General features: G+C 56.0%; 3 protein-coding genes across 4 annotated transcripts in view; all 3 read right to left on the bottom strand.

Annotated features, from left to right (window-relative positions):
• Positions 1-5188, bottom strand: part of DNAL4 (dynein axonemal light chain 4) — a 10982-nt gene extending 5794 nt beyond the window's left edge. Inside the window, exons 1-2 of one of the 2 annotated variants that reach the window (XM_037160782.2) lie at positions 5106-5184; positions 2752-2929 (exon numbers count right to left, since the gene is read on the bottom strand). The gene's annotated coding sequence lies outside the window, so the exon portion shown is untranslated. Of the gene's footprint in view, positions 1-2751; positions 2930-5105 lie in introns of both variants that reach the window. The other variant, XM_037160781.2, reaches the window with a different exon arrangement.
• Positions 5189-16299: 11111 nt separating this feature from the next.
• NPTXR (neuronal pentraxin receptor) lies at positions 16300-33553 on the bottom strand. Its single transcript, XM_037160556.2, has 5 exons — positions 32813-33553; positions 23612-23846; positions 22377-22624; positions 20606-20785; positions 16300-20250 (listed from the first exon to the last, which is right to left on the bottom strand). Exons 1-5 carry the CDS (start codon positions 33395-33397, stop codon positions 20026-20028), a joined length of 1473 nt encoding a protein of 490 aa, XP_037016451.2. The 5' UTR covers positions 33398-33553; the 3' UTR covers positions 16300-20025.
• An 18146-nt stretch (positions 33554-51699) lies between these two features.
• Positions 51700-58338, bottom strand: CBX6 (chromobox 6). The gene is made up of 5 exons (XM_037160243.2): positions 58137-58338; positions 57914-57957; positions 57686-57751; positions 57468-57534; positions 51700-53315 (listed from the first exon to the last, which is right to left on the bottom strand). The coding sequence occupies exons 1-5, from the start codon at positions 58203-58205 to the stop codon at positions 52314-52316; spliced, it is 1248 nt and encodes a 415-aa protein (XP_037016138.2). The 5' UTR covers positions 58206-58338; the 3' UTR covers positions 51700-52313.
• Between the last annotated feature and the right edge of the window lie 10612 nt (positions 58339-68950).

The following is a 68950-nucleotide window of genomic DNA, read 5'->3' as shown; positions in this document are numbered from 1 at the left end:
CAGACTCCCCGTCAGCATCAGGAGTCCCGATGAGACAGGAGTGTGACCAAAGCCCGCTCTTCAGGAACAAAGGGGAGAAACCATTGGGAGTGCTGGGGGGAGGGGCATGGCCCTGCGGAGTGGAAAAGGTGCAGGACCAGGAGGCTGCGGGTTTGGGCTCCCGCACCAATTCCATAACTGACGTGCTTCTTCCCTCTTCCTCGCTTTGCAGCCTTGGGCGAGTGTTTATCCTGAGCCAGGTTCCCTCCGCTGGGAAACAGGACGATGCCGTGTTGGCTTCTGAAGCTGCTGCGGGACCAAGGGTGTGCACGTGTGCGTCTGAAAAACGTAAAGCTCTCTGAACGACCACCAACTCACTGCTCTTCCTGCTGCCATGCCACCAGCCAGGACTGTCAGTGTGACTCAGCCATGCTTATTAAAGACCATGGATGCGAACAGCTTTTCGTAACAACTACGGGCACTTTGGGGGTTCCGAAGGGACAGCACTTAAAGAGTGAAAAGACACAGTTACGGGGGGTGCTCCAAGTATGGAGAGGCAGGAGAATTTTTATGACGCAGTATCCTTGGAGTCCAGCTACAGTCATTCAGACATGACTCAAAACCCTGCGGAAGGAGTGCCACCCAAAATAGAGCTCGAGTTTAATAACTGCATCGATCTTCCATGCAGATGAGAGTGCAGCTGACAGCTCCAGGCCGGAAAGAAGCACATCAGGCCTAAAAGAGAGCCTTTCAATAATGCAGGAGTGCCCGCGGCCAGGGTATTCGAGTCTGTGGGTGCCGGGGCTCCGCCCGCCCCAGGGCCCGCCCTGGCGCACATGGGCCCCTGTGTGCCCACGCAGCCTCGCCCGCGTCTGAGGGAGGCTGCTCCTAGGTAACCAGAGTCACAGGGCTCTTCACCTCTTGTGGCCTTGTCAAAGCCAGCATCCCTTGTCCCACTGTCCCTTGTTCTTTTATGGCACTGTCCTCAGTCACCCTTTATTATTTGGCTTCTGGAGCATTTGGGAAGAATCCTTAAGAGGGTTAGGGAACGTGGGAGGGATGGTGGGGGGGGGGAATGAATGGATTCAGGGAAATTAGGCTCGGAGTGTTGTCAGCCCTCCGGGGCGCCCCCCTGCCACTCAGTGCCTGCCACACCCAGGCAGCTGGGAGAAGGCGGGCACACTCAGAGCGGGTGCGTGGTTGGGAGGGCGGGCTCCACGGGCAGATCTGAATCCACAACTCGTCTGTCTCCGACGAGCGCTGACCTCTGGAAACCTCCGTCTCCTCGTTTGGAAGCTGGGACTAAGAAGAGACTCTACAGTAAATGCAGACTCTTGTCACTGGTGCAGTGAGACGGGGAGCTCCAGTGTCCTTCCTCATACGCCAGCCAACTACACATCCTCACACTCGGCCAGACTGGCCGCTGCACTCCAGTTCCCACCCCGCGCAGGCCGCGGCTGGGCGAGGTGGAATGGCTACATTGTGCTTCCCCGCCCGTCATCCCATTTCCTCCCGTGACACACCGTGGAGGCAGCACCACTCCCAGTGCTCAGACAAGGCACCCGGGGTTCAGAGAGGCTTTGACGCGGGCCCACGGGTGCCCAGCCAGCAATGCCAGAGCCAGGATCCAAACCTATATCGAGTCTACTGACTCCACCTTTGTGCCTTCTCCCCTGTCACAAGCAAGTAGGACACGAGAGAGAGACACAAACAGCTTCGGTCCTCCGAGCCACCGGTCCAGGCGTGGCCCCTGCTTCCAGCCATGTCAGGGACACAGCTTGCGCTCCTTGACCGTCCTCCTGCCTTCCCCTGCCACGGCCACCCTCTGCCCCGGCAACCAAAGAGCACAGCTGGTAAGGTGTGGGGAGAGGAACTAAGGTCTGGGGACACTGCATCCCACACAGCAGTGGTGAGGCCGGGACCAGGGCTTGGGAGACCCCAAGCCACAGGTCGGTTTAAAATGGGGGAAGCAGACACAGGGTTAGCACTGGAAAACTCTGCTAAGAGCATTAAAAACTCCATCACCTACTACAAAGGAAAGTGTTAACAGTAAGAAGCACATGGTTGCAGAATAAAGGACAGCCCTTCTTAGGAAGAGATAGCTGCCTTTCATATACACACAAAGGTTTTTTAAAAAATTGCCCTTATTTTTTCTCATGTTATTGAGGTCCAGTGACAACTTCTGATGTGCCTTAGACCATGGGGACAGGGAAAGAGGGAGGGAGGGAGGGAGGGATAGATCGAGACAGTGTTTTGTCCTGGCCAGGAACATCAGTTGGTTAGACAGTCGTCCCCATAGGTCAAGGTTGTGGGTTAGGTGTCCCCATCAGGGCACAGACCAAAAGCAACCAATGAATGCATAAGTAAGGGAATAGTACATCGATGTTTCTTTCTCGCTCAAATCAACAAATGAAAAATTCAACTGAGTGAGGGATTAAAGTTAAAAAATGACATTTTCTTTATGTATAATATGATGCGATTATGTAACATGATGTAACAAGTAACACTGACCCGGGTCATACACTGACGTGGACGACACCCCAGACATCCTGGTGGGGACACGAAGTGCCACAGAAAGCCACGACCCCCGCAGCCACGCGCTCCGCCCGGGAACAGCTCTTACCACGGACAGCGGGTTCCACAGTCTCCCACCGCCCCCTTCCCACTGAGAAGCACAGACGCGAACGCAAGAGACTAAGAGTGACATTATCACACACATCAATTGGACTTAGCATAAACTTATTTCAAAAAATGTCATTCACAATTGCTCACATCTGGTGACATCTCACAGCCAGTCATGACTTAGCAGCAAGCTGTGAGTTCGGACAGCTGCCTGCGGGGAAGGACTTCCCTCCACTGTAGATGCCCCAGCTCGTGAAGTCCGGTGTGGGGCGCACGGCAGGAGACCAACAGACATCTACACTGTGACCAAATCACAGTTCATCGGCCCCTGCGGGGGAGAGGACATACCGTTTCACTCCACACCACATGCTGAACACTGATGTTAAGCAAGGTGACAGGACGGGCGCTCCACCTGTGGGGCCTCGTGGGCTCCCCAATAACTGTCAGATGGGCGCTGTGACCCCCACTTTTCTGACGGCCGTGCAGGCTGAGACAAGGGAAGAGACATTCCACTCGGCTGACACATGGAGGAGCTGGGGTCTGATCAGGTATGTATGACTTTGAGCTTATGCGTTTCCATCTAGTCCACTCTGGGCAAGAGGCGGTCCCTGCTTTCGAGGAGTGTACCATCGGAGAGAGCAGCACACGCACACGAGGAGCTGACTGTGGCTCGAGGCAGAAAGCAGTAAGTGGCACAAAGCAGGTGCACACAGAGGAAAAAGGAGAACTCTAGAGGGGGCAGGGAGAGGGCAGTAAGAACAGCGTGGGGAGAGGGGCAGTGTTTGAGTCCGGCCTTACAAGGTGAGTGAGTAGGGATCTTGACGGGTAGACAAGGTAAGGGAGACCTTCTGGGAAGAGAGGAACAAACAAAATAGAACCTCCTAGCATTTTCTGTTGGAGTCCAGAGTCCAACGAGGCTGGAGGGCAGAAGCTGGAAAAGGAGATGGGAGGAAGAAGGCCAGGGAAAGAAGGCAGGGTCAGGCTGCGGAGGAGTGGAAGGGCCCGAAAACCCAGGCCTGTGAAGTGTGCATATTTCAGTGGGGAATGAGAAGCCCTTTGGAGTCTCTTCGGGGCTGGTGACGTGCTTGTGTTTGGGGGGCATTTATTCTGTTAATATAACTGAGTTACTAGGAGGAGGGACTAGAGATAGGGGCGCCAGTAAGGAAGCTACAACTATGGCCCAGGTGACAGACATTAAAGTCTGGAACCCAGTGGTGGCTTCCAAAATGAAGGGACGTGAGATCCTTGCTGAGGCAGAATCAGAGCAACCTGGGGACGACTGAGTGGGACGGGCATGGCAGAATGACGCATGACAGCACAATGCCCCAGGGGGTGGTGCCGGCCCTGGGAGACACAGGATGTCTCACCTAGAGTGGAGGAGGTGGAACAGCGTCCGTATAACAGATGGATAGGGAGAGCACAGGCCAGTGTGATTTTAGAACTGCTGAGTTCAAGCTGCTGGCAAGACATGTAAATGCAGGTGTCTCATCAGGAGCCGGCAATCACAGAACCGGGGATCATCGCGGGCAGAAGGGAAGCCTCGGAGTCCAACCATCACACCAGTGCACCAGTCCATCTCTACCCCACCCCTGCCTGCAGTATCCCTCACAGGGAAACCCAGCAGAAAGATCGGAGCTGGAGATCTGGATTGGAGGGTCAAAGGGAGCAATGACCGTTCACACTAAGGGAGCGGTGGCACTTCTGAGGGGGAAAATGTGGGGATGAGACAAAGGAAGGAAAGTAACAAATACTGACTCTACACTGCACTGGGCTCTTTATACTTCATAGCATCCCCAGAACTCCCAGAGGAGGTGCTCTGTCGCATCCTGATTGTATACGAGCCCAGGGAGGTTGGGTAACTTGCTCGGGTCCTGCCACTGGGAATCCCAACCGGGTCTGTCAAGTTCGTTTCACCTGATTTCTCCAATGGGAAGCACGTCCTCAGGGAAGCCTACAGGTGGGTCACAGAACCACATCCTCGATCGTCAGAGAAGAGGCCTTAGAGATCATTCAACCCAACTTCTCGTTTACAGATGGGGAAACTGAGGCCCGAGGAAGGAAATGACCACCTGGAATCCCAGCACGTCGCCTACTACTGTCCAAGACAAGAGGTCTGGGCCAAGGTTCTGGCGACCACAGGCCCAGCCTCAGTGGGAGGAATTACCCTGCGAAAGGTGGGGGAATCGGGTGCTGGGGATGGGGTTCGGGTCGGAGAGTATGGGGGAACGCAACGCTGGACAGGGCCTCAACGGAGGAGGAAGGCAGAAACGGCCCGCCGAACGCAACCGCAAATCTGTAACCCATAGAGCTCGCAGGTCTCCTAAGTGGGAGGATGGGTGTTGGGAGGACGGGTGTTGGGAGGACCGGGGGCTGAGGACCAGCAGGGAGGAGACTGGGGTGGGGCCTCCGCGGTGGGCGAGGCTCTGCCAGCCCCACGGTGCTTCCCGGCTCCCCTTCGGGCCGGCCCTCCCCACCCGGCTGCCCGCCAAGCCCCGGGGCCTCACCTGCTCCCGCGGGGGCTGGAGCCCGGGCCGCTGCTAGCTCAACCCCGCCAGTGTTGTCAAGAAGCAAAACAAGAGTGTCTTAGCAACAGCAAGGAAGTCCTACCCCTCACCGGACGTTGACAAAAATTTCACTTCTTATTGGTGAATAGAAATGTCCTTCAATATTGAAAGGCCCTACAATGTAGAGGTTGGTACCTAAGGGGGCGTGGCCTAGTGGCCAGGGGGCGGGGCTTCATTTATAGTCGTCTTAAGTGGGCCTGAGGAGCCAGAGGCAAACAGAAGTTGTGGTTTTAGAAAAACAAACTTTTAAGAGCAGTATTGCCTTGGGAGTTTCTTCTAATCATTTGAAGTAACAGATGCATTTCCTTGGTGTCGAGACAATGAGGTGCTTCTTTGTTAGTCTCTCAAAAGCCTAACAATAACTAGCATTTATGTAGGGCTTTACAACTCTTTTAGATAATAGGATTCGTAACCCCACCTGAACTACGGTACAAAGAGGCTAAGTAACTTGTTAAAGGAAAGAATCAAGGTAAAGCTCCTGGAGAATGAACTACATATTTTCACCGGGGCACACCCTCCTGTAGCTGCCTAATCCTAGTCCCTAGGCGACACCGTACCACCTAATCCACCACTTGTTCCAGAGCCTGCCTTTCTTCCCCTTAGGAGGGAAATTAATGCAGCTCTGGAAGAGACAAGAACCTGCAGATTCAGGTATTTGATTGGTGGATCAAAGGTTCAGTGGGGTACTGACAATTTAAACATTTCCTTCTTATGGTGGGTACTCAGGTGCAACCTCACTTCGCATTCACTAGCACCTACTGGGCATGCAGCCCCAGCCAAGTTCTGGAGATTCAGAGAGGAATAAGATGAGGACCTTGGTCCCAGAGAAGGCACAGTCCAGTGAAGGGACCAATGTGTCAACAAAAGAGACACAGACTATTTCATCCTACCTGCGCACTGGAAGAGGAGTGGGCAAGGTGCTGGCTCTCTCCGAGGAGGGAGTAATTAACTCTCGGAGAAGGTGGTGCTTAAGTTGGCTGAGTCTGTACAGGACCGGTGAGCTAAGGAGGGTGGAGAGCACAGTTCTCTGCGGAACTTCTTGGTGGCTCCTTGAGGCCTGTGTGGAGGGCGAATGTGGTTCGAGTGGGAAGTGATGGTGGGAGAGAAGAGGCGAAGATGCAGAGTGAAGTGGGGACACAGAAGTCAGAAGGGCCCTGGCCTGGTGCCTCAGTTGGCCGGAGTGTCATCCCGTACACCAGAAGGCTGCAGGTTCAATGCCCAGTCAGAGCACGTACCTAGGTTGCAGTTTGGATCCCTGGTGCGAGGCGCATACGGGGGGGGGGGGGCAACTAATCAACATTTCTCTCTCTTTCTCTTCTCCTTCTCTCTCTAAAACCAATAAACATATCCTCGATTGAGGATTTTTTAAAAAGTCAGAAGGATTTTGAATGCCAGGTTCAGAGATTCGGGTGTTCCCTGGGGGGAGGCGAGAGTTGGGGACGGTAGCTGTCAGAGGGTTTCAAGGCCAGCAGCGCCACGCTGGATTTGGGCTGTGGAAAGACCACTTGGATGGTGACCATGGTGGCCTGGACTTGGAGTGGGTGGACAGAAGGCAGGCCCAGTGGTTTAGTTTGAGACTTGGCAGCTAGAGGTGTGCTGGGCCCTCCCCTCCTAGCACCCCGAGGGTCTGGGCATGTCTGACTCAGCCCACATTTCCGGAAATCTCTGCCAACTTTCTGCAGGAGATGGACGGTGGCCTGAGGGGGGCGAAGCTCTTGCCTCCGCCTCTCGCCCACATTTCTCTGAAGGGGGTCCGCAATCGCTGTCTCCCTTTCCTCACCTCCCATTCACTGTCAGCCCACTGCAATCTGGCTTCCACTCCCACGCCGCCGCCAAAATTCTCTCTCCCATGGTTACCAATGACCCCCTGAGGCGTGGAACCCGACAGACCAATTTAGGCTTTATCTTCCTGGACCACACTCCTCTTCTTGAAATTCTGTACTGCAGAGGTAGTGCCTTCAGAATTTTTTTTAATAAAATATTTTTTAATCCTCATCTAAGGCTATATTTTAAAAGATTAATTGATTTTAGAGAAAGAGGAAGAAAGAGAGAGAAAGAGAGGGACAGAAACATTGATGTGAGAGAGAATCATTGATTGGTTGCCTCCCATACACACTCCGACAGGGCATGGCATCCAAAACCCAGGTATGTGCCCTGACCGGGTATCAAACCCACAACCTTTTGGTACAGGATGACACCCCAACCAATGGAGCCACCTGGCCACGGCCAGAACTCTTTACAACGCAGGTTCCAGGGCCCCCAGCACCAGAATGGTTAGGGGTGGGAGCTGCGTTTCTCACAAGCCCCTGCACACACTCACGGCCGGGTGTCACTGCTCTGTCCTAACGTGGGGGCGCCTCACTCTCCTGGGTCTCCTCCAACCTCTTCCTTACCGGCTCCTCTTGGGCTTTTCTTCCTCTGCCTCTGTGCCCCCCTGGCCTTCTTCCCTTCTCACCAGTGGCCTCAAAATTCTTCCTACCCGAGGTCGCCTCCTCATCAGCGAAAGCTTCCCTTGGTCACACTTCCTGGGTGTTTACTGGAATCGAGGGTTGGATGTGTATTTTGGAAAAGCCCCTCAGGAGCCTTGGCCCGTGTGGCTCAGTGGGGCTGAAAGGTCGCCACTTCGATCCCAGTCAAGGCACCGGCCTGGGCTGTGGGCGAGGCTGCCCGATGGGGTGTGTGAGAAGCAGCCGATCCGTGTTTCTCTCCCTCTGTTTCTCCCTCCCTTCCCCTGTCTCTAAAAATAAATAAAATCTTAAAAACAACAAAAGCCCCTCCGGTGATTCCAAATCCTCTCCCGGGAGCTGTGTGCCCTCTGCACACCTTGTTGAGAACTGCTGCCTTAAGCACTGTCCCTCGGGTACCCCATCCACGCCGGCGTCCCTTAGTCAATGCCCTGGATTCTGATAGCGCTGATCTCTCCAGATCAGACTTCTTACTGGAGCTCCAAACCTGCACGTCCACTGCCTTCTGGCCATCTCCACCAGAATGTCCCAGAAGCCCTTCGAACTCTGTACGTCCCAAACAGAATTGATCATCTCCCTCCAACCTGCTCTCCCTGCATCACCACCACCAGGAGTGGTGCCCCCACTCACCCGGCAGCCTCCGTCAGAAACCGGGGTCTCATCCTTCAACTTTCCCCACCGTGACCCACCTCTGGTCATTTACAAGTCCACCAATTCTGACTCTCAGCTGTGACTCTGTCCAGATTACAGACCCTTTGGTCATGGTCATGGCCCCCCACATGGACACAGAACCAGGATCCCACCTGTATTACTGCAACCGCTTTCTAATGGGCCTCCCTGAGTTTAGTTCTCTGTCTTCTCCTGGTAGCTCCCTGAGAGGAAGGACTTTGTCCTATTCATTTCTACATCCCTGGGGTCCATACTGGATCTCGCAGAGAATCGGTGCTTGGTGAACGTCTCATGAATGAATGTGTGAGCGAATGCGTGAGGTGGACAGGGTCCTGCCCTGCTTCTTCAGACTCGGCTCTTGTCAGTCCCCAAGACTTAGCCTGTGCTGCAGCGACATCCTGTCATGCCTGGTTCCTGCTGTGTACAATTGCTCACAGTGGATACCCTGGAATGAGCCAGCGACTGCAGTGAGCTGCACGTCACAGACAGAGATGGGAAAAACAGTGATTTACAGCAGCCTAAATTGATCTTACACTTCCGGAGTCAGAAGTCTTAAATGGGTGTCCCTAAGCTAATGTCGAGGTGCCCTCGGGACTCTTCTGTCCCTCCAGAGGCTCCAGGGCAAACCGCCTCCTTCCCTCTTCCCGCATCTCAAGACTTCCCACCTCCCCTGACAGAAACTCCTCCACCTCCCTCTTCCACGTCCAAGGACACGGGGTTATACTTTGGGTCCATCCGCACAACCCAGATTAATAAGGTTAATCTCCTTTTCTCGTGTTTGTTCTGATTAGCAACCTTTTTCACTCTGTACTCACTTGTTTAATTTTTCAATGACAGTGGCTGCTCAATATTACATTAGTTCCAGGTGTAGTGCATAGTGGTTAGACATTTATTTCACCTACAGAGTGTTCCCCTGATATCTCCTGTCCCCACCTGGCACCACACACAGTTATTACAATGTTATGGAGAATATAATTCCTCACGCTGTACTTCACATCCCCGTGACTGCTTTGTAACTGCCAATATGTCCTTTTCAGTCCCTCCTGTGACATTATTCCCCTTTGCCATGTGATGTTACATATTCACGGGTTCCCGGGATCAGGACGTAGGCGCCTTTGGGGGCCATCGTTCCACCCCCCATAGTCAGTGTGGGTGAGCTTCTTGTGCAGAGTTGAAAAGACTGTCCTCTAACTGCTGCGTCAGGTGGAGTTTGTGAATCATTTTGTCCAAATTTTCTATATTCGTACTAAAGTTTTTATCTGCTGTCCCCGTAAGCTATTGAGAGAGATGTGTTAGGATGCCCCACCACACTTGCGGATTTGTCAGTTTTGGTTCTGTGTTTACATATTAGGAAGTTGTGTTAATACATGTACACAAATTTATCACTGTTCTATCTTCCTGCCAAATTGACTCTTTATCATCATAAAATGTCCCTTTTATCTCTGACAGTGCTTCTTGTCTTGAAGTCTATTTTATTTATATTTATTTTTAGAGAGAGGGGACGGGAAGGAGAAAGAGTGGAGAGAAACATTAATGTGTGGTTGCCTCTCATGTGTCCCCTACTGGGGACCTGGCCTGCAACCCAGGCATGTGCCCTGACTGGGAATCGAACCGGCGACCCTTTGCTTCACAGGCTTGCGCTCAATCCACTGAGCTACACCAGCCAGGGCTTGAAGTCTATTTTAAACTAAGTATGACTATACTAACTTTCTTTGAATTAGTGTTGCATAGTATGCATTTTTTTATCCTTTAAATTTTACCTTTCTATATAATGATTTTAAAATCCAGTTGATAACGTTAACATTTTAATTGAAATGTTTATTTATATTGAACGTAGTTTCCCACTTACATTAAATTGAGGTTTAAATAAATTAATTTCCTATCTATTTTTTGTTTATCAGACCCTGTGTTCCTTTTTCTTTCTTTTTTGGCCTTCTTTTGAATTATTTTTATTATTCCAGTTTTTTCTCCTATAGTAGCTTGTTAGTTAGTTACATACTCTTTTATAATCCTTTCAATGATTCCCTTAGGAAAATGTCACATTGATCTCAGACTTATTAAAGTCTGATGAATTATTAATACGTTTACTACTACGAGGGCCAGCAGGAACGTTAGAGCATTTTAACCACATTCACCTCTTCTGACCTTTTATTCTGTCTCTGCCGTGAATTTTAAACCTCACAAGACATAATCGTTATTAGTCTTTTTAATCAATGTTAACTTAGCTTCATCCACATGCTCATGCTTTCCGCTGCTCGCTGCTCTCCACTGGACCCTCCACGCTCGCTCTCCCAGTGGCCTCCTCTCTCCTTTAGAGAAGCTCTGTTGGTAACAGAGACTGTGGATGATGAATATTCTGGTTTTGCTTTGTTGGAAACATCTTTATTTCATCTTCATTTAAAAATATTGTATTTATTTATGTTGAGAGAGAAGGAAAGGGAGGGAGGAAGAGAGGAAGAGAGGTTTCTCTCTCACATCATCCATGTTGCCTCTCATATGTGCCCTGCCTGGGGATCGAACCCTCAACCTGGGTGTGTGCCTGACCGGGAATTGAACTGGTGACCTTTCGCTTTGCAGGATGATGTCCGACCAACTGGGTCACACTTGTTAGGGCTCATCTTTATTTTTGAAGCATTTTCAATGTATATGGATTTACGGGGTGGCTGTCGATTCCTTTCTACTCCGAAGATGTTATTTTCCTGTCCTTCCTTCTTCTGTCCTCCTAGTGAGAAGTCAGTTGTCCGTCTTGTCGTCACTGCTTGGAAAGTAATGCCTCCTTTTTCCTTGAGAACTTTTGAGTTTAAAAAAATATATATTTTATTTACTTATGTTCAGAAAGAGAGGAAGTGGGGGACAAAGAGAGGGAGAGAAACATCAATGCATGGTACGCTTCTTGTGCACCCCCATCTGGGGATCTAGCCTGCAACCCAGGCATGTGCCCTGACTGGGAATCGAACTGGCGACCCTTTGGTTCACAAGCCGGCACTCTTTCCACTGAGCCACATTGGCCAGGGCACCGTTTGAGTTTTTTGTTTGTTTGTCTTTGATTTATAGCTGTTCCACTATCAAAGTCCTAGTTGTGTGTGTGGTTTTTTTTCTTTTGCATTTCTCATGTCTGGAGTTCCTTGAGATTCTTCAACCTGTGACTTAATTATGTCTTTCAATGGTTTTTGGAAAATTCTCAGGCAGTTTTTATTCCAATATTATTTCCGTCCTATTTGCTCTCTTCGCTTCCTCTGGAGCTCCTCACACACGTTAGGCCTTTCCTCTATGTCACGTATTAATCTTACGTTCCCCTGCGCTTTCTGTTCTTTTCCCTCATTCTTTATTCTGGATCATTTCTCTTGGTCTCTCTAACGGAGTTCATAAATTCATTCCTCCGCTGTGTCTAATCTGCCGTTAAACCTATTTACTGAGCTCACAAGTGCAGTTAATGTTTTTTTTTTCAGTTTTAGAGCTTTCATTTGATTATTTTTTATAGTTTACAGTTCAGTTGAAATTCTTTTTGCCATCTAAATTCTTGGATATGTTAACCATAACAATTTTTAAGTCTGGGTCTTTTAACTCTACCATATGGGTCTCCTACAAAGATCTTTCTAAAATTTGACTTTGAATTTTGAGATAATCATAGGTGCACAGTCAGTCATAAAAATAATGCAGAGCAACTCCACGTGCTCGTTATCCAGTCACCCCCGGGGGCAGCAGCCTGCAGAATGAGTTCAGCATCACACCCAGGGTACTGATGTCGGTGCCATATTATTCGGATTTCCCTGGACGACTCATGTATGTACGTGTGTTTATTTATGTCCACGCAATTTTCACATATGTGTAGGCCTACTGGCCTTCAAATTTTTTCTCTCTCAGTTTGCAGTCATTCCTTTTTGGCCCCAGGTATGTCTAATAATTTCTTCACTGGCCAAACCTCGTGTACCAAAAACATAATGAGAGTTTGAGTGATGTCATTATCTTCCTCCGGAGGGAATTCCCTTTAGCTTTTGGTGGGGTCTTCATCAAGGGGCAGACACTTCAGTGCCATCAGTCAATGAGAGGATTGGGAGCCGGGATTCGGTTTCTGGGGGAACGTTTCCAACTCACCCCACTCCAAGGCTGCAGCCCTTTGGGGTCCCACTGGGAGTCGGGGTTGTCTGCCCCGAGTCCCTTATCCTAAACTTCAGTTTCTGGCTGGACTCTGAGCTTCTATTTGCCATATAATTTCTTGAACACATTACCAGCTGCTTGGGGGCGGTGCTCTCTGCTCCACTTAGATACGTGCTGTGAGTAGGCAGGTGCCTCAAGAGGCAAATGGAGCCCCAAAGTCAGGTTCACCTCTCTGAACTCCTCTTCTCTATGGGGTCTTGGTCGTTTCTCAGCTATCTCGGTACCTCTCTGATGGCTTCCTTGGATGTTTTCAATATGGTGTTTGGTTTCTCTAGGTTTTCTCGGTGGGAGAGTGGGCCAGCAACGGAAGTCTCCTACATCAGCTTTTGTGTCTCTCGCACGACCCACACCGGGGATCTGGCCTGCAAACCGTGTATGTGCCCTGACGGGGACTCAAACTGGTGACCCTTTGGTTTGCAGGCCGGTGCCAATCCACTGAACCACACCAGCCAGGGCCGTTTCTTAAAACCGTGTTTTGACGTGCCTGAAGGGCCAAGGGGAATTTGAAACCTCAGACTATGTAGCGTGGTGTCTGAGTGCTTGCTCTGGAGTCCAACCGGATTAGAACCCCAGTGTTGCCGCTTCCCAGCCATGTGACCTTAGACAAGTGGCCCTCACAGGATTCAATTGAACTGATACATGTACATCAGGTGATCAGAGCAGTGAATGCCTGGCACATAGTCAGTACCCAAAAGGTATCGGTTATTAGTATTCAGCAAATGCATGTCAAGCCCTACTCTGTGCTGGGTGCTGGATATATATACACAGTGGCGAAAAGGCAAATATGGTCCCTTCTGTCATGGAGCTGACATGCTGAATGACTTACCGTTCAAAGTAAACAAGCAAGTTTATTATTAAAGAGAGGGGTGTGCTGTGGAGAGAATTAAAAAGGCTGATGGAGCAGGTGACCCCAACAGGTTTGGGTCCCGGATGAGTAGGAAAGGCTTTATTTACAATTCTGGGGTCACAAGAGGACATGGTGAATAGCAGAGAGTGACCAGGCCAAGGAAGCCATCAGAGAGTGACCGGGAGCCTCCGTAAGGTGCGAGGGTCAGCGAAACTTCTGTGTGTCAAGCTGACACCTGAGTGACAAAAAGGAGCCAGTCGCAGAGAACTAAGGGACCGTGCGTTCCAGGCTGAGGGAAGAGCGAGGGTCAGCCCCTGAATGTGGCTACACCCGAGGGATGGACAGAGCTCATGTGTCCCAGGAGCTCATGGCGGGAAAGGAGAGAGTTAGTGCATGAGATGTTGCGAGGCGGACTGGGGCCAGGTCTCACAGGGCTGTCCCCCTTGGTGTCCTGGAGAGCTGTGGGGAGTTTTACGGAAGGGAATGACTCTTTCACTGCAACACGGTCGTTCGGGGGGCTGCATGGAGTGGGAACAGAGTGGTGGCGGAAGTGCGGAGGAGCACACAGGTGGGAGATTGGCTCTTGTGGCAGAGTCAGAGGCGGCGGACTGAGTCAGATGGGCAGGAGCGTGCGCGAAGCCAGTGACTGGAAGATGACGAGTCTACCTAAGCAGACGACTGGGGTCCAAGTAGAGGGGGACCCAGAGTTTGGGGTACATTACTTTTGAGACTCCTCTTAGGCAACCAGGACATGCCCACATGGAGTTCAGGAAAAGGCCTAGGAAGGGTCAGTGTTTGAAAGTCGCCAGGTGGTTCAAGCTGTGGGCCTGGGTGAGGTTTCCTGGGGAGAGGGTCCAGAGAGAATGAGACCCAGGACTGCACCCGGAGGAACCGCAGGACTCAGAGGCCAGGGAGACGGGGCGGGGTTTTGAGGAGCCTGAGAAGCTGCACCCAGGGAAGCGGAGGGCGGCCCAGCCCCCACAGCACCACCGTGGCCTTGCTGGAAATGCAGAAGGTCAGGTCCCACCCCGGACCTCCTGCCGCGGAAGCTCTAGGGCTGGAGCCCAGCAGTTGGTGCTTGAAGGAGGTGACTGTGGTGCAGGCTGAGGGTTGAGAGCCACTGAGGTGGGAGGAAAACCGGGTGGGTGTTTTTAGTCATTTTGGAGAGCAAACCCTCACGTGGAAAAGTGTGCTAAGGTTGCAGGGCAGGGAGAAGCGCCCCTCAGGGCCCCCTGGCCGTGCATCTGGCAGGAGGGTCAGCACGCTCCACAGCCCTGTGCTTCTCCTGTGCAGGTACGGCCAGAAGCGGGGGGACGTGCCAGCTGAGGGGGACATAGGGAGGGTGTTTGTAAGTGAATCGGAGTGAGAGGATAAACAAGGCATAGTGGCCTGAAGCTTAAGTGTGCTCAATAGTAAGTAATTAAAAACAATATTCAAAAACAAATCTGGGTTCATTCTGGAGTAGAGTGAAGAAAGCACGTGATTTCTCACATAACTCAACACGGTTGCCCGGTTTGAAGTGCGCTTCCAGCATTTCCGCTGGTCGTCGTGGGGTGAATTCACTCTTGCTGAAAGTTGGGGAGCTTTGGAAAAGTCTGGGAAGGCTCGTCTTGCTGGTGTGTCCCCTTGACTGCTGACTGGCCCCCTGGCAGTTCCCAGGGGCCAGCCGAGGGCAAGGTCCAGTGCCACTGTGATGGAGCAGGAGGGTGGAGGCTGTGTCCCTCAGATGGTGTGGACGGGGAGGGCTGGGGACTTGATGGAGGCCCCCCAGGGATGGGTGGTGCTGGGGGGTGGACAGGGGGCTGTCAGAGAGTCCAGTTTAGAGGCCAGTGAGTCAGAGGTGTCCAGGTAGACCACAGGGAGGGAAAGGGTTGAAATACGAGGTCTTTCTGGAGAAAGTCCAGCCATTGTTAATATAACGAGAATGGTTTGCGTGACATGAATGTAACCTGGCAGCCAAGGAGAGAGGACTGGAATGCTCATGGGTGCGCCATGAAGACTTCACTGTGCCAGTCAGTGGGGATGGTAGACGCCCTTGAGTGAGCATGTGCACTGTGTGGCCGTCACATTAAAAATGACTGAGCTAGCAGAGCAATGAATCTGCATCAGACCTTGCATTAAGCTTGAACATCACTCCGTGGAAACTGTTCGGATGACTCAGGAGGCCGCTGCTACAGGCGCCTGGTGATTGGCAGCTTCAGCACAACAACATGCTCGCTCGTGCATCGTGTCTTGTGCCGAGTTTTTTGGCGAAACATCAGATCACCCAGGTGACTCAGCCCCCTACAGACCAGATTTGGCCCCCTGTGACTTCTGGCTTTTCCCAAAACTAAAATCACCTTTGAAAAGGAAGAGATTTCAGACTGTCAATGAGATTCAGGAAAACACAACCAGGCAGTTGATGGGAGAACTGCGTGAGGAGGTCCCAAGGTGCCTACTTTGAAGGGGACTGAGGTGTCATTGCGTTCGGTGTTTCTTGTATCTCATATCTCCTTCAGTAAACGTCTCTGTTTCTCTATACATGGCTGGATACCTTCTGGACTGACCTTGTACCCCAGGGCCGACTTCCTTTCCCCTCCCCCACCTGCCCAGGATTCCAGGGGAGGCACCACTCCGGGGGGTCTGGCGAGTGACCCCGGCAGATCGGGTCTCAGGGAACAAGTCCGGGACCTGTCCCCAGAACTGGGGCACGAGGTGGGACGGGGCATTAGGAAGGAGGCCAGTTATCAGAACTGGGACACATTCCACGTGGGACTTGTGTTCTTTACATTCTTGCTGCATAAATCCTGGGGAGCGGGGACGTCTGCACCTGGGTCCTGGCAGAACCTGCCAGGTTGTGGGGGGCAGGTGGGGTTCGTGAGGTACCAAGGCGGCACCTCCTGTCTCTGCCCACGGCCCTGCCCCAAGTAGCTGCCTCCTTCCTGCCCTGCGTTGCCCCCTCCCAGGGGGGCCCCAGCCTGGCGAGAAGAGCCTCGGAGTTAAACATCGTGTTTATTTTAAACATTCAAATTTACAAAAACATAAAAGTAACAAAAATCCATGATGTATCACACACACACACACACACACACGCACACACACACATTGCATCTCATGTCACTTTATGTACAAAACTGGGCCGGGAGGACAGCAGGGGGCGGGTCACCGGTAGGGTGCACTAACTTCACAGTGTCCATCAGCTCGGCATGCTCGCTCACTGCTCAGCCTGGGCCCACGCGTGCCTCTTCTCCACGCATCAGGGTCAGAGGTCAGGGGTCAGGGGGGAGGGAGGGCTTGGGGTAGCTGGCAGCTGGGACAAAGGAGGTAAAGAAAATGATCCCATGTCTGGGAGGGGGCCCCTTCCCTAGTTTGTTCAGGGCGAGGGTTCATGGAAACAGAAAAGGGGGGGCAGTTCTGGAGAGAGGGGGCCACGTGTTGTGGAGACAGCACTTAATGTAGAGTCAGAAAGCTGCGTTCGGGGCTCCCGGGGTCCCGGCTGGGTGGTCCCACTGTCCTCACGAGTAAGGTGAGGGCTTCAACCCCCTCTAAGAACCCTTCTGTCCAAATCTGTGGACCAAGATCTCGCACAATTGTGGCAAGGTGGTCTGTCCCCTTGGGAGGTTGACCAGGGGCATGACATGCCACAGAGGCGGGGAAGGCTGGCAGGTAACAGCTGTGGAGCACCTGGAGCGGGCCTGGCCCGAGGCCCGGGTCTGAGAGACGCTTCCTCCCCTCCCCTGCGGGGGCTCTCAGACCGGTCACCTTTTAGCTCTCCCGGAATCTCCCGTTGGTGGATCAGGGGTGGGGGGCACTGCAGAGGGAAGAGTTCCCTAAAGGGACTGAGACCCCTCCCAAAGCCCCCCCCCCATGGGACCCTGGCCCTGGGGCCTCTGTTCCTCCACCACAAACTCTCAGGGGCGGTGAAGAGGGTCAGGCGCATCCCTTCAGGCCAAAACCCACCAAGAGCAATGATGCCCGAATCCCACTCCAGGGTGTGGGGTGACTATCCCCTTGGGCTGAGGGTGGGCTCTTGAAGTAACCTGCTTTTAGTCTGAACTCTGGGCTGGCTGATGGACACCGGGCAGGTTACTTAACCTCTCTGTGCTCCTGCTTCCTCACGTGTGCGATGGGGCTAAGAACAGTCCCAGCACCGGGAGAATGGACGAGACAGTGCCCGCCAGGTGCTCAGCATAGCGCCTGACACTTACAAAGGACGTAACAAACAGCACCAGCATCGCTGTGCGACAGGAGCAGCTGAAGATCGAAGCTGGAGCCCAAACAGCAGGCCCGCGGCCCTGTATGAAGGGGCCGGGCCTATGGAGCTTTCAGTTTTCTGGGACAGAAATGGGCACCCAGGCCACTCACCACGGCCCGGACTCAGAGCCCACACCCCGACACCTTCAGTTTGCTCCTGCTCCTTCCGGAGGGCTGACCAGGTGCATCAAGTGTCTCATCATGACTGTGACAGAGCATAAAGGACTTGGGGCATTTTCTGGGTGGGCTCAAGTGATCACCCACGCTCCGCCACCTCTATCCTAAGACCCTGTCTTGCCCCCACACCCTCCACAAAAGCTGCTTCCTTAAAAACAAAAAGAGAGACCCGACAAAGCCCAGCATCCAGTGTCCCTGAAATCTAAGTTCCAAATACCGCCATCACCCCAGCAACAGGGGATGTCACTGTGAGACACTTGACCCAGCACGAGAGCTGATGTCATTGGCTGTTACCAGGCAACCAAGATCTCAGCAGGTTCTGGCTGAGGCGCCATGGCCCATTCTCCTACGTCCTTCTGAAGGGAGTTGGGCCCGAGGTGCTGAAAGGTCTGCTTGTGCTCTTGAAACGGAAGCAAGGATCCGGGGGCCGGAGGCCACAGTCTCGGTAAAGCCTCCAGTGCCCCAGCCCTTACACTGGCCTCAGGCTGGGTGGCAGTGGGGTGCAGAGGCAGGGAACAAAACGGGGCAAAATGCACTCGCGCCCACCGAGTCAGGGAGCTTGTCGCTGCACAGACCGGGTCAGTGGCTGGCAGCAAAGGGGCCCCTGTGTTCTCAGCTCTCCATTCCTGCCAGGGTGCCCGGGACCATGCCTCCCAGGGGGGAAGGGATGCCAAGATGTATTTCATAAAGGGCGATGTTCCAGTGGTCATTTCTGAAAGCGTTCTGATCTCTCCAATGCCCACCCACCAGGTGTGGGCCACACTCAGACCCCTGGGGGCAGGCAGAATGGTGCGGGGGGAAGAGCACTGAAGAGGGAGCCAGAGCACTGGGTCCTAGTCCTGGCTCTGCCCCGTGGTGCTGGGTGATCCTGTGCAAGTCACTTGCCCTCTCTGAGCTCTTCCCTATCTGCACAAGTAGGGACCGGACTGGCATTCTCAGCTCTGACATTCTTCTACTCTCTTGGGGAAGCTGGTGAGGACTCAAGGGTAGGGATGGGTAGCCACTGGCCCACTGAGACACACTCAGGCAACAGTGCCAGGCTGTGGGGGGGCGTACCCAGAAGAGCTGCTTTTTATAATCTGCATGTGAGGTTGGTCTGCCTTGCTCCCAGCCCTCTCCTCTAACCCTCTGGAGCCAGCTGCTGACCCTGACCCTTGCCTAGCCAGACCCTACGTGCTACCCAGTCCCAGGTCCTGCCCTTGTGATGCCTTTTGGTCACCAGGGAAGTTGTCAGGTTTGCTCTACCTTATCCACCTGAAATCACAGACTATCTCATGTCTTCTCAGAGGAAGGCAGGCTAGCCCAGAGAGGGCAGGGACTTGGAGAAGGCCACACAGCAGAGCTGGCTGGACCAGGGCTGCTCCCTCCCATACAGCACTGCACGCCCCTCCATGCTTCTCCCTGCTCACTCAGCTCCTTCCTTCCTTGGAGGCTGCAGGGCCACGCTGAGGGGGCGTGGGTCCCCTGGGGCACAGAGCCTCTGCCTCATGCTGCTTCCAGCTCAGGCTGGAGTGGCCCAGGCCCTGTCCCGGCCACAGAGGGGAAGAAGTGACCATGCCAGCAGTGGACACAGCTGTGTGGGGGTCTTGGTCCCTAACCCTCCAGGCTAGAGCTCGGGAAGAAATGTCCTGGAAACTGAGGTGGGGTTGGGACGGGCATGGAACCAACATTCAACCCGCTGTACACAAAGAAACGAGGAAAGAGGAGGAAGAGAGAGATGGGGGTGCGGGTGGGAGCTGTGGGGGAGAGGGTCCACTAAGACCCCACTACCCTTGACTGTCAGCTGGTGGGAAGATGGAGGAGGGATGAGTCTGAGTCTCCCATGTCCCTGTCATCCCCTCCTCTGCTGGAGGGACGCTCTACAGCCTGCTGTGGCCCTGAAGAGGAAGGTACATGGGGACAGGGGTGGACGGCCTCCCTGCCACTGAGATAGTGGCTGCTCCCTCATACACAGCCCCATGGAGATGCTGTTGGCATCGGTGGAATCGGATGTGGTTGATGGAGCGTGGCGGGGTCAGGGGATGGCTGGGGCGTAATGCCAGGACGGTGGGCGGACCCACGGGCACTGCTCCCCAGCCCGGGCTTGGCCTATTGACTTGAGCTGTTTGTCCCCATCCAGGCGGGATCACAGCCATCACAGGGGAAGGGCATTCTGGAGCCGTGGGCAGGGGGGGCTGGGAAACGAGAGGCATGGCCAGGAGTGGAGCAGGAGGGGAGGCCAGTGTGTGGATAGGCTGAGAGGGAAGGCACCCCCCTCCTGTAAGGTCCCCAGTTTGGCAGTCAAGGGAGGGGCCCTGGAGGAGGTGGCCCCTCATGCCTTCGCCCTCCCCTTGCAGACATCAAAGGCGGCCTTCGTTGCACCCCCAAAAGCCTCCACCAGCTTGTCTCCCCAGGGTAGGACATTGCCCAGCAGTGGCGCAGTGCAGTTGGCAATGCCCAGGACCTGGGCAGGTGTCAGGGCGTGGTCCCACAGGTTAAACTGAGCAATGTCACCCACAAAGGCCTGGGTGGCATCAAACCGGCCTCCCAGGGTATCCTGGATGAAGAGAGCAGAGAAAAAGGAGAGAGACATGGGGTGAAAGAGCAGAACAGATAGACAGGAAGACTCGGGGTCAGGGCTCCCCAACCCCCATATCTAGCTGAGGCCCCGCCCCCGCGGTTCTAGCCCCGCCCCCACAGCTGTAGCCCCACCCCTAAGGCTCTAGCCCCTTGGGCGTGTCTCTGCCCTGCCAGTGTCCCGGTCTGCCCCACCATCTGTAGCATGGCTGGGTCAGAATGAGTGATCACTGCTGCACCTTCAGGGACCCTCCACCTAGCCCTTCCTCCTCAGGGGCCCTGGGTGGGGTGGGACATCCACTTGGGGCTCAGGCCCCGATACCCCTGAGCCATACCTGCTCTTGGCCCAGAATAAGGATCCCATGAGGCTTGATGGGGTGCCAGGCAGCCAGGTTCTCACCGGAGCCCCGCAGCTCCCCGTCCTGGTAGGCAGACCACAGGCCGTCCCTCGTGGTCCAGGCGATGCAGATGTGGTGCCAGCCATTGTCCCTCAGGCTCAGGGGCAGCTGGGCCACCTGGACACAGATTCCGCAGCTCCAGATCAGAGGTCACAAGGCCCGAGGCTGGAGCACCGGGGTGAGGGGACCATGTCCTTCCTTCCAGGGACCGACTCGAGGCTGGGCCCTCCCCTTCCTCCCAGCCCAGAGCCTTTCCCCGCCACTCTCTCCTCTTTGCCCGACCTGACCAGGCAGCTTCAATCAGATCACAAGGGACTAGTCAGTGAAGGTTTGGTTCTCTTTGTCTCCAGGTAGTTTCGTCACTAACAGGCTGGCCAGATCACGTGGGGCGGGTGCTGTGTCTCTAAGCCTATCTCCCCCCGAACATCTCACATGGTGCCTGGCACACAGCTGGCTCAAGAAGTACGGGCAGTGGTAGAGCTTGCCTTGGACTCAGGCCGGCCCTGGCTCTGCCAACTGACCCCCTGTGGGAGCAGGGGAGGCTGCACTTTCCTCCCTGGCCTCGGCTTCCTCATCCGTAAAGTGAGGAGGTCAGGCAAGGGATGGCAAACGTGCAGTCACCTCTGCCTCAGCTACCCAAGGCAGACATGGCTAATCAATCATGAGCTCAGACTCAGCCTTAGAATCTTCCGAAGCTGCTGCTGACTGGTTAGCGTTTGCCAGTCAGATGAAGGGCACTTGCTGCCTGTGAATTTGGAGCTCCCAAAGGGCTCTTTTGTCTCCTGCTCTCTGAGATCACGATATAATGTAACATTCTCTGAAGCCTACTTGATGTCAGGTCTAGTTCTGGACACTGGGGATATGAATCTGGTCCTAGCTGCAAATGAGCTGAGTCTGTACAGGAGGGAAGGGCTTCAGGGACAAAATAACACGGGGGCCATGCAGGATGTGCAGAGGCAATAAAGGTCCAGAGGAAGGCGGGGCTGTGGAAACAGGAGACATGGAGACTAAGCACATCTGGATGGCAATGGACTCTGACCGTCCGCTGCAAGGCAAACCACGTGGGGAGCACAGCGGGAGCAAACGCTTAGAGGCTGGAATACAAGGGGAACTGCCAGTAGCCTTGGAGGTTGGCGCTGGGACTCCAGAGGTTCCTGGGATGGGTTCGCTGTGTCCTGTCCAGGGTGCTGAATTTCTGCTCAGAACTGAGGGCTGACTGTGGGCGGGGCTCAGGGCGGCAGCCCGGGAGTGTGGCAGGGGAACAGGGTTAGTGGGATCTAGATGCAGTCCACCTTCCCAGGTCTTCTCAGGACCGACTGGGTCGCAGAAAAAAGTCACTGCCCGCTGGGCCCACCTCCTTCCTCCTCTTCTGGGGCACCCAGAAGAGGCACCTCCTGCTAAGCAGGATTTCAGTGGGTTCTGGGAAGTGCCTCTCCATAGGTAGGTCCTTGGGGAAGTCACAGAATTTCTGTGAGCTTCACATGCCTCCCCTGTAAGCGGAATGCCACACTTACAGCCTCTCATGGACACAAGTCCCTCTTCAGCCAGCCCCAGATCTGGCCTGTCACTGTTTCCAGACCCCAGCCTGGCATGGTGTGTGGGCAGGAGAACGTAAAGGGCCCACACACATGGGGCCCAGCACAGGGTGGTGTTCCTGGAAGGGTGACCCCTGGCCCCCATCTCTCCAGCTCTGCCCACCCCCACTGACCTTGTCATTGATCAGCAGCTCCATGGGGTCGTGGCCCGACTCCAGCAGCACAATCTCATTGGCCTGCCCCGGCACCGAGTAGGAGAAGGGGGTGCCCTGGCCAGTGCCCCCTGACCTGGACCGCAGCCACATGCAGACGGTGAAGGCGTACAGCTCGGGCAGTGCCTTCCGCACTCGGGCGTACATGTAGTTGTTGCGAATGGGGATGCTGATCTTGAAGGCATCAGGGGGGCTATAGATGGAGGACCCTGAAAGGGGCAGGCAAAGTGGAACCAGGGGGTGTCAGTGGACACTGGTGAGGGCGGGTGGGCAGGGCATACTTCAGAATGGGGGCTACTAGTCCCTAGACCTGCTATACCTCCCTTCAGCTGTGCCCCTGCTGCAGATCCGTCACTCCAAAATTCACTCTTCACCTCTGCTTTCAGACGAGCTTGAGGCCTCCCTCCTCCAGGAAGCCTCCTGGATTTCTTTCTCCAGAACTCCTGTCTGATATCTAAATTGGTCCCAGCCAATTGCTCATGATTTTCCCTGGAACCCCATCTTGTCAATAAGCCTCTTAAGGGTGATCCTCACAAGGTTTCAAAGATGAAAAGTCCCTGAGGGCTCATGAGCCCTAAAGCTGCACTTCTCAGAGGAGGAAAATGAGGCCTGGGGAAAGGAAGCAAACACCCAAAGTCACAGAGCAAGTCCATGACAGCTGGGGAACCAGGAACTCGGTCTCCTGTTGGTCACGGCCGTTCACTGGATATTACCTCATGTGTTCCTGACCCCTTGGCAGGTGCCAGGCCCAGGTGTTAAACGACAGGTTTCTGATTCATTGAAGGTGCTCTTTTGTGGAGTGGTTAAATGTACGGACTTTGGAGTCAGACCTGGTCTGAAAGCTAGACCCACTCCTTACTGGCTGTGTGACCGTGGGTAGGTCACTTGACCCCTCTGAACCTCAGTTCCTCGTCTGTGAAGTGGAGACACAGCAGTACCATCCCCAGTGGTTTGGGAGGAGTAAGCCACCTGATGTGTCAACTCCTCAGCCCACTCCCGATACACGACGTGTTAGAAAATAAGAATAATGATGATAATATAGCCACCAATTACACCCGCCCTCTCGTGTTTCACAGCCTCCTCCCCACTGGCCTATCTTTAGCCTCCGGAGAACAAGAAAACGCTTCTCCAGTGAGTCTGCCACCTCGAGGACCCAGGCCTGGCCTGCTCTGCCCCCTGCGGGGCCCAGGACCCACCGTGTTCCAGTTCAGCGATGCGGTCATGCAGGGAGTCCAGCTCCTTCTCCACCTCCTGCCGCTGCCGGTGGCTGCTGTGACCGAGGGCCACGCGCTCCTTCTCCAGGGCCAGCACCTTGGCCAGCAGCTGCCCCTCCAGTTCATCCATCTTGGAGTGCAGGGCGGTGGGCACCGCGGGCGCAGAGGCAGGGGCAGGGGCAGCTGAGAAGTTCACGTGGGCTGGGAGCTCCTGCTGCTTAAGAGGTAGAGAACAGGGCATGTAAGGCCACTCAGAGGGAGGCAGGGAAGGGACACAGGGCTCGGAGACCCCCCCACCTCTGCTGACTGACCCTCGGTGAGCCTCAGCTTCCCTATATGCATGGGCTCTAACATGCAGTCGCAGTTCACAGCCACAGCTGATGCCCCATGACCGGAAGGGTGTGCACTGGCTGTGTTAGTCTCCCCTCATTCACTTGCCAAGCCTTTCTGCAACAGGGCAGGGCTCTGTTTGGGTACCAGGAAGACCCACGGGCTTCTGGGATAGCGCTCCAGTCCTGCCATCCAGGGTGGCGTGTGGGTAAGATCACGGATTCTGGAGTCAGACAGCTCAGGGTTCAAATCCAGCTGGAGAGCCAATCTGCTGTGTGACCCTGAGCAAATGTCTCCACCTCTCTAAACTCTGGGCTGCTCGCATGCAGCACAGGCAACTGTACCTATTGAGGTTTGGGGGGGGGTGACTTGGCAGTAAATGCCAAAGACCACAGCTTGGTTATCACAATCGCTGTCTGGGAAGGCGGTGCTGCAGGGACCAACACTCCGTCCTGCCACGCCACCCCGAGATGGGGGTGGGTGGGCTCACCTTGACCCTCGCTATACTGACCTTCACTGTCCCGAAGGCTCCTTCCCTCTCCCCAGGGTTCTAGGAATCCAGACTCTCGTGCTGACTCAACCCGATGCCGCAGCTTCCCCTCCTGTAAGAAGGGACCGCTGGCCCCGCTCCGCCCACCCCCAGGGTACACGTTCAGAAGTAAAGGCCCTCCAGCGCTGTAACAGCAGAACGTGAACTGTAACGCATCGGCTGACAGGCAGCTGCTGCCTCCGGAACCTTCCCTTGACCCCAGACGGCCCACAGAGGGACAGGGCCAGCCACACACTGCGCTCCCCGTGGCCGGACTGCCAGGAAGCCTGGGCCCGAGGCACGGGCCCGTGAAGTGCACTCCTGCTCAGTGCTGAAGGGCCGCGGCTGGGGGTCCTCAGCTTCCCTCCTTCCACTGTGCCACGCTCGCTGTGAGGGGCACGCCTCGGAATGAGTGTGCCAGGCCCATCCTTGGCGCTCGACACGTATTTGCTCACGAACCCTCAGACCCCTCATTCGGTTTTGTTGGTACTCTCAGTGTCCCGTTTTGCAGATGAGGAGACTGAGGCAGACCCTTCTGAATTTTCTACGCTGGGGCTGGGCAAAGCCGACGCCTCTCGAGCCAAAGCCTTCTCTAGCACAGCGTCCTCCCCCCGCGGAGGGAGCCGGACCTGCCAGGAGGGGACAGGACGTGGGCGCTGTTCACACAGACGCCGCTGCAGGGAGAAACCGTGCAGGCGACGGAGGTGGGTGCGCAAGCTGTTCTTTTGTCAGAGCCACCAGCTCTGCCGCCAACAGGAAGGCTGGGGAGGAGGTGGGCTCCCCGGATCGTGTGTGGCCCCCTCCCCACCCCGGCGTCTGAATCAGAGGAACATGACAGCCCCCTCTCAGTTTCCCATCTGTTGCGGGTGCGGGCTGTGCCGTGTGGGCTCCTGGCCTGATGCCAAGTGGGCCCCTAGCCCAAGATGGTGGGGGAGAGGATGAAGCCCTCAGCCCCACTCAGGTCCTGATGAGGCAGGAAAGTGGGGGCTCAGAACCCACTGGGTGTCGTGCTGGGGGCCAAGGGCAGGACGTGCTGTAAGTGTTTGGAGTCTGGTCGCAGAGCCCAGGGTTTTTGTTCGGCTCAGAGCCAATGTGCCGGGCCGTCAGTACCCAATAGGAGTGTGGCAGAGGCTGTCCTCATGGCCGCGCACGGTGGGCCAGCCCCGCAGTGAGGAAGCACTGCGCAGACACCTCCTAGTGCCCCCAGCAACCGGGAGGAATGAAGCCCACTTTCCAGCTGAGGGAACCGAGGCTCAGGGACGTGAAGACACCTGCTGAAGCTCCCATAGCTGTGAAGTGACAAAGCCGGGACCCCAGCCCAGGCCCTTCAGATTCCAGAGCCTCTCTCCCTTCTCCCTGGCCATCAGTTTGCTGGTCTGCCAAGGGGGCACTGTGCTGGCTGCTCTGCCTCCAGAGTCCGCAGAAGAGGTTCTGATGGCCACGAGCGGGTGGGGAGGGTCTGGCGGTCTGTGTCAGAGGATGATTTGGGGCAGCTTTGCAGAGGGACCGGACAGGAAGGACCTGCCCACGCAGGGCGGCTCAGAGGCTGGAGGAGTGGGGAGAACGCAGCCACCTTGTCCCCAGGTGGGGACTGCTCCTTTCCTTCAGGGAGCAGAGGGGCGGTGCTGGCTTTGGGGTCCTACCCTCTGCACGGCGCCCCCCTGCCCGGGACAGCACGGGCCCAGCTCCTAGAGTCAGGTCTCCGCCTCCCCCATCCCGCCGTCCCTCACGTCCTCTGTGAGTCTGCCCAGGCAGGCACCCTGGCTCCACCAGCCCAGGACTTTGTCATGAAAAGCTGCCGTGCCTCAGTTTCCCCATCAGTAATAATAATAATATCTCATAGCATTGTAGTGATAATTAAATGAATTAGTAGATGTAATGCCCCAAGACAGAGGCGGCCCATGGAGTGCTAGGTAAACAGCAGTAATTATCACTAATAATATATACTCAGATATCTCTAGAAGGGACCGATGCTTCTCCATCTCCAATCATAAATCTTTTTGTTTAATCATTACATTGAGGAAAAAAGCAAGTTATAGATCAGTTAGATACCACTAAAATCAAGTTGTAGAGATTCGAAACCAGGTCACGTGTTTGTAAAAGCACGAGGAAATGCCTGGACAGGTAAACGCAAATGCAGGACAGCGGTGACCCTCTCCTGTGGGTGGGCGTCTGGGGCTGGGAGTGAGGCGGCTCGGGGGCCCCGGAGGAAGTGACAGGACACCTCAGCCGCAGGGACCCTCGCCGCTCCCTCCAAGTACTCCCGACAAGCCAGTGCGTTGAGAAGGCCCTGCCTGCCCACACACCTTCTGGGCCCTGGTGGAAAATCTGCAGCAAAGGCAGAGGCCCCTCCCCTCGGCCCATTTTAACAGATGGTCCTGGCCGTGGTCTTTGCTCAGCTTCTGCTGTGCTGTGTGGCCTTGAGCAAGTCACTCTGCCTCTCTGAACCTTAGTTTCCCCTGAGTCCAATGAGGCGTGTCTGAGGGCTACGTACGTAAGTGCTTCCACTTTGGGTTGGTTGTTGCAACCCCTCCCCCAGGATTCGGTGGGGGTCATGCCCCCAAGTCTGCCCCGGGGAAACCCCACTTTCCTCTCACTCCCTGAGGACAGCCCGCTGCTGACCTGCGCCGCCTCCCACAGGCAGGGACTTCGTACAATGGCCAAAGAACAGGGAAAGGATGCTCGATTTCATGAGTCATCAGAGAAATACTAATGGAAAGCACCATGTGTGCGCTGCACACCCACCAGAACGAGGAAGGCTTTTTAAATGACCACACCAGCACTGGCGAGATCCCCACGCAGGCGGGTGGGTGTGTGCACACTCGCTGCCACCTGGGCGGGGCAGTGTTTGGCAGCGCCTCCTAACGCTGAATCCGTGCCTCTCCCGGGGCCGAGGCGTCATCCCACTCCTGGGGACGCAGCCGGGAGAAAGGAGGGCCCACAGCCACCAAAATCCCCCACCGGGACCTTCACGGCAGCTTTACTTGTTCTAACCCCAAACCAGACACAACCCACGTGCCCACCTGTAGGAGGGGCGGGTAAGTCAGCGACGGTGCATCCGCACCTTCACGCGGCGCTGGAAACAGCAGAGCCCCGGGGCGCTCGCCCGACAGAGTGTCGGACGCAATGGAAACGCCAGACACAAGGGGTGTAGCGGTCTGAGTCCATCTGAAGGAAGCTCAAACACGGCAAAGCTGGTCTGCAGTGACCGGCAGAATCGTGGGAGCTTCGGGCGCAGGATGGATTTGGGGTTCGGCCTTACAGAAAGGCCGGCAGGTTTTAGGAACGTTCGCCATATCCGCGAGAGCGCTAACAGCAAGGAAAATCCATTCTAAAGATAGGAAAATTGAGGCCCAAAGAGGAACAGCACTTAGCCTAAAGTCGCAAGCAAAAAGATCTCAACTTCACGCCACTTGCCCTTCCTCCCGCTGAGACCATCTCCAGCTGGAATGTGTTCCGGGAGCGCCCAGCCCACCTGCTCTGGTTCCTGCAGACTCTGTGAGTCCCCCGCTTCCTTATCCGTGAGTGTGCAGCCCCCCAGTCAGGGGGGTCCAAACTTTTGGCGTCTCTGGGCCACACCGGAAGAAGAGGAGTTGTCTTGGGCCACAGATTCAATACATTGCGATATGTAATTACACACACACACACACACAAATCTCATAACGTGTTAAGTAAATTTACGATGTTGTGATGGGCTGCAGGTCGGACATCCCTGGCCCTACTGCACAGGGCTGAAGACTGAATCAGCTAATACATACGCAGTAAGCGCCTAATGAACGTTACTTCTCGGTGCGGTTATTGTTAGTGAGGCTCCCACGGGACCCTCCTCATTACCTTGCTAGCCAGCTGGACTGGCCTTTGAGGACCGGCCCTCACTCTCATGGCTCTGGCTCTGGGTTCGCTGAGGCAGAAATGGCTCGGGACGCTATCCAGCAGTAGCCTTGCCCCTCCCCGGTCTTTCTTACTCTCCTGAAGGTGGTTGAGGTCTGGTCCCTCCCAATGGGTCTAGAGTTAGTAACAAAGAACAGTGCTCTGGTGCCAGACACCGACAGGGTCAAATCCTGATGCCACTGTTGTGTGACACTGGGCCAGTTTCTTAACCTCTCTGAACCGTGGTTTTTTCACCTGTGAAAGGGGATAGACGAGGACCTCCCTCATGGAGACTTTATGAGGATTGAGTGAGAATGTACGGCGTCTGATGCACAGGAAGTGTTCGGTGGGAGCTATAAGTGCTGTGAGTGCAGGGTCTTCTGTGACTGCCACCAGGTGCTCCTGACTACAGCTCGCTCTCCAAGACGACCACCTTGCTAGGCTGGGCGAAGGATGTGGTTTATGTCAAAGAATGACTGCTGAAACCCATCCTGAAGTCTCATTTTACAGATAAATTAGCCCAAAAATGGGACACTGGGATATGTGTACATGGCCGGTTGCCACACGAAAGGTCCAGAGCTTCTGGAAAGTGGTTCTTGGCCACAGCCCTGGGAAGTCAATATCCTCTGACCCAGTAATACCACTCCTGGGAGTCTGGCCCAAAGAAATAATTCAACAGACTTAAAAAGAAAAAAAGCTCAACTATCTGCAAGAAACTGATCCTGCAACGAGCATCGAGGAGAACAAAAATCAGAAACAGCCTCCATCTCCATCAACAAGAGATGCCCGAGGGGCCGAGGGGCCGAGGGGCGGGGCGTGCCCCGGACCTGGGATAGTGCAGCGGTCAGTAAACTAACTACCAGCAATGAACCACGTCTCGGCTCGGGAACTGTGTCTACATTTGGACAAAGGACCGAAAGGGAGTGGCAAAACGAATAAAGGGGTGGAATTAAATGTGATTTCCCACTCCAAAAGAACTTTGGGTTTTTTTCCAACTAACACAAACGGCAATGATAACACAAATAAAAATATAAAGGAGGACAATTTTTCCTAAGCCCTCAGACATGGCCCCCACTTGAGGGCTGGAGAGACAGGCTGGGCCAGCGTGACCTTGTCCCCCTTTGGTCACGGCCCTGGGGGTGGGGAGCGAGGCGATGCAGAAACGCGCCAGGTGAGGACGGGCAGGGATGTGCTGAGGATTATGGGAGTGCGAGTAGGCTAGGAAGTGGACAGAGTGTGTCGGGGAGGGTCTCTGGGAGGAGGGGGCCTCAGAATGCCCTTAAGTGATGAGGATGGATATGCTAGGGGTTGGTTATCCAGGCAGAGGCAAGAAGGGCCTAGGAGACGGGCCAGGTGCCAAATGGCAGCCTGGAAGCAGGCCGAGGGGTCTGCACCACAGGGGAGCCCACAGTGGCCTGAAGGACGATCCCTGGGGCTGCCTGGAGGAGGGTGTGAGGATGGGAGGGTGTGCCTGGGGGCGAGAAACCAGTGAGAGGCTGTGCAAGTGTCCACAGAGAGCTGAGGCCAAGTGGAAGGGGGAGGAACCAGGCATCGCCCCTCAGGGCACACCTGAGAGGCCGAGGGCCTGACTTCAGGCTGGGACACGCAGAGAGCAGGGGACTGGTGGGATACCCAGGGGGCGGGGCTCAGGGAGCAGTGGGATCCATTGGTCTGGAGCTCAGGAGAGAAACCTAGGCTGGAGATGCAGCTGGTCTGGAGCACCACGGAGGGATGGGAGCTGGAGCCTCAGGATGTGGCCGAGCTCACCCGGGGAGAGTGAGAGGAGGGCCAGCAGAGGAGCAAGTGCTACAGGAGGAGGACCCCAGAGGGGCAGGAAAGCAGAGCGGGGGAGAGGCCAGGGGTGGGGGGTGTCCAGGAGCCAGGCGCTTGGTGACTTGTAGGGGGAATGACTAACCAGGTCTGATGTCAGAGAGGGGTCCATCGAGATCAGGACTGACACGTTCTGTTCAGTTCATCAGTGTCACTGTGCTACCGTGAGAGAAAGATGTGTGGAGAGAAGGTAGACCCTGAACCTGTGGGGACATCCCTCCAAGGATTTTGAATGAGAAGAGAACAGAGAACTGGACAGTGTCTGATGGGTGGATGGAGTCCCACTGGGACCACCAGTCTGACCCGATGTCTTTTGGGAACCAGACCCCAGCTCCTCTCAAAGACCCTAAAGAGACTGGCTCCGGCTACAGCCAGGCTCAGAAAGGTCTGGCGGGCACGCAGCCCTGCCTTTCTCTCTCTGTGCATGCTGCACACAGAAAGCAGGAGGGCGTGTGTAGCGGAGCCAGAACTCCCCCAACCTGAGAGGCAAACAGTGCCAAAGCCCAGCTGCCAGGATAGCCCCGACCTCGGCAGGCCACGCGGAGGAGAGCCCACCTTGCCAAAGGCGCAGGTGCTGGGGGAACGGGGCCGCGGCAAGCCCAGCCCTGCCAGCCCCAGACACAGGAAGACCCACCGGCGCCATCTGGGTGTGGGGGCAGGGGCTAGGGCAGGCAAGAGGAAGTGTTTTGAAAACCAAATCTTTTTTTCTTACATTAATAAAATTTATTCCTAAAAGGAGAGGTCGTTCCCACATTTATCTTTGGCTATTTAAAAAATTAGTGCCCTGGATGGTGTGGCTCAGTTGGTTGGAGCATCATCCCATAACTGAAAGGTCGAGGGTTCAATTCCCAGGCAGGGCACATGCTTAGGTTGCAGGTTCTATCCCAGCCTGGGCACGTACAAGAGACAACCAATCGATGCTTCTCTCTTGCATCAATGTTTCTCTTTCTCCTTTCCTCTCTCCGTTCCTCTCTCTCTCAAAAGCAAAGAAAAAATGTCCTCAGGGGAGGACAAAGATAAATAAATACATAAAAATTAAAAATGAGTAATGTTATAGCTTAGTGATAGGAATAGCAACCACTCAGACTGACTGAGCACACCTCTGCCACGCTCTGCTCTGGGCCCTTGGCACTTAGCACTCCTAACACACCGGCGAGGTGGGTGCTGCTATTGTCCCCATTTTACAAGGGAGGGAACTGGCTCCCCTTCGCTGCCGCTTTGCAGCGTTTATTATTATTATGTCCTGCTCTCCGCTCTCCTCCTAGAAACCCCCCGGAGCTGGAGTGGGGAAGGCAGTGCTGGCCTGGCGGACAAGACCCCCAGGGTTTCCTCCTGCCTCTGAGGCTCGGATGTGGAGGCCTCGGAGACCCAAGCCGAGAGGGTTGTCTGCAACAGCACCCTGTGCAGTGGGAGCTGACCCCAGCGCCCGCTTTCTGAAGGGTCGCTGGACCCTGGGCTCGGCCAACCTTCCACAGGTCGCCTGTGCTGCTGAGCCAGAGGTTTAACAGACAGAGCCCGGGGTGCGGCTGGGGTCCCCACGTTTTCTTCCTTCCAGTCTCTGTCCCCTCTCTGCCTTTGCCAGCCACACTTGGGTTGGGGGGAGGCAGAAGGGGGCGGCCTCTCTCTCCCTTTCCTTTCACAGATCCAATTTGGTTGTTAACCCCTTCCCCTGCAGTCTGGAAATTGTAAATGGCTGGGGGCCGTCAGTGTTTCCCGGATGCCTATTCTTCCCAGTCTGTCCAGCTTCCCTCTTGGGGACCCTAAATAGGTTCTCACAGGCAGGTGGGGGTCTGGGAACTTCAAAGGAGAAATCACTGACCCAGGATCACAGGACCACCAAGAGCAGGCTACTGGGTCAGACCTCTTGTGACTGACTTCCAGCTTGAGCCAGGAATGTCTGAAAAGGTGGCTGGAAGAAGGAGGAGGAACCCTGTTCTCCACTCAGTCCCCACCCAGAGCCGCCGGCTTCCAGGTATCCTGGCTGGGAGGGCGCCACCTGAGCTCCCACCCAGGTCGTGTTACTATTACTGCCCGGGTGCGGTACGGGGTGGGAGGCGGCCAGGAGCACACCGCTTGGCTTACGGGACACGCTGTTCCCGGCTTTCCGGCAGGAGCCAAAAGGGACTGAGTCGCTGGGACAGCGCATCCCGTGCCCTGACCACGGGAAGTGAGTGGGGGCGGGTGCTGCCGTGCCGCGCGGTCTGAAAGAGGGGAACGCACGGACGTTCAATGAGACCCGAATTCGTGCCAAACATTTCACACACCTACATTTTGGTCAGTCCTCACTACAAACGGACGCCGGGACACCCACTTCACAGTCACCGAAGCCGAGGCTCGCGTTGGTGCCAGGAGGAAAGCTGCTGCGAGCGAGCCTTTCCCGCACCTCAGACTCCGCACCAGCCTCCGGCCCGCACGCCCAGCGGGATTCTTCCTTTTCGCCTGCGAGGAGGGAACCATCGTCCCCTTTGCAGAGATGGGAGATCCACGGACCAGATACACGCGGGGGTCCCCCAGAGTCCCTCCGCGCGGCGGTGGTGGCCAGACCCCACGAAGGCCTCGAGCGGCCCCTCCCACCCCGGCCCGCCCCGGACGACGCGGCGCGGGGCGCGGGGCGTGGCGCTCACCTCGATGCGGTCGATGCGGTCCCTGAGGGCCCGCACGGCGTCCTCCAGCTCGAGGATGAGCGCGGGCGAGTCCCAGGGCCCGTCGGCCATGGTGTCGCGGCGGGGCCCGGCGTCCTGCAGGCCGCGCGGCAGGCCGCTCTCGCAGCGGCCCAGCTTGCCGGTGAGCTCGCGGATGGTGTCCTGGTCCGCGCGGATGCGCGCCTCCTGCTGCAGCGCCGTCTGGCGCAGCTGGTCGGCCGTGCTCTGCAGCAGCAGCAGCTCCTCGCGCTCGCCCAGCGCCGCGTCCCCCTGCTCGCCCCCCGACGGGCAGGCGGCCGCCAGCGGCGTGCACAGGAAGCGGCTGAAGAGGGGCAGGGGCGGCAGCGGGTGTGCGCTGGCCGCAGGCGCCCCCGGCAGCGCCGGGGGCCCCGCCGAGCTGCCGGCGCCGTGCAGTGCGCTCAGGCTGCGCTGCGGGCCCGGGGACGCGGCGGCAGCACCTGAGGCGGCCGAGGCGTTGTCGGCGCCTCCGGGCAGCGCCCGCGCCCGGCTGGCCGCCAGGGGCACGCTGGCGATGATGCAGATGACGGCACCGAGGAACGCCAGCATGCCCGCGGCCAGCAGCACCGCCAGGAACTTCAGCGTGAGGCGGGCGGCGGGGGCTCCCGAGGCCCCCGGCAGGCGCAGCGGCGGAGTCGGGGCGCGGGGCCCGGGAGCGCGGGGCGGAGCGGGGCCGGAGCGGGAGGAGCCGGAGCAGGAGCTGGAGATGTTGCCGCGGCCGCTGCTGCCACCGTTGTGAGCCCGGGCGTCGCGAGGAGGAGAAGGCTGCGGGCAGGAGGGGAGGGGGAGCGGGCTCTGCGGCCCCGCCCCGCCGGCTCCCCCGGGCCGGCCCTGGTCCAGCCCCGCACTCCTTCCACGCCGGGCGCAGAGGCGGGGGCTCCGCCCGGGTTGCGGCGAGAGGCACGTGGCGACACTGAGAGGTTTATTCTGCTCGGGTCACAGAGGGCGGCGACTCGAAGGCCGAGCGGCAGGACCTCTTAGTGACCCCACCCCATCCCTCCAGTGTTGCCCCCTCCCGAACTGGTAATGCCAACAGCTACCTTTCTGGGAGCTTCCCTCCCCCCACCCCCCAGTCACGCTCTGTGCTGAGTGAGCTACACTCTGGTCCCCATGAGGCCTCACCGTGGGCATGCTCAAGATACAAATGAGGAAACTGAGGCTCCCCGAGGTCAGGTCGCAGTCCAAGGTCACACCGCTGGTGTATGTGGGTGTAGCATTTGGGCTGCAGCGGGTCCGACGGGGCGCACCATGGGGTGCAGCTGGGGTGGGCGTGGGGAGCGGAAGGAAGGAGGCCAATGCGGGGGGGGGGGGCGGAGGTGTAGATTTTGGCCCAATCTCTATTTATATTATGGCCACCTGCCTCTGTCACCTCCCTCCCCCACCCTCCTGATGGAGCAGGGTTCACTTTCCTCCACACCTGTCCAAAGAAAAAAGTCTTCCTGTGATGTCAAAGGGCAGCCAGAGTCCCTCCTCTGACTGGCTGGAGGCACAGACCATCGGGAGAGAAGACCCCTCTCCCGGAGGCAGTCTGCAGGCAGACCCTGGTGGGCATGCCGACCAGGTGCTGGGAGGAAGAAAAGGGATGGGAGTGGGATGTGGTGTGGGGGTGGAGGAGGAGCCTGTCAAAAGTGTCTATATATATTTTGTTGCAAATTAACTTTGCAATTAAAATCTTAAGGGAAAAAAAGGGCTACCATCCTTCACGATCCAGCTCCAGTTCCAATTTTCCACGAGGCATTTCCTTATCAGAGTGGACTCCCAGGGCTGGAAGGGGTGTGGACAACTGTGGACGTTCACCCTGCATCTTGAGATGGAGAAGAGGGGATGCGGCTCATGGTCGCTGGTCGGGGCCGAACCCAGGTTGGTCCTGAGCCCAGGCTGCACCCCGGCCTGTCCCCCTTCCAAGCCCACGCACGTTCTTGATCTGAAAGGAGACTCAGACTGGGACTCTGGACCACCATGGCCGCCGTGCAGGCTGCGCACAGGGCTGGGTGTGGGGAGGGCCGGGACACCTCTCAGGAGGCAGCAGGCCTGGGGGATCCTGCTTGGGCACTGGGCACATGCTCCAGCCCCGCCTCCACCCCCAGCCCCGGGACGATGCCTGCCCTCCTTGTGGGAGCTCTGGGACTCGGAGTCACCTGAGCTGTGAAGTGGGAGTGAAGCAGACGTGAGCTCCACACTGTGAACCCCTGAGCCGAGTGTGCATGGACGTGTTAGTCCTCCTTGGAGCAGGGGCCTGCAGCCCCCTCCAGACAGCCCACCGTGGAGGGGCCTCTCTGGAGGGGCCCAGGAGGACCTGAGGGCGCATGAGGCAGGGAGACTCCTGGTGCATCCACGTGTGTTCTGGGAAGACAGAAGCACCCGTGTGGCATCCCAAGGAGAAACTGTCGTAGAAAATCCAGGGAAGGACGGGAGGCTGGGAGAGGGGCTGCTGTGGCTCGGGCCCCCAGGGGTGCCACCTGTGTGTGAACTGCCTTGGGGACAGTTGGATAATGGGTTCAGAGGCTGGAGTCAAATCGTGTTTAAATTGGTCTGTTTATCTGTCAGGATGCCTTTATAAACTTGTCATACGAACAGGTCCTTTTCCTGCTTACAAAGCCGTTGGTGGCTCCCCATTCCTGTAGAATAAAGTCCAATCTCCATAAGAGGTAGTATTGCCTCTTGGTCAAGGGCATGGATTCCAGAGCCAGAGGTCTAGTTCAAAGCCCTGCTTCAGCCTGTTTCCAGTTATGTGACCTATTTTGCAAGGAGGCCCTTCACAGTGCTTGACGCCCTCTCCTGCCCCAGCTTCCAAACCATAACGTGAGGAATAAAGGAATAAAGCTTCCACAAGCACCGGGTCTCATTACGTTGGCTGCTCTTGGTTTGTAAGACTGTGGGTAATTTGGACACTGCTCACCCCTCCAGCCTGGTGTCCTGTCCCTCACTGCCTATCAACTGCACATCATTCCCCAAATATCCCGGAAGGTCTGTCCCTGCCTACGTTCATGCCGTCTCTCACCTGGAAGGCCACCCCTCCTTCCTTGACTCATTTCATCCCCAGCATCCAGCAGGGTTCCTGCCCCAGGTACCAAATTTTTCGGACTGTAACACCAGACCATAAGACACACCTAGGTTTTAGAGAAGGAAAACAGGAAACAATTTTTTGAGGCAAAAAATGTGGTAAAATAGTTAATAACATAAATAACATAGGCCGCCGCCCCCACACACAGCGAGCCAGGTAAGCTGCATTCGGACTATAAGACACACCCCCCTTTTCCTCCCAAATTTGGAGGAAGTGTGTTTTATGGTCTGAAAAATGCGGTAATTACCTGGCAAATGTGGACTGAATTAGTCTCTTCACAGGCCAGGTGACGCTGCTGCTGCCCAGGGCAGAGGCGAGAGGTGGGGGAGGGGGGGCTTCTGAAACACGACTCACTGGTGGTCTGGGAGAGAACCCCACCCCAGTCCTAACCCAAACTCCTCAAGAGATGGTCAGAACAGTATTCTCAGGGGGACCTTTATAGGCGGCGAATGTCCCCATATTTTCCCTTTAAATTCTCGTGTCCCCTAGATTTTTTTATTTCTCCACTTTCACTCCATTCTTAGGGTAAGAGGATTCAGCCCTAAATGAACAAACATAGTCATTCATTCAAGGTACATGTTTGGAGATGGACTTTGTGCCAGGCACCGGGGGGAGCTGGGAAGCAGACTAGCCCCCACTTTCTAATCTAGTGGGGAGGCCGGGCAGTAAACAAATGAATAATTAAACAAAAAAGTTAATTGATGATAGTAATGAGAACTGCAATAAAAATATGAAATTTTAAAGTAGTTTAAAATTTAAAAGTAATATGATAGAAAGTTACAGGGGAGGGGTTGGGAGATGGACATTGTTTATGAGGTTGGGAGGAAAGACCTGCCTCGAGCTGAGACCCAAACGATCTGACGCACCAGCCATGCAGGTGTTTGGGGAAAGACCCAGTGTTCCCAGCAGAGGGAACAGCTGGTACAAAGGCCCTGAGGCAGAAATGAACTTGGTGTGTTTCAGAAACAGAAAGAGGGCCGATGGGGCTGCAGCGGAGTGAACTGCAGAGGAAGGCGGAGCGAGGTCGAGGGGGGCTGCCCAGGCGGGGGGAAGGGGCTGCCTGATTCTCAGCCCAATTGGGAGGAAGTGACAGCTTGGGGTCCGTGTTGTAGAAGGCTACTCTGGCAGGTGCATGGAGATTGAGTCACAAAGGGATCGGAGGGGAAGCAGGGAGACCCCCTGGGGGCCATCCTGCCTCCAGGTGAAAGGAATGGGGGCTTGCAGGTCCTGCCGGTGGAGAGAACCGGGTGGGCTGTGGACTGAATGTAGAGGCAGTTTGTCGGTTGGGTCCTCCGGGGAGCGGACCCTGGGATGGGGTTGGGCGCTAAATCCTGTGAAAGATAAAAGGGGAGGGGGGAGAACTGGGCAGGGGACACCTCAGACCTCAGTGCAGGTCTGACCAAGAGTCGGCCAACCCAACACGGGGCTCTGGGGCGAAGGCCGTCTGTTAGGGAAGCTTTGCGCTGGGCACAAACGCCCCGTCCCCGGTGCATCTGGCCCAGAGGAAGGTGGCTGCCGCTCAGAAGCCGGGGTGATGTCTGCACAGAAACCTGCGTGTGGACGTTACAGCAGCTTTGTTCCTAAGTGCCCAAACTGGGAAGCAGCCAAGATGCCCATAAACTGAATGAGTAGATAAATGGGGGTACGTCCAGATAATGGAATATTACTCGATGCCAGAAGGAAAGGAGCTGTGGAGGCAGGAAAAGGCATGCAGGAACCTTCAATACACATCACTCAGCGAAAGGAGCCAGTAAAGGCTGCCCACTGTACTGTTCCAACAATAGGACTTCCTGGAAAAAAGGAAAAAGCATAGAGACAGTACGAAGAGCAGTGGTTGCCAGGGGATATGGGCGAGGGACGGAAGGACGCGCAGAGCACAGGATTTGTAGGGCAGCGGAACTGTTCTCTAAGAGATCACAGTGGCGGATACAGGTCGTTATACGTTTGCTCAAACCCACGGGAGGAGCACCACCAAGCGCGAGCCCGAAATCGAGCTGCAGACTTGGTGGTGACGACGACGTTGTCAGTGCCGGTTCGTCAGCTGCGACCAGTGTGCACTCTGGTCCGGGGCGCTGGAAGTGGGGGGCCTGTATGTGTCAGGGGCGGGGGGTGTGGGAATCTCTGGGCCTCCTGCTCACCACTGCTCTGAGCCTAAAACCACTCTGCAAACAGAGAGAGGATGGGCTGGGTGCGGAAGGCCCAGCAGCTGAGGGCGCCTCCTCCCGCACCCCTGCTCGGCAGAGCTGGAAGCTGGTTCTCCAAGGCCGGGCTGAGCGGTGCCCCTCCACGGCCGCCACAGTCCTCCCCACCCTGCGCCATGAAGGTCCACTGCTCCACACGCTGTCAGGGAACTGCTCCTCCAAGGTCCCCCTGGGCCTCTCCTCCTGAGGGGACAGCCCCCATCACTGCAGTGGGTCATAGGACCCCAGGAGGTATTCTCTGTCCCCCTCCTCGCCACCCATTCTAACTCCCCTCACCTTCCGTGGTTACCTCTGCTGAAGGAGGGAGGAGAATGCTCTTTCCTTCACCTAGGCCAGTAAAGTCCACAGTACAACATACCTATCTGCTCAGTAAATGAGAGACAGTTTTTTAAAAGTGGGGGAATAGAATCGGGCAGAGAGTACCTTCAGACTACAATAAAGTCATTTCTAGAAGAATGGGAGAACAGATGTCAGTTAAACAGCTGGTGGCCTCTGCCACAGGCACTTGCCAGAGCCAGAGTTTGGACTCAGCACTTAAGGTGACCACGCGCCCCGGATTTGGTGCTGGAGCCCTGAGCCCCGGGAAAGCCTCTGTCCAGGGCAGGTCCGGCCAGCCTGTCACCCCGACTCTCTCCAAACTGCACTCCCGTGGCGCTGCGGTGTAACAGATACTGAGACACACGTCACTCCCTTCCTGCCTCCTCAGCCCCGTGCTTCCCGCCACTACGGCATCTCCTGCTTTACCTGTGTCCTGCAAGACGGGGGCTCCCCGGGGGCAGGGACCACTGTGTCACCCTCACCTGCGTGTCTCTGGGCCAGCACTTGTGGACACTCAGACTCCCAGCCAGCGAAGACAATCCCTCCTGGGCTGTGCTCATGAGCCAAAGACCCTGCCTTCTCCAGAGGCGGGACAAAGGGCTGCCTGTGTCCTTCCTAGACACCTCCAGCCTGGGGCCCAGTGTCCACCCAGAGATGGAATGTCCCAGGACTGGAGCCGCCTTATCTACAAAATGGGTCACGGTCCTTCCCTCACGGGATTGAAGTGACAATTAGGTAAGACCAGATGAGATGTCCCACGTAAGATCTCCCGGGGACCCAGGGGCAGGGAGAGTGCCTTAATCCGCTGCTCTGTATTGGTGCCACGTGCATGGCGCAGTGCCTGGCACTCGGTAGACGCTCAGTGCATGCTCCCCCCTCCTCATCATACCTGCTAACTAGCCGACGCTGCCCTCAGCATGCGTCAGGTGCTCAGCACCTGTTAACTTCCCTCTCACTGCTGTACCTTCATTCTGCAGGAACCGACAGGGCCTTCCTCCGTAGCTGCTCTGTCCTTTTGCTGTCCCCTCCCACACCATTTCTTTCTTTTTTCTTTTTTTAAAGATCTTTCTTTTTTCTTTCAAATTTTTAACTTTTTGATAGAGGGGAAGGGGAGGAGAAAGGAAAAGAGAGAAACACTAATTGGTTATCTTCTGTACGTGCCCTGACTGGGGACTGAACCCGCAACCCAGGCATGTGCCCTGACGGAGAATTGAACCAGCAGCTTTTCGGTTTGTGGGATGATGCCCAACCAGCTCAGCCACGCCGGCGGGGCCCCACGCCATTTCTGAGCAGAGTCAGGGCATCATGCAGACCAAGCCTCCTATGTGTGTTCAGTCAACACACCCCAGCTTGGGGCCTTCCAAAAGGAAGCAGGGCTCAGGAAGGGCCCAGAAACCTTTGTGTGTTATCAGTGGATGCCAGGGTGAGGAGCCAGGCCAGAGGGGAGGGGCAGAAGCCAGAGGAGACAGAGCTTCCCGCCCTGGGGAAGCCCCGAGATCTCCATCTAGGGTTTCTGCTTCCCTGGAAGCAGCGACAGGAGCCAACCCAGCTCGCGGGCTCCGGCAGGAAGCAGGGACATCTGTTCCCAGCTCGGGAGGGGCTGAGTGCCCAGGAGGGAACGGGTGTCCTCCTTTCCTCCTCGCGGGGGGTGGGCTGGGAGTTGGCTGAAGTGCGTGTGCCTGGGCCCAGGCCCAGCCAAGGGCGACCAGAAGGAGTGGCCGCCTAACAAAGCACGTCCTCTTTCTGCGGCTGCCAGGGTGGGTCCGCTGCCCCCACGGTCTGACCGTCCCAGCTGCCAGCCGCAGTGCCGGTCTCCCTTCCTTCTGTCGTTCCTGCCCACACCTTCCTCTGCTGGGTCCCCCGCTGCGGCCTCCCCGGAGCCCCACATGGTCACCAACCCTGTTTCTCAGGAAGAAAAGGGAAGCTCTGAGAGATGCAGTGATTTGCCAGGCCCTGTGCTCAGTGGGAGTGCACCTGGGCTTTGAACCCAGACATTTGCCGATTCCACTTTTCCCTTCCCCCCGCCCTCTGCCGCTGCCTCACAGTAGTAATCTGTCACTGCCCTCCCCCCCCCCCCCCAGAGTCCGAGAACTCCTTGAGGCCTGGCACGGTGTCTGTCTCCGATCTGGGTCACCCGGTGTGTTCAGGGTGCATCTACCTCTCGCACAACGGAGCCTAAAAGATGGCATTTCTCCAGCTCCTCTTGAAGAGGCGGCTCCCTGACGGCCGGCAGGACCCGCAGGCGCTGCACGAGGAGGCAGGGAGGCCGCCTGCCGGGCCCCACGAGCCTTCCTCCCTCAGTCCGTACGGGGGCGCTGCAGCCCTGAGCTGCCCGGGACTCGATGCAAGGCCCGCGGGAGAGCAAAGGTCCCTGCAGGAAGGAGAATCGGGGAGGGTGGGCACAGGGCCGGGGCAGAGGTGCGAGATGCGGCCGGAGGAAGGGGCAGCTCCTGCAGCCTCGTCCGGTGGCCGTTCTTATGTGACCACCAAGGAACTGAGGGTGGGTGGCAGGTACGGCTGCAGCCACCAGCAAATTATTCCCCGCCCCTCCCCCCAAATTTATTTTTCAGACACAGAAACTGAGAAGTGGGGGGGCCTGAGGGGGAAGGGGCTTGCCCAAAAATACACAGCAAAAAGGCATTCCATATAATGACGAGCCCTGGCTGGTGTGGCTCAATGGATCGAGCGCCAGCCTGCAAACTGAAAGGTCATCGGTTTGATTCCTTGTCAGGGCACGTGCCTGGGTTGCATGCCAGGTCCCCAGTTGGGGGTGTGCAAGAGGCAAATGATCCAATGCATCTCTCACACGTTGCTGTTTCCTTCACTTTCTCTTTCCTTTTCCCTCTCTCTAAAAGTAAATAAATAAAATCTTAAAAAAATAGTGATGAGTGCTAACCCTGGTTCTTGTGTGTTCCTAGGTGTTATGTAATCAGGCAAAGCCTCACAGACCCGCAGTGGAGTAGGGGGTTGAAAGCTTCGCCTGACCCCCAGCTCAAGTCTTCTGCAAACACAAAGGCCTGTGTAATGGGGATGAGGCCCGGTGGGTAGTGGGCGTCACTAAGACCCAGTGTGGTTCGCTCTCCCCCTGCCCCCTCCCCCACTAGGTGCCTCTGGTCTCTCCCGGGTTGGAGCTTGGGGCAGGGAGGGGAGCGAGGTGATGAGTTAAGTGTGACCTGGCTGGTTCAGACTCTTCTCTCTCAGGAGAGCCCAAGTTCCGGAGCCAGGAGTCTATAAACTGGCTCTTTCTCATCAGGGGCACTTTTGTGGGTTCTTCAGAGACCCCCTCTTGCCCCTCACTAGAGATCTCCCACCTGCAGTTCCCACCTGGGTGGAGCAGCCTCTGGTGGGCAGGGGCTCACAACCCCCCTCCAGCACCTGTCTTCAGGGGCCCACCTTACACAGGTTCTTCTGATAGGATCACACTACCCCAGCCTCCTGGGGGCAGGATCCTGATTCAAAATCACCTCAAACCAGCCACACCAGCAGGTTCCTTCTGGGGCCCTGGGAATGCTGGGAGTCCGGGCTGTCCCCAAAGCTGCTGGGTCCCTGCCTCGTGGAAACAGGTAACTCTAGCTGGCCTCGCCTCCCAAATTCCAGTGGACACGTTCCATGTGCCACGGTCTCGGGTTCAGTGGCCTGAGGCTGGGAGCCACGCCAGTGGTCTCTAAAGACAGCTGCCTCTCCAATCTCCCACCTCTCAGCTGGCCCTGGAGGCTGAGGGACCAGAAGCAGTTTGGGCCCAGCCCCTTTACAAGTCTATTCTTTGTGATGGGCATGTTTGGAGACAATGTCTTCAGCTTTGGGGCTCTAGACTGGAGTGGGCATCTGGGCCAAGGAGGAAGGGAGGGTCCAAGGGGCATTTCCACGAAGGGGTCAGTTAGTCACTGATGCTGGTGATGGGTGAGAGGGTGAGTCAAAGTCAAGGCCAGGGTTCGGGCCCCAGGAGGGGAAGGCGGTGAGTCAGGCAGCCGGCGGGGAGCGCCCATTTGCAGCCGAGGTCGGTTTTGAAGGTGGACTTTGAGGGCGCCACCTGCAGGTGGAGCAGAGTGGTTGAAAGCGTGGCCTTTGAAGTTGGGGTTTGGGTTTCAGTCTCAGTACCACCTCCTGCTAACATGCCCCTGGAGCAAGTGGCTCCACCTGTCACTTCCCTGGCTGCCCTTGGGAGGGTTCACACGGGAGCAAAACTCCAGTGTGCAGCTCAGAGCCTGGCTCTCGGGGCACTCGGCAGGCGATCCCGAGAGGGAGGGGGTATCAGTCTCTTCCTCCTTATCGATGGGGAAACTGAGGCACAGCAGAGATAAACAACTTGCCCACAGTCCCACCTAGGTGCGCGGTCCAACTCCAGTGACTGTCCCCTGGCCAGTGTGCCCTCCAGCGAGGACGGAGACCTACTGGGTGTGTGGGACTTGACTGCATGGGTTTGAATTCTGCCTCTGCCACACAGGAGTCTTTGAGCGAGTGACTTCGCTTTCCTGGGTCTCACCTCCCTCATCTCCACGTGTGGATGCTGTGCTCTCGGGGTTGTGTGGATTTAATGAGTTAATTCCGTGTACAGTCCACTCCGTACACGTTAGTTGTCTTCCTGAGAGTAATTCTGCGCTGGAAAGGGTACTTGGAAGAGGCCCTCTCTTCCACTTGACAGAAGAGGAGGGCCAGAGAGGGTGACTGACTGGCCTGAGATCACACAGCTGGCAGGGCGGAGACTCCCCCACTGGTTTTCTACTGTCCTCGGGCGGTTTTGCGGGAGGAAGGCCCCAAGAACTGGTGAGCGGACAGCGGGAACGCCCGGGCTGGAAGTCAGAGAGGTGGTCTGGATGCAGAGATCGAGAAGATGTCCCTTCTTGCCCATATTAAACTTGAACTTCAACCCTTTCACACCCACCACTTCCAGTGCTCCCAAGGCACCTGCCGAGGAGGAGTGCTGGCCTCCTTTACTGTGCAGGGGCGCTGAGCCTGGAGAGGGGAAGCTTGGGTTTCAGGCCAGGCCTGGCCACCTGAACTCGGACAAGGATGTCCTTCTGGTGCCTGAGTTGTGGCAGGCAGGCAGGTGGATGAGAAACAGGGGGGCGGGGGTCAGGGGTGACGAGGGCCACGAGCCTCCTCTATGACACCACCACATGGAACCTGAGCCCCGAGTGCCCGCAGAGATCACCCGGCGAGCCAGTGAAATGGGGACCAGTTTAATGAGTCCCCGTGGGGGACAGAGTCCACATTAACCTTTTCCAAATCGCGTCCCATTTCCTTGTGCGTAGATGGGAGTGTTGAGCCCTCACAGAACCCCTGGAGGCCTCCAAAGCCGCCCCCAAAGAGTGTGTTGTTCATGCTGGGATTTGAGACCATTAGACGAGGCAGGCAGAAAGGGGAAGGTTGGCAGGGTGCTTGTCTTTATGTCAGAGAACCGAGAACCCCTGCCTCCTGGCATTGTCCCACTGTTACCAGCCCACCGTGGCTCTGCATGGATGTCTCCCAGACGCGCTGGCTCATAAAGGCTGATGGCCGGCGGCTGCCATTTCAATGGAGGCTAATGTCTTTGTCACACCCCGAGCTCATCCTTTGGAAAAGACAGAGGAGACTGGTCTTTTGCTCTAATGAAGGTGACCTCCCGTGCAGTGGGACCAGAGGGAGACCTGTTCCCATCCAGCTTCCCCTGTGATGTGCTGTGCCTCTCCCGTATGTCTGCCGCCTATTAGTGTTCTCACGGCCACCCTGCAGCCCCTTTGTCCCCAGGCCTGGGGATGAGGGCAGGCTGGGGAGGGAGCGAGGTGAAGAGGAAGGAGAGACCTGGGCCACGGTCCGAGGACGCCAGGGGCGGTTGTCCAGCGAGCCTTTCGTCTGTGGTATTTGATTGAATTGTCCCTGATCTGAGGTGCCAGTTCCTTGGCATTTATCGGGACGTGCGCTTGTGCCCTTCCACGAGAGGGGCGTGGTGATTTTTGAAAACCATCGTGTGCTCGAACGTAGCGTGGCAAGGGTGGGGTCTGCAGGTGTCGTCTGTGGTCCAGCTGTTGGTCTTCGCAGCCCAAGTCTGCACGTTTTGTAACTTTGGGTTATGAGCGTGTGTGCACAAGGGTTTCATCTGCGAGAATTCCGAGTGGCCTTCATGGTGGCACTGTCCCTCCAGAGAGGCTTGCATTTGCTGGCCGCACACATGTCCCGTGGGTGCTTCACACATGAATTTCCAGACTCGGGGGTTCTGAGACCATGGGGGCCATGAAAACTCAAACGTCAGATCTGTGGTAGGGAAGGTCTGGAGTTACAACTTCCTAAGAGAGACTTTATTTAAATTTCCCAAGAGAGCCACAAAATGAGACTTCTCTGACAACTCCTTCCTGTTTTTTGCAAAAGGGTTTTTCTCTCGTCCGGTCTTTCGTTGAGGATATGGACCCACCTTTATTCAAGTGTCTGGGTTCCACATCCCTTCTGGCAAGGGCCCGAGGCCTGGTCTCCCTTCTCAATAGAGACATAAAGCCCAAACTCTGTGGTTCCCAAGATCAGCAAAGGCTGACACCGCCACGCCCTTGTCACCCCACCGCCCACAGACCCACCTGGCTAGAGGGTTGGCATCTGCTCACCGCTCCAGCTGGCTCTCCCTTTGTAAGTGGTCCCTGGAGTCTCTGCTATTGTAGAAGCTCACTGGCCCTGCCTCCCTGTTGGTCTGGTGGGGTTGACTGCCCGCCAGCCAGCTGCCTCACCACCTCACCAGGAAAGGCTATGATCAGGAGGGTGGTGGGTGGCCAGGGCTGGGGGGTATCTCAGTGCCCTCTGGAGCTAAGCACCTAAGTCCCCAGCAGTCCTCCTGGATGTCTGGTGACCAGTCATGCCAGGGCTGTGGTGCACCTGGGGGCGAAGAGTCTTCATCAAAGGGACAGATTTTTCCAGCAAGTCCTGTGTGGGCGCGAACTCGCTCCCAGCTCCAAAATAAGGCTGAAAATCCCTCCTGGACCCCCTGCCTGTTCACGGCCCCGCTGCCCCAAACCGAATTCATCTCCCCTCCAAGCCGACCCCTCTGTCAGGTGCCCCAGCCCATGAGTGCGGCGGACACCCTCTCCTCTGCCTGCATCGGGTCCCCACGGTGTTTTCAGAGGGCCCCTCTCACAAGCGCTCACACACCTCATGCTCAGTGTCCTAAGCATCTCCCGACTCGGGTCATTTCCTGTCACCCGCCCCCGCTGCCTCCGCCCAGGCCTCTTACAGCTTCCCAGGGTTATTTCTACCTGGTTAGCACCTTTCGTACCTCCGCAGACTCCCAGGTGCTCAGAGCAAGCACAGGGGCGCCTGGTGGTGAGGGGGGGGGGTGTCACCTGCCATTTCCTTTGCTTCCTCTGTGTCCCCATCGCTGCGACTGGGTGTCCTTGTGCCCCCTCTGCCTCTCCAGGCCTGAGGCCTGAAGGAAGAGGGTGCTGGGTTGGGGCGGGCACACTGGCCCTCAGGAGCTTGCATTTTGATGCGGCCACTCTAGCCTCCCTGTTCACTTTGGGCACAACTTGGCAAGGACAGAATTTTCAGTGTCTAAATGACCAAGTCATCTTGCGTGATTGCCATTTTCACCTCACACCAACCCCCCATTCCTCACCTGCCTCAGTCCTGCGCCGCACCCCTCAGCTGACCTGCACCCTGGTGAGGCCCAGGAGTAGCCAGAGGCAAGGGGCGGGACCAGGTCAGGCCCCGCCTGACGGATGGACCGTGGGGGGGGGGCAGGCAGCTGCGTGGAACCCACCTCAGATGGGGCAGTGGCTCCCCCAGCCCACATGTGTGGTCTCGTCCCCACCCAAATCACAAACCCTTGGACCCTCCTTCTCTGAAGTCTGCAGGATCACACGCCTTCACCAGCAACTGACAAAGTAATGGAGGGCTTGTGACAGGGGCCCTAGTGACTGGAATCTCAGGACACGGTACCTGACAAGGGCGTCCCCATGCTCTCAGTCCCAGAAAGCATGGGGGCTGGGGGCAGAGGTGCCTGGAGAGCGGCCCCACCCACTGCCAGGGCCGTGCGACTCCGACCCTCCCCCAGGACACTCACACTGCGCTCCAGGCCTCACTGGGCACGGGTGGGGGCAGAGGGGCCGCGGGCCAAAGAGGGCAAAGAGAGACTCAAGTGGCATGTTGCCCACGCACTGGCAGCTCATGTTACTTTTCAGTAAGCACTGAACGAGGATTTGTGGCGGACAGAACAGGGCTGGGCAAGATGAGAGAGTGGAGACAAAGGAGGGGTGACCTGGAGCGGGTGCCATGGAGGAGGTCCCATCCTACTTCACAGGTGGACTGCACCCCCCTCGCCCACCTTCCAATCTACCTGCCCAGATTCTGCGGCCCCTGTATCCAGGACCAGCCGCAGCCAGGGCCATGCTCCCATTTGTGCTGCGGGCAACTCAGGGACAGGGAGGGACCGGCCCACTGGTCAGCCCTGGGAACGGAGTGGGTGAGCACGTATGGGGGCGGGGCAGGAGGGGGCTCTCTGAAGGCCGGAGGCAGCACACTGGGGTGGCAGAGGCGGGAGGTGGTGCGGGCCGGCGGAGCCTGGCCCTCCAGCGAGGCTTTGCAAAGGAGAGCAGGCTGGACCCCCGGGGGAGAGGTGAAACTGGGGAGTGCCAGGAGGAGGGGTGAGGCCGGTGAGGAAGGCGACACGGGACGAGGCCTGGCAAACAGGGGCTCAGCGCAGGCCCCTGAGGAAGGGGGGCGTCTGAAGCCCGGTGGGCGTCCTGCAGGGCAGACAGCGGGTCCAGTCTGATCAGAGAAAGCACCTGAGTACCCGGAGGGCACATTGCTCCAAACCTGCAGCAGCCCCTTGTTACCCAGATGTTGTGCCCAATTGCAGAACTGCTGGCAAGGGCACCCCGTGACCCCCACTCTGGGCTGTTCACTCAGGCCCTGGGGCAACAAGCCTGTCAGGGGGGATCCGGCCCCACAGGCACCCCACCCTGTGTGTGATGTAATTCCCAGGGGGGTGGGAGGCAGTGGCAGGGCCCCACCCTCCCCCGTGCCTGCTAGCAGACACATTCCAGGTCCCGGGAAGTGTTCACCAGGATGTGTGCTCACCACCACTTACCAGCTGTGACTCAGAGGGAGTGTGGAGGCGGGCACAGTGCGGGGCGGCCCCAGCAGAGGGGGGCAGTGTCCCTCTAGTCGCCCGCAGCAAAACAGGCAGACCCGACACTTTCTAGAGACCGGTTATAGCAGCAGAAACGAGACAGACACCCCGACCCAGGGGCTGGGCCTCAGTTTCGGAATGTGACAATTTATTTGGAGAGCAAAAGAAGCTTTTCACCCCCCTTCCTGGCATCGATACAATATTGAAGAGCAGCGGAACAAAACGTACAAGACGAGAGAATCGGCACAAACCCCCCTCCCCCAGACCAGAAACAGCCGAATCCAGAACAGAACCAAAACCCACACCCGAAACAAGCCACCTTCTCCACCCGCAGCCTCTAGGACAGGGGCAGGCGGGCAGGGACCCCGTCGCGCTGGGGTGGCCTGTCTGCTCCGGTCTCCCGCCGACCCCACCAGTTCCCTCTCCGTCACCACCAGAGGCAAAGTTTAGCCAGCTGGGCGCTGGATGGTTGAACCACAGACAAAGGCAACAACACTTCATTTTTTAAATGAGAAAGAGAAAAGAGACAGTGCCTTCCCCAAATATAGAGCTATATACGTATATTTTATATATATAGAATTCATTCGTGCACAATTCATTAAATGAGCTTTTCAAAAATTAAAAAAATTATAAGATACATTTCTTTAGGCCTTTGTGTTTTTAAATTAAAACCAACAACAACAAAAAGTCTCCATTTCCACTCCAGCCAACAGCAGGGGCAGACCCCGGAACCCTCTGTTCCTTCCACCCTGGCCTGTTGCAAAGGGTCCCCCATTAGGCCACCAGCCTCCCTTTGCCTAGTGGAAGCATTGCACACAGTAGGCGCTCACACACTGTTGGAGTGAGGTGCTGACTCCTTCAAGGTGGAGGGGGGAACCCTGCAGGCCTGGCAGGTGGGGTCCTCAGTCCCCACCCAGCCTGTCCCATTGTGACATCTTGGTGACTGTCAGCAAGATGGGGGTCAGGCTTGGGGGACCCACTCCTGGAGCTGGAGGCTGTAATGCTGGGCTTTCTGAGTCTGAGGAGATGCAGACAGAAAGAAACAAAAACCTTTCAACACTTTCCTTTTTTTTTCTTTTAAAAGCGATTCCTTAAACCATACAAGCCCCCAAGAGGCTGCCCTGGGCTAGTGCATGGGAACCTGTGCAGCTGACCAGGCGGGGCTCCACTGTCCGAAGTGGGCCAAGTGCAAAACAAACAAAAACCAACAACAAAAACCAAACCCCACAAGGTGGGAAGGACGGTGTGTCCTCGTGGTCGCCAGAGGCTAGAAAGGCTGGCAGCCGCTCACTCTCCACCCCACGCCCCCCACTTAGTTTCCTACCCTGGGCTGACCCCTCCCTCAGGACCACGGGGCTCAGGGGCAGCCTGCCAGCTTTGTGGTGGCTCCAGGGCCCAGACCCCACTAGTTAGAGGGATTTTGAGACGGCCAAAGGACAGAGCAGCTGGGCTCTTCACCCCGGGCAGCAGCTCTGCCCGAGACCCAGTGTCGTGTCTTGTAAGTGGGTGATCCCTCCCACAGTGCCCACCTCACACTGCGCCTGGGGACTTGATCGTCACCTCTTTCCAGAACAGATGGAGCTCATTTTGACCCTGACCCCGTTGCAGGGTGGGAACCAGAGGAGGCTGTGGGAACGGTGGGCGGCTGGAGGCCCAGGGCCTGACCTCAACCACCGCGTGACCCTTGATGGCTGCCTGGACACCGGCAGTGCTTCACCAAGAGGCCTCGCTGCCCAATGCATCCACTTCACAGACAGGCAAGTGAGGGTCGGGGGAGCGGGCCAGGGGTAGGTCCCGCCTTCCCATCTCAAACAGAGGCACCAGACCTCACCTGTCTCCTATGACATGTGGATGAGGAGGCTCGGCAGTAAGGGGACGTGACTGATGCCCCCAAGGCTGAACCTGGGGGAGATTGGGCTGTGGGGCATTTCACATACAAAAATAAAGCAAACCAGACTGCAACTTCTGCTTGGTAATTAGGCAAATGGAAAAGCAGCAAGGGGGAAGGGCCCATGGGAGGCAGATCCGTGCAAGAGTGTGTGTGTGTGGGGGCGCTTCTGGACCCCTGCTCCAAGCCACTCTGGAGAGGTAAGGGGGGGGCTCTGCTTGCTGGCAACACTGTGCCCACTCAGGCCCTGCAGGGGGCTGCCCACCCAGGAGCAGTGTGCGTGTCTCTGAGAGTGCCAAGGTGGGGCTGCAAGTCTGGAGCTCTGGGGCAGGCACTCCCTCCTGCCCACGGTTACCCCCAGTCTATAGGGTCACACCTAAGAGTCCTCCAGGGTCCAAAGCTCTATCTGCCTGGAGCTGCATCTACTACCCAGCCAGGGAAACCCAGGGGTGTCATGGTCTTTGGGGTGATAGGGAGAAAGAAGCCCCCCACGGGGTGGCGGTAGTAGGGACCAGGTGGCCCAACAAACTGGCGAAGGAGCGGAACAAGAAACCCAACTGCACCTACTCACCAGACTTCCCGCAGAGCTACCAGCGGCCCATCCTGGGGCTGGTGGGGCCCCTGCTGACCCCCCACTTCCCCAAATATCAGCTCCAGTGGCTAGCCCCCTTGGAACCAGCTGTCACCCTTTCCTTGAGGGAGTGCAGGTGTGGAGTTGGCCCAGGGCAGGAGGGCTTGCGCTGCCACGAACGACGGAGGCAAGGCCATGGGCCACGACGCGGGGACACGCTCTCTGAGCCCGGCCCCGCCCCCCGGGGACGTGCCCTCGGAGCCCCGCCCCCGACGCTGACGCCTGGCCTGTGCAATCACTGCGTCACTACTTTTTCTTTTAAATAGCTTTCTCCCCTCCCCCCAAACCCCATAGGAATCCCACAATATTTTTTTCTATTTCTTTTTTTTCCTTTTTTTGTTTTTTGCAAAACTAAGTCTTTCACTTTCCTGTCATAAAATCACCTCTGAAAACACAACTTCTTTACAAAAAAAGTCACGAATGACACGGACTCTCAGGAAAACACATTTCTATGGTCTCTGGAAACACCTGTAACTGGCACCCAGGCGGCCATGCCCCTGGGGCGAGGGGTCGGGGGACATCGCCTCTGAGGACAGAGGAGAAACACCAGCCCTTATTTGGGGGGAAGCCAATTGGCACTTGGGCAGCCACAGAGCCAACACAAAGGGCAGGTGCGGAGGGGTCCGGGAGTGCCAGCCCCCCAAACCCTGTGAGGGCTCTCATTCCATATCTGGGGGTGGGGAGACCTATCAGGAAAGGCCCTCCCACAATCAGGACTAAGGAGTCTGCCGCCTAATCGGATTCCCTTTCCGCCGTCTCCTCCCTCTTGCCACCATGCTTCTTGGCTGAGACCCGTCACTCACTGCACACACCAGGGGGCCACGCTGAGCTGCGGGCAGGGTGTGCCACTCGTGCCAAATCCAGACCAACGGTGGTCTAGGGCAGCTGCCCGAGGCTGTCGTGCAGCAGACTCCCACCCCGCCTGCTCTCTCTCCTGAAAAACACAGGCCCCGCTTAGCTGCCCCACTTAGGCCTGGCTGTCCTCCCCGTGCCTGGGCTCCAACTGGGGCTTTGGTTTCTGCCACTGGCACGGATGCCTCCGCTCCCTGGCAGCAGAGGGAGAAAAGCTGCCCAGAGCACCCGAGGCCTCCCACCGCCTGGAGGAGGCTGGGCTGTGAGAAAGCCTCCGGTCAGAAGCAAAAGAGAGGGTGCAAGAGAAGCCGGAGACCCTCGAGAACAGGTCCAGGCCTCCTCCTTCCCCTGAAACACGCAAAAGGAAGGTGGAAGCTCAGGGCGGGGGGGTCTCCCCTCTCTGCCACAGTCCCCACCATGCCATGTATGTAGCCCTGAAGGCCTGGCAGTCAGGCTGACCACCCCAAAAGAGAAGGGCATGGGGGCCACACCCCTGGCACACCCAGGCTGGAAGGGCTGGCCTGGTGGCCTCCACAGGCCCAGCGCATGGCAAGAGAGGGTCCGGGCCCTTGGCAACCCCACACTGAGGAACCCCAAAGGGAGCCACCTGGAAAGCCTAAACCCAGTGCCCAATGCACAGACGTGAGGACACACGTACAAACGCGTGGGAGCACAGACATGCGTGCACGGCTGGAAGCGTCCACAGCGGGTTCTTGTAGCACCTTTGCTGGGGAACTGAAGGGGCCTTTCGATGCTGGGAGGTTGTGGCCAGCTGAGCTCCCTGCCCATCCCCCACCTTCCAGAGCGAAGAGGTGGGGTGGGGCCTAAGGGGGCCTTGGGTCTCCTCCCACAGTGGGCAGAAGACCCCTGCCTCTGGGTATGGCCACCCTCATTGATGTGGAGGGAGGGGCCGAGGCTGGCCTCGCCCCAATATCCACCTGGGCTCTGCCATCCCTGCCCCTCCTGCCCAGGCCTCTGGAGAAAGTAAAGGAACAGCGCGCTGGAAAGGGCCTCCAAGGGGCCCGAGGCTGCCGGGCCAGCACCGAGATATCAGACATTGTGCAGGAGAGCTGGAAGCAAGCTGGGGGGACAGGGTGGGATGCGGCAGGGGCGGCTGAACCCTGGGTGCTGGATTCCTCAGAAGCTGCCCAGTGGGCCCCACTGTGCATGGGTGGGGAGGGCGCCAAATGGCAAGAGGGAGGACTTCCCAGTGCCCTGGTCCCACCCCAGCCCTAATCTGGTCCAGGACTGACCCCCACTGGGCTTCAGAGGGCTCCAACTGCCCTGCCCCATCCCGGGGTCAACACCAGCCATTTGAAACAAGCAAAGCACAGGCGGAGGTGTCTGAGGGTGGGGGTGAGAGCAAGAGTATGACCTTGGGCAGGAGGGCCCCCCCCAAAGCCCCCTCTGTGATGGAGCCCTCTCACTTGCTCACCCCACTGCCGCCACCCCCACCTGCAGCACCTGCTACCCCAGCAGCCACCTTCTCGAAATCCTCAGGGTTGCAGAACTCCTTGATAGTGACCGTCAGAAGATTGCTGGTGACATCAGTGACGACCACATTGGAGCAGGGTGACATCTCCGGGCGCCAGTCCCCAGCCTCGGGCTCAGAGGTGGTGCCGGTGGGCTCAGGGGCTGTGGCCAGTGCCTGGCTGGCGGCCGCACTGACCTCAGGAGGCGCCCGCTTGCTGGTGGCTGCCGACTCGGGAGAGATGGACAGGTCGAGCACCTCCGGCTCCCTCCATTCGGGGCCAGACGGGCTCATGGTCTCGGGGAGCAGCTTGGGGGGTGAGTCGTCGGGGTCAGAGGATTGGGGTGCTGGTGAGGGGCAGCCGGAGGAGCCGGAGCTGCGGGTGTCATAGGGGGCAGCAGGCGCCGGCAAGAGCAGCCCTGGAGTGGCGGAGGCAGCAATGTCGGCCTTGCTGGCTTGTGGGGGCGGCAGGGGGCCGGGTGGAGGGGGCTTATTGTACAGCGCGAAGGCGCCGAACTTCATGTGGCGTATCTGCGTGCGCAGGATGCTCTCACTGAACTTCTTGCTCTTGCCGATGACGCGGTTCCGAGAAGGGACTTTGGGGCGGGCAAGGTTTCCAGCCCCCTGCCCAGTACCCCCTCCACCTGTGCCCTTGTCGATGACCTTCAGGTTCAGGATGATGCGGTTCCGTTTAGGCTCCCGAGGCTTTACTTTGCGATTGATGATGCGCACTGTCTCCGAGAAAGGCGAGATGGGTGGACGCAGGCCTGGGCTGCCCCCTTGTGGGTCTGGGCGGGGCAGGGGGCGGCGAGACATGCGGTGGCAGCGCCGGATGTCTTTCTTGAGCCTGTGCACGGCTGCACTGGAGTGCAGCTTGGGCGAGGAGGCGCTGGCGCTTGGCTTGACAGAGAAATGCACATCACTGATGCGGAGGGCCTCAGCCTGGGCCCGGGCCTGCGGGGGAGAGGGGGTGGGGTTGGTGGGAGCTCAGCTTCTCACTGCCCTCTTCTGGACACCCTGTGCCAGTCACTCACACAAAAGGTCTATTAAACCATCTTGAGCGCACCTAGGAAAATCAGTGCTGCTCTTGACCCATGCTAGAGAGAAAAGGAAACGGATTCAGACTGTACAAGAGATTGGAGGGAAATGAGACCCTAATCCGGCTCCAAGATACACACTACCTACACAAGCTCAGCTACAGGCCACGGAGACGGACTGGTTGGTGGCTGCCCTCGCTGATACAGGAGTGTCAACCACTGGGACACTGCAGAGACAGGGGCTTTCCTCAAAAGCCCCTGACCAATCCTGCTCTGTGAAGGAGCCCAGCCTGGCCCTCCTCCACAGACCAATTCTCGGGACAGAAAGAAGAGGGAGCCCCCTCCCTGTTCCACCCACACCCTCAGCCCTAGTGATTTATTTGTAGGATCCCAAATGCTGTGTGGTCTCTCCGCCTCTGGACTGACTGCATCTCCGGCTTGGATTCGCCTCCCAGATGCTCACCATCTTTGGGACCACTTCATATTCTCTCCACTAAAATGGTGAGGGCAGGGCAGCTCAGCAGAGGTCTGTGGGTGGCCGGACACAGTCCCAGGGGCCAGAGCCAGCTGCACACCCAGGTGTGAAATGAAATCTGCAGAGCCCCAAGGCTCTGCAGCATCTCAGCTGCTGCATCAGGGACACTCCAGGTGTGGCAGAGCCCTCAGAGACCCCAGGTGCACAAGGCCACATCAACTGCCCTCCAGGGTCTCCGTGTCCTCCACTCACTATGAAAGTACTAACGAGGGCCTGCCAGCTGCTTGGGGCCACAACTATGAACACAGAGACTCTACCCAGGGGGGCCAGGCTCTTGGGGGGAGGCAAACAACAGGAAGTGAGGATGCAGGGGGACTCCGTGCAATAAAAGAAGTGTGGGGCCTGAGGAGCACAAATAGGGTTGCAGATCCTGGAGGATGAAGCTGGAGTAGCAGAGCCCAGGTCCTTCCAGAGTCCAACTGCACCCCAGGTGGCTGCAGAAGCCCAGGTGGCGGTGAGAGGATGCTGCTTGGCCAAGGGACCAAATGCCATGGCTGGAGGTGGGAGGCTGATCTGTACTCTACAGACACCTCAGCGCCTGGTGTGGCAAGGGACCCATTAGGGGGTGACTGCTTCCATCCAGGGGGGAGATGGTGATGACCAAGAAAGGAACATTTTCCCCTAGTCTGTGAGCTCCCTGAGTGGGACCTGTGGCTTGGGGTCTCTTCGCCTTACCCCACAATGGCACTGGGGTGCCTACCTAAGCAGAACCTGGGAAGTAGCCTGTATGCCCCTGAATTTGAGCACAGCCCCCAGATGATGTTTGCTGACTCCCTTTCAGCCACTAGGTGGCAGCACACAGTGCCCAGGCCGTCCCTGATGGGGCTACCAGCTCCTCTTGCTCCTAGCCAGCACAACCAGGTACTGGTTCCCCTACCCCTCTTCCCTAAGGCAGGAGAAAGCCACCAGACCTTCCTTGGCACGGCAAGCAGGGCCCGTAGCAAGGTCAACCCTGCCAGAGCTTAGGGGATCTTGTTCTTTCTGATCCCCCCAGTGGGGTCAGCATTTATTCCCTCTGTATATTGCCTGAGTCCTTGGACCTCCGTAGTCGTCCTGCCAGAGTTCAGCAGTGATGGACAGCCCCTGGGGGTGGGGACCAGGGGCGTGGGCAAACATCAGATCCTGGATGAAACTCCAGCTCCGTGGGCCTCCTGTGCCTCTTCCCCTACCTATGCGATCACAGCAGCACCCACCACAGGGGCCCCTAAGACCAACAGTGCCTGTCCAGCACAGTGCCTGAAAGGCAGCAAGTACTCAATAAATACCAGATCTGTCCGTGGTGTGGGGTGGGGGTGGGGGTTTATGAGCAATAAGCTTTTTCTAATGTATGCTTTCCTCACTTCAATGAAATGTCTTCCTCCATCCATCTCTAAATCCAGGGTGGGGCAAAAATAGGCTTACAATTTGGAGTCTGTGAAACACAGTTTATTTCTGTTTTATTGCTGATTAATTCTTGTATTATTTGCCCTACGAAAAACCATAAACCTACTTTCGCCCCACCCTGTACAATCTATTGCTTAAAAAGAGACTGGTTTAACCCTCCTCCTTCCCTCCCTTCTCCCGACTGAAGCTTTTCTGCAGGTAGGCCCGGGCCTGCCACCCACAGCCGTGTGCCCACGGTGCTCTGACTGGTGACAGGCATGGCTGTGCACACAGCACGGGAGCTGGGCGATTTGGGCTGCTGATTCCATGTGACTGAGGGTAAGTCACGGCACCCGTGGCCTCCTTTCCCTGTCTGTAAATGGGGATAATGCAACGGACTCCTGGGCTCCTGCTCTCTTCAAACTAGCTCCCAGCATAAAGTGCCAGCTGAGGGCAACTGACTGTACACACTGCCTCTCAGGGACTCAGAGCACCTGACCCCTGCCACCCAAAGTCCTCTCATCTGCCTCCATCCCCGGTTCCCCCCATGGTTTCCTGTGTGTGTCTGCCCACCTTGCCCCTGAACCTGATGAGTATGGTCTGAGGTACAGGGTGACGAAAAGGACGGGACGGAGCCATGAAGTTGGGTGGTGGGACTCAAGGTAAGTCAATTCCCCTCTCTGGGACTTGATTTTCTCATCTGTGAAATGGGGATAATATGCCCCACACACTTCATAGGGTTGTTGAGGGGATTACAGGAGATAATCCATGTGGGGGCTCAGCTCTGTGTTAGGCCCCATAGGCTCAGGAACTAGAAGCATTTAAAAAAAAAAAAAAAAAAGGCACTTCGTGAAATCAATGCTCACAGTCATTACTCCGTTCACCGCTAGAGGGTGCTCCCGCAACGCAGAGAGGCTGTCACGCAACCCACCGGCCCTCCAGCTAATCCCGCCAAAGCATCATCAAGGGTTAAGGCTACTTCATGGATCCCCTAAAATGTGTGCAGATGCGGGTTGGGGTCACAAAAATATGTAATTCTGGAACCCAAAATTTCTTTCACTTTTGCTTGAAGTCCAAAGCAAACCCTTACACATCCACAGTCCTTCTGGGTAGGGAGGCGGAGCTGGAGAGGCCCACCTCACTCTCATTGGGCTTTGAGCCTTTTGGATACATTGGTGATTCTGAGCTTCTGCATTCTGCACAGTCTCTTCCCTGCAGAGTCCTCACTGCCCTTCCTGTACCAATTGCCACAAAGTCACAAGCTGTCAGGGTGGGAAGGGCCCTGAGACAATCTGAACCCTAACAGGGAGACTGCAGCCGCCCAGGGAGGTCCTCCTGCAGCCCTGCCTGCTGCCTCAGCAATCTCGCCCTTCCTTCTCCAGACTCTGCTTTTTCTCACCAAAAAAAAACACAAAATAAAATAAACCTCCCCCAAACTAAGATGGCTTCCTCAGGAGCTAGGTCTCTCTCCCTTGCCAAGGCTAATGTGCTCTGTTTTCACTCCCCCTCTCTCCATCCTCATTACAGCCTCTAGAGACAGAGGCAGGCGGAAACTGAAGCTCAGAGTCCTGAAGCCAGTGGCCCAGCCTAAGTGATAAGCTTCAAATAAAGTGATTTAGGTTAAATTCAAGTGGAATCCCTCTCCAGTAAGAAGGGAAGGCATGCAGAACAAATCCTAAGAGAGAGAAGGAAGCTGGGGGCAGGGAGGCAGGTGGCCCCCAAATGCCTCTCCCTGTTCCCTGCCACGAGGAAGAACACATTCACTCTTCCCTAATTCCAGGCACAGCTCAAGAGTAGATGGCTCAAGGCTGGGAGAGATGAGGGCTCTCGGGTACAGAAGCGACCTCCCTGCCACCGCCTAGGTGGACAGCCCCCACCTGCTTCATCCATCCCTTTTCTGGAGCCCTAATGGTCTCCCCAAACCCTGGTCTGTCCGTGAGAATTATCCCACTCCTAGTCCCAGACTCCCAGAACCCTCTTGCTGAAGCTGGAGCCGGCTGGGGTCGCTGCCAAGGGCTCCTAGTGGGCTTACCACCAGCCCCTGCCCAGCTGGGGCCCGTCTGGAAAGGCCCGCCTGCCTGGGCAGCCGCTGATCTGTCCCTCCCTAGAAGGCCCCGAGCTGTGCCTGGGCTAGGGGCCCGAGAGGGGGCTGCTGGGGCTGGGCCAGGTTACCTTCAGGAGGAAAGTTTTGGGTTTGGGTCCCCTCTTCTTGGGCCCATACAGCTCCCGCTCCCTCTCCCTGCAGATGATAAACGCAAAAGGTTACAAAGAGCCCCTTCCCGGGCCCCACTCCGTGCTGCCCTCCCCGGCTCCCCCGGCTCCCCCGTTTCCCCGCGCGGCGCCCCAGCCGAGCCTCGGCCCCGCCACCCCTGCCAGCTTCCCAAACTCACTTCTGCTCGAAGGCTGCAATGAGCCTCGAGTCCAGGATGTTCTCCTCGGGCTCCCAAGTGCTGTACCTGCCGAGTTACACGCAGAAAATAAAAATGAAAACCAGAGAGGCAGAAGCACATGCAAGGGAGCACACGTACCCCCCCCCCCGACTTCCCCCCTCCAAGAAAAAAAGGCCTGGTGTCCGCTGCCTCCCCTCCCCCTTCGTCCCTGGACTCCGAGACACTCACTTGATGGCCCACCCCTTCCATTTCACCAGGTACTCGATGCGTCCCTGAAAAACAGAGAAGGAAAAAACGGGAGAGTGGGGGTGGGGAGGATGCGGGGACGCGAGAAGGCGGCGGCGCGGGGGTGGCAAGATACCCGGGGTTAGCGGGTCCGCTTCACTGGGATGGTCCGCGGACCCGACCAACAGCTGCGGGACAAGGCGTCTCGTCCCGGGAGGCGGCTCACCTTTCGGATTCGCCGTTTGATGATGGATTCAGCCGCGAAGACCCGCTCGCCCACTGCAGACAGCTCCATCTTGCTCAGCGGCACCCACAGCCCATAATACTCCCTGCTCCCGCGGCCGGTGCTGCACCGCTCGCGCACGCGCCGCAGCGCTCAAGCCTCGACGGGCAGACGCGCGGCAGAGCGCGCGTTCTCGCTCCAGCTGTGGGCCGTCACGTGACCCTGCGGGCGAGCGCGCCGTTGCTAGGACCTCCCCCTCCCCCGGGGCCGTTGCTAGGGAAAGTGTGCGCACGCCGGGCGGGGGCGCGCGCTGGTTCTTAAAGGGGCCTCACTGGTGGCCGGAACCTTGGCCCAGAGCCTAAGGCGGGGAGGCAGTGGGTTCTGAGCTCGTAGGAAGCCGGGCGTTGCACTCTTGCATTTTCCACTCCCCTCCCCATCTTCCTGGCCCCCGATAGCTGACAACTTCTCTCTACTTTTAACCCTACCCACCCCTCCGCCCCAGCAAGTCTCACCAGGTCCCAGGCGGGGAAGGCAATGGAGTCTGCAGCCTCTGCGCATCTTTTCAGCAGAAGTTTGCAAACAGTTAAATATGATACAGCAGAAATGCTTGCTTGCCAAGCCCTGCGGGAATTTCTTTAAAACGCTGCCACCGCCCCATCCATTATTTATGTATTCGTGGGAGAGTGGTTTTGTAACCAGTTCAGATGAATTAAAACAAAAAACGCCACCGCAGGAAAGGTGGGGGATGCAGTGAATAGGGCCCGGGAAGGCCGGTGCATCTGTTCCTAGGCCAAGATCTTGGGCGGCACCTGCCTTCATCCCGGAGGCTGGGTGAAGACCGCAGGGAGATCGGTGTGGTGATAGGGGAAAGGAAAGAGAGGGCGCGGGGGTAAGAACGGGCTACCCACACTCCACATTGAGCCCGAAGCGGGTCGCCCTTGGGTTATGCGGCGGAAACTACCCTCACGGTCATGTCTACGTGTTTTCTTATTCCCAGGCCCCCTGGCCACGTCACTCTCCTGCCGCCTGCAGTTTCTCTAATGATTCCGCCATTACTCACCGGGAGACCAGACCCCAGCTTCCTATTTGGGGAGGGGCTGAGAGACCTGGGCTGTCTGGGAAAAGACACAAAGCAGCCCTGCCACGCCAAACGCTCCATTTCTTTTATTTTGAATTATTTAAACTTTATTTTTTATTACATCAACAGTCTTGTTCTTTGTAAATTAGAAAAACGTAAGAAGAAAAGCAACTGTTGGTAACCTCCATAAAATCGTTAACATCTTCACGAAGCTTCTTCTAGCCTCCGTTCTGTGCTCACACGCACATTGTATATAATAGTAAATATATTTATTTATTTTTAACAAAATAGGACCATGTGATTCACACGATCTGGAATCAGCTTTTCTCCCGCAATAGTACAAAAATAGAGCTCTTTTTGGTGTCATTAAATACTGGTTTCGCCCTCATTTTGGCGGCTGTGGTGGGGCCGAGAAGGCAGTTGGGTGGCTGAACGGGGAAGTGGGGAGGGCCAGGGTTGTCTCTTGCTTTCATTCCTTGTTTATCAGAGAGGATGATTTTTACATTTCTGTGATGCAACACCAATTCCTGCGGTTTCAAGTCAACCATATCAACATTTCCGATTCTCATTCCTGCCTCTCTGCAGATTTGTCTAATTATTTTACCTTGGAAGAAATTGCCCTCCCCCCAGCCCTGAAAATCAACAGGCTCTTGAGACATAGATGTTTGCTGGCCAGCCCAAAGTGGGCGTGGGCATAAGAACAGAGCTGCCCTCCTGGGGTGATGAGAACCAATGGGCAGGTGAGATGTGTAGCTATTGAGTGGGTGGGTGTTTTCAGGCTGAGGGAGAGGCTGAATGAGGCACTCAGTGAGGCTGATAAGCATTAATCCATTTGTTAGTTCATTCAGCAGCTTTTGTGAGCTCCTTTTAAGGGTTCGTGTTAAATGATCAGAAACAAAGTTGCCTAGGCTTGAGCCACCCATCAGGCGAGAATGCCACCTGCCACCTGGGGTGACTAGTGCCGGAGTACAGAGGTGTTAACTTCCTGTGACTGCTGTAACACATTTCAGAAAATCCAGTGGCTTAAACAACACAAATTTGTTATCTGACAGTTCTGGAGGTCAGAAGTCCAAAATCAGTGTCCTTGGGCTAAAGTCAAGGTCTCCTCCAGGGCTGGCTCCTTCCCAGGCTCCAGAGGAGAATCCTTTCCTTGCCTCATCCCATTTCTAGAAGCTGCTGACATTCCTTGTCTTGTGGCTGCATCACTCCAGTCTTTACTCTTGCCTTCCCCTGACCGACCCCTGTTGTGTGTCTGGTCGGCTCCAACTCCTGGCCGTGACCCTGTGTCCTCAGCAGCCCTCCCTAGCTCCTGTGGACTCATGCCTGTGGCTTCTTTAATGGAGTCAATGCATCTCATATTTGGTATTCCTCTTTTCCCGCTGCTTTATTTTACTCCCAGCCTAACTGTCTTTTCCCAAGAATCCTGCCGTCTCACGAGGTGCCCGAAGCAGGCAGGACGGCTTCGCTTCTGTCGTTTTTGCCTCCAGCAGTGTTTCAGGCTCCACTTGCTCTATGACCTATCTCTTCATCTTTCTGTGCAGCCCTCCTTCAAGACATTATTTCAAATGAATCAAATTTTTTTCTATCAGCCTCCTTCATTGTTCAACCTCCACCTCCATACACGGTCATTGGGAATATGGGGGTGTGGATGATCTTAGCCTTGGTCTCGAATGATACATCTTTGCTTTCGATGATCTTCCCCGATTCTTCCACTGCTGTCCTTTCAGGCCTCAGCCTTCTCTTGATCTCTTAGCTGCAGTTTCCGTTTGAACTGGTGACTGAACCACGTACTGACATCCTTTCTCCTTCCCATAAGCACCCTTGCGATTACAACGAGGCCATGTGGATAGTCGAGGGCAATCTCCCCATCTCCACGCGCTCTCCTTAATCATCTCTGTGAAGTCCCTTTTGTCATAGGCTAACATTTATACAAGGTGTGTAAGGTACCATATTCCTGGTTTCTGGGGGTCAGGAAGTGGGTGTCTTCGGGTGGCGGCATTACTCAGAAGACCACAACCGGAATGTCGAGGGTGCCCTGGGAGTCTGGATGTCAGAGTTCTCTGGAGGCAGAGTCGGTAGCCTGTACGTAGTGATACGCAAGGGGAGATTTATTATAGAAATAGGCTCATGTGGTTATGAAGGCTGAAAACTCAGTCTTCTGCAAACTGGAGACCAAGAAAGTTATTCTGGGCTTTTGACCCACAGAAACTGAAATAATCCACGAGTGTTGTTTTAAGCCACTAATTTTGTGGTCCTTCGTTGCAGAGCAGTAGAAAACTAACACGTAAGGCCATTGCAGACTCAGGGATGGGGAAGCGGACTCCACCTCTGGATAGGAGAAATGACAAGGTCACACTGAAAAGGGCACTCAGGGCCATTATTGGAATAACATACCCTAAGGGGGTCTCCAGCGGGGACAGAGGTTATGCTCAGAGCGGACCAGATCCTCGGGGTCGGATGCTCCCTCCATCCGGGCACCCGTGGGATGCTGGGCACTTGCTTAATCAATGTCTGTTGGACGAAGGAAGGAATACATGCACTGAAACCTGTGCTATGGGTGGGGGGTGGGGGAGCGAGGCCCTTGGATAAAAAAGATTTGCTTGTGCTTGGGGTAGAGAGGGGCTCAGGGATGTAGGGGAAGTGGCTTTGTCTTGGGCTTAGATGTCAGCCCAGTGTGGTTGGCACGTTCAGGCTGTGTCTTGAGGCTTGAAGTGGACCATCCCCATCCCGATGCCAAAAGGCAGTGCCTTGCGCTCAGAACCACAGGCCAGGGACCTTCGTTCTGCCCCCAGTCTGGGGTCCTGTTGGCCTGGAGCGAGGGTCGTAACAGCAGGGGTGGCATCAAGTGGGCGTTTAATCCGATGGCCAGGTCTCTGCATTCGTTGCCATCATTTAAACGACGTAAAATGACTTTCTGCAGATGCATTCACTGTGACACACCCTGACATCAGCTGTTCTGTGTTTGTTGTCACATGACTTAGGAAGGACAAGCTCAAGGAGTGGGGGGGGTGAAACAGGACCGGAAGGGGAGGAGCCAATTGGAGAGCAGAGTGTGGTCTCAGGTGCAGGTCTTTTGGGGGGTGCCCAGCCTCACCCTACTGAGAGCTCTGGAGTGTAAGTTACTGCTCCATCTTTGTCCCCACCCGCAGGCCCTGGTCAAAGGCTGCAGGGGGAGCCTGCCCTGGTCAAAGGCGCAGGCCTGCCTCCTTCCTCAGTGTGCGGAGTGGCGTCAGTGCCCCGGTGGTCTTGGGAAGGAGAGTTGCAGGAACCAGCTGTTGGAGGGAAAGGCACGAGGTGGGGTCGAGGTGGGGGCATGACAAAGGGACCCAGGGGTCTGGGAAGAGAGCAGACACCACTGTCCAGGGCCGACCACAAGGCCCCGTACACGGCGCTTTGTGGGCTCTGGGAACTCCAGCCTCGTTTCCACCCAGGTCCTTGGTTGACCCCTCTGCCTCCGCCACTCACGTTTTCTCCTGACGGACACCGCTTGTTTCTTTCTTTCTTTTTTTTAAGGATTTTATTTATTTGGAGAGAGAGGGGAAGGGAGAGAGAAAGAGAGGGAGAGGAACATCCATGTCAAAGAGAAACACCCATCGGCTGCCTCCCACACACGCCCCGCACACGCCCCGAACAGGGGCTGGACCCACCACCCAGGCACGTGCCTTGTCTGGGTTTCGAACCAGCGACCTTTCACTGTACGGGATAACATCCAACCCGCTGAGCCACACCAGTCGGCCATGCGATGTAATTGGACTGAGGAAAGTGGGAAGAAAAGGGACGAAGACATGCAGTCTGGTGACAGTGGGAGTCCCGAAGAACTGAGCCACGTCCAGTGCCGTCTGAGCTGTCGCTCCGTGGGCTGTGTGCCCCCGAGGAACGGCTATTTTTAGAAGGAAGGCAGCGGAGTCTTTTGGAAACATGCCTGAATTTGGTCATAATTGGGCACAGGACACAGGGAGCTCCAATTTTGGCAGAGGGATCTTTTGGAAAGGCCGTTCTGACCGAGTCATTCATTCCTCTGCGTGAGGTGCTTCAGCTTGGGGAGGGGCCAGAACTCCAACCGGGGATCAGAACCTCTGAGGACTCACTGCTGTCTCCAGGAGGGAGTTCCAGCTCCTTCTCCCTGGAGGAGGCCTACCCGGTGGTCTCATTTCCTGTCCCCCCGCCCCCCCAACTCAACCCCTTCCTTCATGGAACCACCGGCTCTTTCCTGAATGGTCCTGCTTTTTCACACCTTTGTACCCTTGGTTTGCCTGGGAAGCACCTACCTGGGTTTCTGAACCCAACCCCAGGATGTTCTGCTGTTGAACTCACATCTGGCCCCCTCAGGCACGACTCACCAGCCTCCTTTTGCCCCCACATGGGTGTTTGCAGAGTTCCAGTGATTCAGGAGAGCTCCATCTGGTCCGTGCTCTCCCCTGGGGTGGCAAGAGCTTCCTGAGGTCAGGGACGGCCATGCCCTTCTGTTCCCTGACACTGGGCAGCCAGTCACCCAGCATTCACTGGGTGCCGACCATGTGCCTGACAGGATTCCAGGCCCTGGGGATGTGGCAGAGAAAAGACAGACGCCAGTCCTCAGGAAGGGTAGATTCTCCTGAAGGCAGCAGGCAACGAGTACACAAAACAGAAAGATGCTCTTCGGGCCAGGTGTTAGAAAAAGACTAACCAGGCTGTGCGATAGAGAGGAATGGAGTGTGTGGATGGGGTGCCCAGCTAGGTCAGGGCAGGTCTCTTGAGGAGCCGCATCTGAGGTGAGACCTGCAGGAGGAAAAGGAGTCAGCTGCACAGGTCTGGGGGAAGAGCTTTCTGAGTAGCAGGAGCAGCACGTGCAAAGGTCCTGAGGCAGGGACTTGCTTGGCACATCTGAGGGAGGCCATTGGGGCTGGAAGGGAGTCTCTGGGAGCTCGAGGTCTGCGAGGAAGATGGGGCCATTGCACATGCAGGGTCCTGGGGTCACAAAGGAGAGCATCAGCTTTGTTCTGAGTGCAGGACAGGAGCTCTGAGGGGGACTCACCACAAGAGGAGAGGGGTCCTGGTAGAGTGAACTTGATACAGAGGCGCAGCCTTGGGATGTCAGACAGGTCCTGAGTGCCTAGAGGTGGCTGCTTCTCCAATCTGCCATGGCCGAAGCTCCTCCACGTATGTCCAGGGAGGCAGAAAGCTGTAAATAAGAGTGGAAAGAGCTGTGTCTCGAATCTCTAAGCCTGGGCGCCCTCTAACAGAGAGACGAACAAGGGAGGAGGAAGACATGCCCCTGGGCTTCACATTAGTCAGCTTGGGCTAATGTTAAGCTTCTGTACAGAGACACCCCCCAAATACAGTGATATCTTTCTCCCTTTGATGAAGTCTGGCTGTGGACACTGGTGGCCCCCAGTGAGGCCAGCAGGACGGATGGCGGGTGCTCAAGGCCATGGTTGAGAGAACCGGCTCCCGAGCAATCACAGATAAAATCCAGGGGCCATTCTGGCTCCTGTGGGCCCCCTTGACTGGTGACCCCTCCCTCTTCTAGGGAATATAAAATAGGTGAGAAGAAACCCAAAGTTCCACGCTATTTGCTTTCATGTCCCAGTGGAGAGGAGCCAGTTCTGTGCAAACTTGTCCTCTTCCTGCTCTTCCTGTTTTGCTGGGAAACCTTTTTTATTTTTTCACAAATATTTTTCATTTGTTTGGGGAGGAGTTGGCGGGGGTGGGGGGTGTTAATTTCTCTAGACTCTTTCCCTGCAAGGGAAGGTTAGACTGCCCCACAGGCGGGTGGGAGGAGGCTGCACCAGAGAAAGGGCGAAGCACAGACTAGTGCTCCTTTGGCCAGTTCTGTGAGTCCGTCAGGCAGTGCGGCCCCTGCCCTGGAGCCATGGGCCAGCCAGCGGGACAAAGAGGTCTGGCTGCTGGTGGCTGCTGCTGACTGCTCTCCCCAGTACCATGGCCTTCATCCCCTGCTCCCAGTGACAAGTGGGGACCAGTGTCGCCTGCCAGGGGCCCACAGTCCTGGCTGGAGAAGGAGAAACTTTCACTCTGTCATATCACCTTTGCCTCTCCCTCCTGGTCTCCTGCCCCCTGAGGGGCCCCTTAAGGTAAGTGATAATAAAGATCAGAATCTTACTGAGACTTGACAGTTCTGCACTGTTTCAAAAGACAAACTTCCAGGGATTCAATCAGAAAGAGAAAGTCCTTCTAATGGATTCATGGAGCCCTGCTTCCAAAAGGTACGCCCAGCAGAGAAAGCGCCCCGAAAGTGCTGTGTCCAGCTAAGTAGCCCAGGTACCAGGGGAGGGGAGCGGTGTCAGGGTTGGGGGTGCACCAGGGACCCCCAGACCTTACCGGAGGGATTTTCCAGGGGTCTAGAGTTTTCAGGTGAGCAGGTAGGCCCCAGTCAGCAGATAAAGGGATGTGTTGGCCTAATTAGGTAGTTATTTGTGAGGCCAGCAGCCTGGCGGAGGCCCCCTGCTGGGGAGGCTGTCCCCGACCTTGTCACCACCTCTGGGGCTATCAGGACTCCCAGCGGTGGGTGCGTGTCTCCCTGCACTCCCACCCTGCCCCCGGCTCCCACTGGGCCTTCCCGAAGGTGGCCTCTCCTCCCAGGGGCGGTCCCGCTGTGGGGCACAGGACATCACCTGGAGGAGGTGCTGTTAGGACCTCCCTGGGGAGAACTGCATCCTGATGTTTCAGTTCTGAGCCATGGAGGGTGCAGGAGTCGTGGTGTGCCCCAGCCTCAGACCACAGGGATGGTCTTTGTGCCACAGTCGTCTCTCACGTGGAGATGGGACATCCCTCTGGGGGCCCTGTGCGCCACGACCTTCATCCCATATGGGCTGGGAACACTCACTCTGTCCTGTGGGTCCTGTGTGACCTGTAGCCGGTGATGGGCGTATAGAGCAGGACGTCGTGACCCAGGCCCAGTTCCCGTGTGAATCTAAAGGGACCAGGTGGCCAGCCCAGGGCCCTGTGAGGGATTTGTCCTATTCTTGGCTCCACAGAAGCAGATTTAAGAGGTGACAAGACCGTCTCAAATAACCTCAAACCCATACACACATACACACATTAGTGTGAATGCTTTTTGATGCCCTTAACATTCCTTTGTGTCTGCACAGAAAAGATTATTCAGATGTTTGCTTGGGTTTTAATAATAATATTCAATTTATTAAAGTTATGCATAAAAGGAAAAAGCCTAGTTCATTCTGAACCTCTTAATTTCAGCTTAGATAAATGATTTTAACTGTAGGTCTAACAAAGTTTAGCCAACACTTTTAAGGAGGCTTGGGTTAATTTTGGTTTTACTTACCAACTTAAACCCCCTTAAGCATTTCACAATTCATTATCTATTACGTAAAATAGCTCTGCTTGATTTCTCAAGTATAAATGGCTGTGACGAGCCTTCTCAGGCACTTAAGCAATTCTGTGAACCGAATCCATTGAGCTTACAAACACGGTAACTTTGAAGGTCAATGAGCTGCCCCCTACTATGCATAAAATCTTAAGTTGAGATCAATTACTTGATTATGTATTTTCAGTTGGAATCACAAGGCGATCTATTATTCCAACAAGCCAAGTTCTCTTCAACATTATAAGGATAAAAATAGCAAAAATGCCTTCACAGAAACCAGGAACACTTCAGGTTTTGTTCTTTTTACATTTCCATACTTAATTCAAATATTCTTGAAGGTAAAAAGTATTTACTCACTAGGGAAACCACTTATTCATTGGAAGCAGTTTTGGAGAATACTTACTCAGCACATTGTGAACAAGAGCTAGAGGCTGGGATTCTTGTCTGTGACCCTGAGGGGCCATGCAGAGGCCTGTGCATAGAAGATGCTTATCCCAGGCCCATGTGGGGTCAGCTCAAAGCCCTTGGGACTGCCCTGGTCCATAGCCGTGAGTTCAAGTCACACTGCTACCTAACTCTCCGCTCTGTTCGTGGAAAGCTGGAGTTCTCCCCTCAGCTTCGACATCACTGATCGGCTTTTCAGTTTCTGTGCCTCTAAGATATAAAAATGACTAAAGATCTTTGAATTTGTATGCTATCGATAGCTAACGTCTATAGATGGCCTACTATGTGCCAAGAATAGTTCTACGTGCTTTTCATTTATGCTTTATTCAATTCTAACAACCCTCGAGGTGGGGACTATTCTTTTTTCCCCTATTTCCAGATGAAGGAACAGAAAGACAAAGTAGTAAGTCCAGGGTCACGTGGGCAGTTAAAGGGTGATCTGGGGTCCAGAGCCCTCGCCTCATACCTGGGGCCTTGATTTAAAAGAAAATATCTTGGTTGCAACCCTTTTCAGACAACTCTGGCTGCCTCTCAGGGCGCGGGCTGTTCAGTCAGGACCCCACACAGAGACACGCGCCCCTCCCCTTGGGCTCCGTGTCTGCGATTCAGATGGGTGCCTGGGTGGCCTGCCCGTTGTGGGTCAGCCCAGGTAAGTTGATATTTAGGTTTTGGAAGGTGGGCCTTGCCTCTCAGTCTGAAGAGATACTAGGGAGATGTTTCACAATGGGGCTGTAACAGTGATCTTTTTGTGATGGAACAAAACACCTGTTTTCATCTGCATATACACAGATAAAAACTGTATATATTTAATTCTATTCTAGGGCACTTTTTGCTCTTTTCCCTGACCTCACTCACCTCATGGGTTTCATGAAAACCAGCTGGAATGTAAGTTGGAGGTTTTTTTAAAAAGTATGTTGCTTCCACTGAATTTTTTTCTTAACAATGAAGGGCGTCCCACGATGGGGGTGGAGCCAGGAGTGAGGTCAGACCGTCTGGGCTCCACCCGGGTAGCGACATTCACTAGATCTCTCGTCCTGGGCTGGTCACTTAACTGCTCTTCACAGTTAATCTGGGATGATAATAGTACATGCCCCACAACGCTCCTGTGTGGAGGACTTTTATAAGTAGTATTAGACAGCTCGTTGAACTTTAAAGTCGCCATATTTACAAGCTAAATGCATCAGGGTTATAAGAATTGCTTGCATACTTGAGAAAGTTTATCAGCCAGGTCTAGTGAGGAAGTGAAGCAAATATGTGTAATGTACACATCCACATGTGTTTATGTCTTCTGTCATGTATCTGTCGTCTGTCTTGTTCCATATCAGTAAATACAGCAGCACGACTTACAATAGCCAAGTGCTGGAAGCAAGCTAAGAGCCTGTCAGTAAATGAATGGATCTAGAAACTGTGGTACATTTACACAATGAAATACTGCACAGCAGAGAGAAAGAAGGAGCTCCTACCCTTTGTGACAGCATGGATGGAACTGGAGGGCATTATGCTAAGTGAAATAAGCCAGATGGTAAGGGACAAATACCATATGATCTCACCTTTAACTGGACCATAGTCGACAAAAGAAAAAAGCAAGCAAAATATAACCAGAGACATTGAAATTAAGAACAATCTGACAGTAACCAGAGGAGGGGTGGACGAGGATAGTGGAGGGAAGGGCTTTCGGGAACTACTATAAAGGACACATGGACAAAACCAAGGGGGAGGGTGGAAGCAAGGGAGGGAGGTGGGATTGGAGGGGGTGGGGGGGAGTAGCGGGAGGAAATGCAGACAGCTGTAATTGAACAACAAAAAATAATTAAAAATATATAGATCTCTGTTGTCCCTTTAACAGCTGCACAGCAACCCACCGTATGGATAGACAGCTATTCATTCATGTAATCCTACACTGATGGATCTATATTCCATTAAAGAAAAGTTACAGACAAGCTGTGATGAAGATCCCTAAGTGATGTCTTCTTG

This window comes from Artibeus jamaicensis, unplaced genomic scaffold (genome assembly GCF_021234435.1).
Source record: "Artibeus jamaicensis isolate MK-2021 breed Jamaican fruit bat unplaced genomic scaffold, CSHL_Jam_final contig_233, whole genome shotgun sequence".
In the NCBI taxonomy this organism is placed as follows: Eukaryota; Metazoa; Chordata; class Mammalia; order Chiroptera; family Phyllostomidae; genus Artibeus; species Artibeus jamaicensis.
Note: the sequence above shows the minus strand (reverse complement) of the source record. Positions and strands in the feature narration are given on the sequence as shown.

Coding starts and splice junctions, on each gene's coding strand:
- NPTXR (XM_037160556.2), bottom strand. CDS start 33,397: ATGCTGGCGTTCCTCGGTGCCGTCATCTGCATCATCGCCAGCGTGCCC. Junction 22,625..23,611: donor CATCGCTGAACTGGAACACG/GTGGGTCCTGGG, acceptor TGCCCCTTTCAG/GGTCCTCCATCTATAGCCCC. Junction 20,251..20,605: donor TTATTCTGGGCCAAGAGCAG/GTATGGCTCAGG, acceptor CTCTTCATCCAG/GATACCCTGGGAGGCCGGTT.
- CBX6 (XM_037160243.2), bottom strand. CDS start 58,205: ATGGAGCTGTCTGCAGTGGGCGAGCGGGTCTTCGCGGCTGAATCCATC. Junction 57,752..57,913: donor TGGAAGGGGTGGGCCATCAA/GTGAGTGTCTCG, acceptor GTAACTCGGCAG/GTACAGCACTTGGGAGCCCG. Junction 53,316..57,467: donor CCAAAACTTTCCTCCTGAAG/GTAACCTGGCCC, acceptor TCTCCCCCGCAG/GCCCGGGCCCAGGCTGAGGC.